This window comes from Hibiscus syriacus, unplaced genomic scaffold (assembly GCF_006381635.1).
Source record: "Hibiscus syriacus cultivar Baekdansim isolate YM2019G1 unplaced genomic scaffold, ASM638163v2 tig00110610_pilon, whole genome shotgun sequence".
Classification (NCBI taxonomy): domain Eukaryota; kingdom Viridiplantae; phylum Streptophyta; class Magnoliopsida; order Malvales; family Malvaceae; genus Hibiscus; species Hibiscus syriacus.
The window spans coordinates 6,550,934-6,623,022 of NW_024062800.1; the positions used below are offsets into that span (position 1 = coordinate 6,550,934).

Here is a 72,089-nt window from a genome sequence, read left to right on the forward strand (position 1 = left end):
ATACAAGCCATTGAAGGATTTCTTTATTCACCTAATTCAAAGCATTCAAGTCTAAATTAATCATCTAATTCGAGGCTGATTTAATCATCCAAATCGAGGGTTGTTTGTATTCCTCAAGGAAGGAAGCAATGAAGGCTGATTTAAACTCACTGATTACAATATTCAAGTTTCAAGATCAGCATGGAATTGGGAGAGTTTTCTCTAGATGGATGGAAAGGGTGTCTATATTCATCCAAAGTCCACATTCATTTCCCTTTTTCATTCATAAGCAAGCATAGCAAAGCAGTCCAAGAGCCCTTCACCCCATGGACGAAAATAAGGCTAAATTCAGCATGAAATTGTCTATATTCAATCCCAAGATAATCTAGAATATTCAACCAACCTTGAAGATAAAAAAGACAAAGCATTCAATTGTATTCAAGTGCATTAAGATGAGCATTTATCATTATTTTGTAAAACCTTTCAAATGGTGCCTATCAATACTATAAATAGACACCTATATTTCATTTTGTAAATAGAACCTTTTTCTTATACAAAAAACCCTTGAGAGTATTTTCTTTCATTTTAATTCTTCAAGAACTTTATCGACTTCAAGTTGATCTTGTAGTCTTCATCCATCCCATATGTTATAGTGTTGGTTCCTAGCTCTTCTATAGCTAGTGTGTCACGTTCTATATCCTACCATTTCACTTCCACTTTGATATATTGTAGGTTCCTAACTCATATATAGTTAGAGGGTCACAACTCATTCTTTGAAGTTCATCCTTGATCATGTCAAACTCCATTTATTCTACACCACTTTCCTCACTTTAATTCAACCATAACAATTACACTTCCATTATTTCCAAACCACTTCAACATACTCTTCATCCTATCATTCTATATATATATATATATATATTCCCTACTTACAATGTCGTTTGTGCATTTTTATACTTCAATCAAAACACTACGGAGTTCTTATTAGAATCACTATCGGACAATCACATATATAGCTCGGAACACAAAACCAATATCATATCATGTATGCTTAATGTTGGGATTTCTAACCCCTCTACATCTAGTTTTTTGGGTTTTTTATAACTCATTCTGAAGTTACATTCGTAAAACCAAAAAAAATTATCTTTTTACATTTTTTATTTTGTCCTTTCAATTTTTGCTTGCATAGACGGTGAGGGGGTGAAGGGAGGCTCGATTGGAAGCTTGGGTATTGTTGTGGCTTCACTAAAGGTCGTGAGGACCATTAACTGCATGGAAAAGATTTAGCGGCGAGAGAGGTGTTCATTAATGTTTGGCAAACCCTAATAGACTCACGATCTAGATCATTGATCGTTTCTCCATCTAACAACTGTAGATTAGCGACGTTAGGGATGACATAAAATCCTAGGTTTATTTGGGTTAGACTGATTGGGCTTTAGCTGTTGTGAACATGTCTAATTTGTAATGTTGGGTCAGTTGGGTTTGTGGGCTTATAATGGTGGGAGTTTTAATTTGTAAATGGCCTACTGTTCTAATTTGGACTTGGTTTTGTGTATATAGTTTATTTTCTAAATATTGGTGATTACAAATGTCATTCTTTGCTCATTATTGTGGAACAAGAATAATCATATATATAAATCACCAATTTTCTCTGGTCTGATCATTTGGGATCCTGGAACAACAAGTTTTTTTCATTATGAACTTTGTTGAAGGTTCTGATCCATCTGCTATTATGATATACCAAAGGTTAAACGAGCTTTTCTATATGAAATTCTTCTTCCTTGATGATCGAGTTCTTCAAATTAAGAACTCTCCATTGTAAATGCTATTACACCTTCTTCTATGATGGACCAAAGGTTGAACAAGCTCTCCTATATGAATTTCCTCTTTCTTGATGGTCGAGTTCTTTAAATTATGAATTCTCCATTGGAAATTCTATTCCACATTCTTCTGTGATATATCAAAGGTTGAACAAGCTTTCCTATATGAACTTCTTCTTCCTTTATAGTTGAGTTCTTCATATTATGATATCTTCATTAAAAATGTTATTCCACCTTCTTTTGTGATGGACTAAATTGGAATCCATATCCTTCAATGGTGAATATGTGAATTAATTCTTTAGTGAAATCTTCCTCTTCAACATGAAATTTTGCATTGACTTTGAATTTCTATCAAATATTCAAATTTTGATAAAATGAATGTATATGCTCCTATTTTGCAAATGTCTAAACATTCATGTAGGATGTCATTTTAGTACTTCGAGCTCTATTTTCTTGTAAAATATTTGCTTGATTCTCTTTGATAAATCTTTATATTTGTTAGGTCTTCATCTTTGTTTCTTTAAAGCTTAATCTCACACATAGGTTCTCTTCGATTGGCACCTTTTCAGGGTTTCTACCTCATTTGTTCTATAGCTTTCTTTCTGATTTTTAATTTAGATTCATTTTTTTCTCATTCTAATTTTCAATTTTTTTCATTTTTTATTTCGTTATTCATTTCTTGGCAATAAATGTTCTTTTATCGACCCCGTATAACATCTTGATAAGAACGTGTTTTGGAATTGATTGAATTATTGTTCTTTTGTTGCCCCTTCCCTATCTTTGGGTCATAAACATCTTTCTTTGCCTCTTTTGTACACCTTTCATCATTGAATACAAGTACAGACATTATGGTCTACTTTGGATTCTCGCACTTAAAAGATTATATCAAAGTAATACCAAGAAATCTTTTATTTCTTTTAGAGTATGTTAGTCTACTTATAAGATGTTTATAGAAATGAGTGAAATTGAAGCTTGAAATGATGAACTTGGAATTTATTAATGAAAATATTAGGATTTGTACAAAGTCATGGCAATTATAGAGATGAAAAAAATCTAGAAATAAGAATCAGATGCCCCAAGGATCACTAGCATGAGCATTTCTGAACTAAATTTTTTTATATAATTTGGACCACTGAGGTAAACTTCTGTCTAGAAGATCTCAAATGTTGCCAAGATGTCTATATATGTGAATCTTCTCTAAAAAAATATCAATCCCTCGAGAGGGTTTAATTTTATGAAGCCTAATATCAAAATGCATTTAAGCCGGCCTTTTAGATTTTCAACTTAATTCATTTTTTTGGTTTCAAGACGTCATTTGTCAATTTTCATCTTGAACCCTCTTTTCAATTTTTCTTGTCTTCTTTTTTATTTTTTATTTTATCTTTCATTTTTTATTTTTTCTTCTTTCAAGCGTAGTACTTCTTGACATAATCTGAGTTTAATGGGTTTCTCAGCTCCTTTATATCCATTTCTACCAAAATCAACTCTCATATGGAAAAAAACCTTTTGGACAACATATGAGCCTTCCCAATTAGGCTTCCATTTCCTACGAGAATTTTTATGAATAAGCAATATCTTTTTAAGCACTAGATCACTCTCTTGGAATTCTCTCAAATGAACCTTCTTGTCATAAGCTCACATAATTTGTTTCTAATACATTTGTTCATGACATATAGCCTTTAGCCTTTTTTCTTCAATGAGACTCAGCTGATCAAATCGAGTTTGAACCCATTTAGCCTCATCCAACTCCACCTCCTTTAGAATCCAAAGTGACAGAATTTTGACTTCAATATGTACGACTGCCTCCATTCCATAAACCAAGGAGAAAGGCATTGCGCCTGTTGCTGTTCGTATAGTAGTTCGATAGACATATAATGCAAAGGATAATTTCTCACGCCAACCCCTGTAAATTTTATTAGTCTTTGCGGTAATCCTCTTAATGTTTCTTATTTTCCCCTTCTACTGCCCCATACATGATTGGACAGTAGGTTGTTAAATTAGCATGTTTTATCTTGAATAATTTTATATGGTAGCCCATATTGGTAAATTATCTCCTTCTTTTGAACTTGCAAACTGTAGATCTTGTAATGTTGGAATAGGAAGCAACCTCTACCCACTTATTAAAGTAATCGATTGCCACTAGGATGAAGCAATGTCTGTTTAAACCCTTCGATGTGGTTACTTCAATAATATACATGCCCCACATGGAGAACAACCATGGTGCAGTCATCATATGCAATTGCAACAGAGATGCATGGATCTTATCTACATATATTTGGCACTTGTGGCATCATTTTACGTAATCAATGCAATTTGTTTGTATGGTAGCCTAATAGTATACATTTCTCATGATCTTCCTAGCCATAGATAGACTGTTCACATGTGTACCGCTATAACACACTAAATTTGAATTGGGCCTAAAGTGACACATTGGGCTATCGAGGCAACCCATTATTTTCAAAACTTGTTCATTTTATTTTTAATAATATGAATGGTATAATAAATTTAAACAACAATTATAAAATATTTTTATAAACCGTAGCTCCGAGACACCTGATTTAAAAATCAAAATAATAAACATCTTAATTATAAATTCTGAATACATGAGTAAGGTTCTATAAATACATATGCCCACTAAACTATAGTACAATACTCTGAAGGAGATGCTGGAAGTCCTATTGTGACGGTGCTCCACGAACTGTTCAATCTACTAACTTGTCAATGAAAAACATATAAAGGTTGAGCTTCCAAAACCCAATAGTATTAATCGCTATTCTAGAGCATCATTAAGAATTTCATAAACAAAAGTATGTTGAAGACATGGTATTAAGCAGTAGGTACACGCTTGATCTAGATCAAGTACTACTTACTTGAGTCTTAGTTGTTCTATCACTGAAGTAAGAGTCTCATGCTTCCCTAAATCCTCTGCTAAAGGCTTAGCCATGAATGCACCTATGAAGGGACATTAACCCTAATGACTATTTTTGTTACGCATTATCTAAATGCAATATTAATGTTCATGTTCACTATCTGAATGCAATATTAACTCTTCTATGCATTATACACTAGTTAAGGTAGGCATCATGATGTGGCTGAGGGGCTACATCTCGGAGCACACATCCCTCTAGCCTACCACTATCACTATTTTATGACACAACATCAAACAAACAAGATGTGCCAGTGTCATGGTGTGGCTAAGGGTTCTGCATCTCAGAAATTATGCACCCTTCTAGCCTACCTAAATACCGTCAGGTAACTCTGGGGTGAGATCCGAAGTTGTATCGAAAACATATACCCCGCCAACTTACCTCGTCGAGTCTTGGGGCACCTGCGTCCAACTGGTAAGAGAAGTGCCTTGGCACTGACTGGTATATACCTGGACATCCTAGTAAACAAGACAATCGTCCTACTACTAAACTAACTCGAGTTTCCTAATTGTTTCCCAAGTGTCACACACAAATGCTAGTTTTATGAAATCATACATGTTACTGGTTTTAGTTGTTATGAGTTACTACTTATCTCGCTTACTGATCTCTCTAGATGTTATCTCACTCGTTCTCTCATCTAAATGTTAAGAGAGGATTTGTTAGTCTGTTACTACTAATAATATGTGTTGATATGATTTTTCTTTAATTAAGGGATTTTAGTCATTACTCTAACTCTAGAGAAGTCTCTACCCATTCGACTTCACGATAATTATTGTTTTTATTGTTTACTAACTGTGATATTGGCTAGCCTGACACCTGACTTGGGTTTATTTCTTAGTAGTGATACTTTATTCGCTTTTACTACATTTTCCCTAAATTTACTCTAAAATTAAATGGACAACTTTGCGTCTATCACTCTCAGTTGTTCTTGCGGTGCACGCTTCTACTGTTTTATAATATGATTTTTAGGTCGTACCATTTTTCGATACACTTTCTACAATGACCCTTTATTTTTTATACATCCTCTACGTGCTCAACTAAAGATGCTTGGACGCATTACGCCTACTATGGTTACTCTGGTTGTAGTCCCATCCTACGAGTGTCTCTAGGCCCCTTTGGCCATATAAGTCCCCCACGAACTAAGTTCTACCATTATGAACCATCTTTAGCTCTTACAAACCTTAATCGAGTTGAAACTGATCATCCAAGGTAGGTAGTGTCGATACTCTACTTGTAGTATTGATACCTTGGGGTCAAGTATCGATACCCCTATGAGTATCGGTACTGAAAATGGCTTTGATATTCTAAAAAAATTGCTTAATATGGATATCAGACACCCTCAATATCGATATTGTAGGGGCAATATTGATACTTTCCCTAGTAGTATCGATACTTCCTTCTAAAATCCCTAATTTTTGCCCCAATTCATCTAGTATTGATATTGTTCATCCCATTATCGATACTCCAACCTAGAAATGGTTTGTTTAGGCTCGGGAAAACACCTAAAATCACTCCTAAGTCATAGTTTGATTTCTAATCGTGTTTTGAAACTTTAAGGAGCTAATTTAGGTTATAAAGTGTCTTAAGAACACATACTTTATTTCAAATTCATCATCTATAACTTAAGTCAAGTTTGAAACCGTAAAGTTCAAATACTAAAATCCTAGCAAATCATCATGTTTATGAAATCCTTAACACTCTAAAAATTTAGAAATACACTACCTTGATGTTTAAATCCCAAAATAAAGCTTCTTGCTCTCTTTGTGATTTGGATGAAAATTCCCTCTTTTTCTTTGCAACCAAAGAACCCAAAGGTTTGATTCATTAAAAAAATGTTGTTGGAGGGATTTAGAATGAAAATGAAGTATGAAAGAGGCAATAAATGGCTCAAAAGACTTACCCTTGGTTTATGGAGCTTGGAGAGAAAAATGGGATAAATAGAAATGAAATGAAGAAGATGAAATGAGAGATATAAAGCTCTCATTCTCTAAAATAGGGTAATTGTGCTTTTGGTCCTTTATCATCTTTCTACCATTCAAAAATATCCTCTTAAGATTAATTGAGCCAAATTTCAACCCAATTAAGCCCAACGACTTGAATTGTAAATTCTAAGAGGTCCATTTATCTCTTGGGTAAACCCAAAACTACTAACCCATAATTTGGGGTGTTACAGCCACATATTCTACCATGTACTTCTTTTAGAATACTCCTCACTTCTCTAGCATCCACGCATCTCAACAAAACTTGATCACTGCCTATTCTATATAAAATCCCTCCTTCAAGGACATACCCGATATAGTTTCTTTTGAACATTCTTTTATCTATCTCATATGCATGTTGGAGAAGTTTGATACTTGATATACTGCAGAATATCATAATACCAAGGATGATCATCTATCTCTTCTTCTATGCTATAGCGATGTGTTGGGGTTTCATATACTTGCATTCTGATTATTTGCTTCAAATATTGTAGCCAATATAGTCAAAGTATCAGCCATTTGATTATTTTCTCGAGGGAGATAAGTGGTTGAATCATGATTTTTTTATTTAATTGAATGATTTTGTTATTGAATCATGCATCGAGATTGTTTGAAAATATGCCTAAATGAATAAGTTTTACTTGTGCATATTTCTAAGTAGAGCATACAAAGCTTAATAATTTTAATTTTTTTATAAATGCACCCGCATGTTAATTACTTGCATTATTAACAATATTTTAGTTCACATGAATAATAATTATGATTGATAAGAAAAATTATTAATTAAAATATAAATATAAAAACACTATAAACTAAAATATAAAAGTAATCTTTAAATATATTAAGCAAACAAATTTATAAAAACAAAGTTTCAGTTAACAATTATAAGAAAATATATCAATGCATATGTAATATATTTAAAATCAATGTAAACATTTATATAAAAAATAATTTAAAATCATGTAATTTTTTTGTTTGTATTTTTTTATTTGATTTCTTATTCCATTTTTATAAACTAAAACCAATAATTTCATTTTATATTATTATTTTTCATAATAGTAAATTAATTCAAACTATTTTTAAAATTTAAAAAATACATCTTATTAAATTATAAATCACTATGATTTTAATTTATTAAATTAACATGTCATTATTTTTAAGTATATTCACGAGTCATAGGCCTTATGATTTTCATAATTACTTTTTTATATATAGACCAGGGTGCACGTTACATAATGCAACACATTATTAAAACATTACATCAAAATATATTATTAATTGAATTTTTCTTATTAAGTAAATATAAAAAAAAAAAGATAAATTAAATATTTTTTACTTAAATTTATTAATTTTGTCTCGTTTTAGTATCTAAATTTTAATTTTTTTTAAAATTATTAAAGACAACACTTATCTGACATGACATGTCATTTTTATTTTAATCATCATATCATATTTTTCTTTATCTTTCAGTATTTTTTAATTAGTGTTATTCAACCAATTAAGTGGTGACATGTGTCACCACTTATGAGGATAAAAAGATAAAAATAATTCTGCTCCAAATATAAATTAAACTTAGGCTTCTTACATGAGATACAAATCACTCAACCATTAATCTAAGTTAGTCTTTTGATTAAATTTCATCACATTTTGTATTTAACTTATATAACTACAAATCAAAATTTTTCAATGATTATAAGATTCAAATACAAACCACTTTAAATTAATGACCGAAAACTTAGTCACTCAATTATAATAGAAATCTATTTTTATTATATCAAACTTAATATTTATATCATTATTAAATTAAAAGATTAATTTTTATTTTATTTAAAAAAAAAATCTTGTTCGTGGTAACAATGCAGATATAGTTCCATTTTTTGGAGAAAAGGATTAGCGGGGCTCAGGCGGATAGTGTTGTTAAACGGCTGAATTTTTTCCAACTCCTTTTGAATTGAAGCTCGAGGCTTCAGCGGGGGTATATGGATCCTATGGGGTGACAACATCTTTTGTGAGGTGATTTCAGCATCGAATCAATTTGTTCATCTGAGTTTTGTCTGGGGAAGGGTGGGTCGGCTTATACTTACATAACTGTCGTGTATGCGAGTCCTTCTATCGGCCTTCATAGCTACCCATGGTCTAAAGTCGAGGCTTTCAATCTAGGTGAGGAGTGGCCATGGATCATTGGAGGTGATTTTAATGCAATTCTTGCGCCAAGGAACCAAAGAGGGGGTGTCCGTCGGGTTGTGGGAATAAGTTGGGGCTTTGTGAAGTTTGTTTTCAAAAATGGGTTGACTGATTTAGGCTTTCGTGGTGCCCCGTTCACTTGGGCTCAGGGTGGCTTACGGTAGAGTCTTGATCGATGCATCGGTAACATGGAGTGGCTAATTTTTTTCCCAGAGGCAGTTGTGCGGCATCTAGATAGGGTGGGTTCGGACCATTGCCTAGTTCTCTTACAAACCCAGGCTTTAAGGCATGCAAGGAACCGTCATCTTTTAAGTTTGTCCAAGCTTGGCAAGAACATGATACGTTTAATGCGGCGATGAACTCTTGATAGTGTGGCAGGCCGATTGTTGAAAATTTGGATTGGCTGAAAGTGAATTTAACCAAGTGGAACTGGGAAGTCTTATTTGGTATTGGTAAAATGAAACGGAATATTTGGGGATGCCGGCTCTTGTTGAATTGGAAATTGCTTGAGATTATCTTGTCACGGGAGTAAAGCATTTGGGGGCAGAAGGTGAGATGTAATTGGGTTCAAAGTGGCGATCGCAAAACTACATATTTCCATGCTTGTGTGAGGATTCGACGTCGTAATAATCGTATCCTCTCACTGCAGATGGAGGACGGAAATTTATCTCTTCGACAGTTGGCGGTTAATTTCTACCATGATCTCTTTTCATCCACTGGTGTTGTTGGGTATATATATAATATTTAGGGTCGTTTCAAGAAAATATTGTGGATAGCTCTTTCTAATTTGTTCGATTCGGTGGGGCCTGAGGAGGTTAAGAATGCAATTTTTTGGAAAGAATTCGTCAAAGGGACCCGGTGTTGATGGATTTCCCTCTTTTTTTTACCAGAAGAATTGGGGTGTTATTGGTCAGGATCTTTATCAGTTTGCCTGTAATTGTCTTGAGTCAGGGACTGTCCCTGAGGAAATCAATTGGACTTTGTTGGTTCTTTTGCCAAAAGTGGAGAGGCCGAAGATTATCTCTTAATTCCGCCCGATTATTCTATGCATTGTGTTATATAAGAAAACTACTAAAGTAATAGTTAATCGGTTGAAACTGTTCCTCCCAAATTGGATTTCTGAAGAACATAGTAGCTTTGTCCCAGGCCTTCTTCAGGAGGTCATTCACTCAATGAAGTGAAAATCTGGGAAGGCGGGGTGGATAACGATCAAAATAGATCTAGAAAAAGCTTATGAAAGGTTCGAATGGTCATTCATTGATGATACTTTAGGGGATATCGGTTGTCCAGGTGCGCTCGGGATGCTAATCATGAACTGTATTTCATTAGTATCAACCCATATTGTTTGGAGTGGATTGGTGACAGGATCCTTCAAGTCTTCTCGTGGTATCCGTCAAGGTGATCCTCTGTCACCTTATTTGTTTGTATTGTGCATGGAGCGGCTTGTGCAAACTATTAAGAATGTTATGGATCGGAAGTGGGGGAAACTAATAAAATTGTCTCGTGGAGGGCCACCGCTATCCCATCTTTTCTTTGTCGACGATCTGGTTCTTCTTGACGAGGCCTCTTTGGCTAAGCTCGATGTCATCCAACAGATAGTCTCTGATTTTTGTTAGGCATCTGGGCATAAGGTCAGTCTGGCTAAGACTAATATTTATTTCTCTAAGAATGTACTAAAAGGGGTTCAAAAAATGATATAAGTAATGGTTTTCAGTACACCCGGGTGGGTGATCTTGGTAGATATCCTGGAGTGCCAACGTACCACTACGTCTTGCAAAATGTAAAAAAATAGATTGTCGGGGTGGAAGGCCAGAAATTTATTTTTCGCAGGGAGAATTCTCTTGGCAAAATCGGTTTTGGCGGTTATTCCTACCTATATTATGCAGTCTTGTTCACTGCTAATTGGTATGTCTAGAGAAATTGAAAAATTGATCTGAGGGTTCATTTGGGGTAACACGGATCAAAGGAAAAGGGTACATCTTATGAGTTGGGATGTCGTGTGTGTTGATACTACACAGGGCGTGTTAGGTTTGCGGAGACTGAAATATCATAATGTAGTATTACTTATTCAGCTTGCTTTCTAGTTACTCGCTGGAGGAATCGTTGGTGGGTGCAAATTGTTCATGCTAAGTATAAAATGTGTGAGATTACTCCACTTTCGATTCCTAAAACAGGTTCGTCGAGGCATAGAATGTAATTAGCTTGGTGTGGAAGTTATGAAGGTATTGTGTGGAGCCTCGGCAATGGTGCTACCTTGGATTTCTGGAACGATAATTGGTAAAGTGAAGTTGGTTTGTTGCGGGATACTTACGTTGGTAATGATACCACCGGGGTTCGGAATCCAATGGTGAATGGATGTGCTTGTTTTTTCACGAGAAAAATTATCCTACTATTATACCTTATATCGAGGCCGTTCCTCCACCAATTTCCAGGGACGGTGATGACGTACCAGGGTGGCAGGGGGAGAGCAGTCGCCGGTTTTCAACAAGGAGCGCTTATAAAAGATTAATAGGTGACAAGCTGAACCATGTAAGCAACAAATGGGAGTACCTTACAAGTTATAAGGGTTTAACAAGGGTGAAAACATGTCTATGGCTATTGAGCAGGGGTCGTTTGCTATCTAATGAGGAAAGAGCCCGGCGTCACCTTATTTTGGACACGGGGTGCTCAATTTGTGGAGCTTCGGTTGAATCGTTGTCGCATGTATTTAGCGATTATTTTGTTGCTAGAGCTACATGGGAGAGACTCATTAAACCGAGCAGACTAGAGGAGTTTTCGAACATGAAGTTGTAGACACTAAGGTTTTGTCCCGTTTATTTTTTATTATTATTATTATTAAATAATAATAATTACAGATATTACAGGCCCATTTACAAGAACCCGGAGGCCCAACAAAAACAAAATACAAAGTTTAGGCCCAGACCCGGTCCAGACCCAAATGCATCTAGGGTTTCACACATCTCAGTTCCAACCGCCAGCGATCTCAATCGTTGGATATGGAGAGATCCAATGGCCAAGATAGTTCCAGCAGAAACCCTAGGGTTTCATTACACCCTAGGGTTTGCGCCGGTCGTCGCCACTAAGAGCTCCATCCAGCCGCTACCACGACGCCCCCGCCTCAACCGAAGACTCCAGAAGATGCAAGGATGGCCTCATACGTCGCAACCCTAGGGTGAGTCACTACAGTAGTTTCGGTGACTCATCGAGGACGCTCTTTAACCGGTCCGAAGGGAGCTCCATGGTGGCTATAAAAATCACCAAGCCTGCAAGAGGAAAAAAACAAAAAGGAGAAATAAACAAAGAGAGCAAAACAACCCATAGCAGCCAAACATCAAACCGAAAAAAAAAAGAGAAACTTACCAAGGAAACTACACGGTCATTGGAGCCTCCACGTGCCGCCGGAGAACTGAAATATCGAAGGTAAAAACCTAGATCTACTAAGATTATTGGGTTTTTAGGAGAAATAAAGGACGGATTCAACTTTAGGTCGGGGAGATCTACGATTTGGGGTAATTTTGTAATTTTCAGCCACCATGAACGGTGACCAGCGGTGATCATCGGCACCGGAGCACGGCGATCGGCGGTGGCCGAATTCCCTCCGACTAGGGAATTATAGAGAGAAGTGAGAGCTTAGAGAAGAGAAGCAAAATGAAAAAAAAAGAGAAACAAAATGAAAAAATGAGAGAGAAACAAAATGAAAAAATGAATAGAGATTGGCCCTTAGGGCTGATTTTCGGATTTAAATATCCCTCTCCGAACGATGTTGTTTTAGGGAGGAGTGTATGTGTAATTTCTCATATGGGTAAATTATGCCCTTAGTCCCTCTGGTTTTGTAACTTTGCATTCTGGTCGTTGAAAATCAATTTTTGTGCCTTCTAATTTAGTATTCGAATTTTATTTTATTATATTTTAAAACCTGTTATGTTTATATATATATTTTAGAGTAAATATCATATTTAGTCCCTATTGTTTTAATAATTTTTATTTTGATCCCGAATTAATTAATTATGATTAAATTACACTAATAGTACCTATATTTCATAATATTTCTAATTAGGGCCATTAATTTATATATTTTGTAATTTAATCCTATAGTTTTGTTATTTTGGTCACTATTATTTGAAATTTTATTTTATTTTTATTATTACCCTTTATGTTTCAATATTTTAAATTAAGTACTTTAATTATTACTTTTTATTTTATTTTCATTTTAATCGTATGAATATATATATTTAATTAAAATATTTATTTATTTTTAAATATTAAATAAATGACTTTATTAAAGCAACTAGATGTCCTATTGTGATATTTTAAATAAATAAATATCTTATTTATATAACCTGAAAAATCAAATATGCCTATTTAGTCGAATCAAGTTTTTTCAATCTAAAATTCTCAATGAGAAATTACCATATTCTTTTATTTTAGTTGGAAAAAGAAATATTTGTCCTAAAGTATTTTAGGTATTATTTTATCTTCGACTGGAAATATTGAAATATTTCCTATTTTCCTTAGAATTTACTGTTAAAATTCTGCGATTCGAATTCTTAAATTTCTATTACCAGAGACAATTTATAATAGACGAATACCAATTTTGGGCGTTGTGGGGTGTTAATCATTCCCCTAACGTAATCGACCACGAATCTCTTTTTATTAGTAAAATAAATAAATTTTTGGTTATACGCAGACTGATTTATCTTTTAAATGATGTTTTCTTAAAAACTCTTTTAAAAGATGATTTTTAGGTATTCGACTTACCTAACCCAAAAAATCGATAGCGGTTCAAAAATATTTTATTAAAAACTATTTATTTATTCACATGCTTTTCCCGCCAAAAAAATATTCGTGCCCGGACGAAAACCGATTGCGACAGTTGTCATCCTAGATCAGGAAGAACATAAGCCAATCGGACTACTTTCCTGTTTGCGCGGAGTTGGGAATTACTGTTTGGTACCATAGTTTGGAACATATGGATGAGGCGAAATAAAATTCTATTTGAGGAGCACTCTGTGGCCGGCGAGAACATCCTCTCCCTTAGTCGAAGGATGTTTATCGAGACAAGGTGTGCTAGATCGAGTTTGATTCTAGGGCTAAGCCATGGATTAACATCGATTGGTTGGGGGGCAGCGTGGGAACCTCCACCACAGGGTTATATAAAGTTGAACTCTGATGGTGCGGTCACGTTAGCTCAGGTCGGGCGTCGTGTGAGGGTGTTCTTCGGAGTAGTGATCGTCAATGGTTGATGGGTTATTCCAGAGCGATTGGGATTTGCTCCGTCTTTGATGCAGAATTGTGGGGTATGTTGGAGGGTCTCAAGTTGGTGTGGGAGTGTCAAGTTACATCAATTATAGTTGAGACGGACAGTGGTGATGTGCTCAACACTTTATCTAATGCTGAGTACAAGGGGAGTAGTTCGTCATTTTTGCCTCATATTCGGGCGCTTTTGAGAAGAGATTGGCAAGTGAGGTTTACACAGGTACCACGCAAATGCGATTTTGTTGCCAACGGGTTGGCAAAGTTGACATTGCTTGTAGGGACAGGGATGTGTTATTTCCGCGAACCACCAGATTGTGTCGTAGAGGTCTACAAGGAAGAAAGCTGCTCGAGTCTTAGTGATGGCCTAGGGCCAAGATATTAGGCCGGTTCCTTTCCTTTTCATACCAAAATAAATAAATAATTTATATTATTTATAATATTATAAAAATATTTATTTAATTTTTAAAATCATATTATTTATTTATTTTAAATAATATTAGTAATTTATTTGAAATAATATTATTTTTAAGTATCTATTTAATTTTAAATAATATTATACAGAACCAAAGTGATAGTTGGATACTAAAATGTACTTTATTCTAAATTTTAAATTCTTTAAAATTAAATAGATGGTTCTAAAATAATGTTATTTTAAATAAATAATTAATATGATTTTAAAAATTAATTAAATATTTTTATAATATTATAAAAATACTTTTTATAATGATTTTATATAAATTTTATAAAAATATATAAATTATTTAATTATTTTTAAATAAAGTGAAAATTAGTCTTTGAATTTAATAATGATATTAGTAAGTATTCAATTTAGTATAATAAAAAAAATGTACACTATAGTTGAGTGAATAAGCTTTCGATCATTCATTTAAAGTGTCTTATATTTAAATCTTATAATCATAAAAAAAAGTTTTGTGGTGATATTGTTATATAAGTTAAATACAATACGATGAAACATACCCAAATGACTAGCTTAGCTTAATTATTGAGTGCTTTGTATCTTATGTAAGATGCTCAAGTTCAATTTGTATTAGGAGCAAGAATAATTTCTATCTTTTTTTCCTCATATGTCACCACCTAATTGGTAAATGATGTGGTAGTTAAAAAATATTAAAAAATTGACATGTCATGCTACGTAATCTAATGATTTTTTAAAAATTAAAATTTAGATATTAAAACAAAACAAAACGTGTAATTTATTCGTTTATTACTTATTTAATGGAGTGTTGTGATGTGCGACGTGGGCTGTAGATTTTTTCTTTTATATATATATATATATATATATATATTAAAAGATCAAATTTTTGTTTGTGTTTTCATATTTGTTAAATTGATGATTAAATCTAATGATAAATAAATAAAATAAAATAAATATTATATATAATTTTAAAAATTAGTTGAATGATGAAAAATAAAAATATAAAAATAAATGAGTGAACACATAAGTAATTTATTCTTTTATATAAACAATATATTATACCAATTAAAATATAAATTAAAATTTGATATTAAAATTGATAAAATTTTATTTATTAAGATTTTAGTTAATTCTAAAAGAAAATTTTAATAAGTATAATTATAAAATTAGTATTTAATATTTGAAAAAATGGACAAATTGGTCTCTATTAATTTTTAAATATTTTGATTTCTAACGATTTATTTTAGGATAAAATATTATTTGGTTTGATGAAACTTTTAGTTAACTAACGTTTAACGCTTCATGCTGACTAGACAAATCTATATGGATTGAGATATTGATACAATATTTGTCTTAAAATAAAATATTAGGATGGAAATACTTTAATAAAAGAATAAAAGTTAAGGTGATTTTATATCAAACATTTAGACATTAATTTTATCATTATACCAGTTTAATATTAAAATTAATTAAAAAAAATTACTCACTATAAAGTGTATAATAAATAAAAGAATTAAAAAAATTACTCACTATAATGTGTAGTTTGCCCTAAAAGAAAAAAAAAAACCCAACAAATCGGTTTCCTTTAAAAACTCCCGACCCACTCTTAAATCTGTTCACACAACTCCACCGCCAAAGGATAGCTCAACCTTCTTCCCAGACCCTAAACCCAAGCTTTCTCTTTCCTTTAAGGTTCTCTCTGACCAGGACATCGAATAAGGTAAGTTTCTGAAACCCTAAACTTGAGCGTTTCTTTGTAATCGAATCATGAGATTTTGGAGTCATAATTCCCCTATATTTTTTAACATCGGTATTGTGAGGTCTTTAGCGGTGGCGGGTGGCACCACTACTGCAAAATAGAATCAGTGGTTATACCATTGATTTGAAATCGTTATGTTGATCTCTTTACTTTCATTTTTTTGGCAATAGCAGATATACGTATATGTTCAATACAAGTATGTTTAATTTTTTTTCAAAGTTTTTCCGTATATTCAGAGACTTTGGAGGGTCATATTTTCTTCCTAATATGTGTCTGAGACATTCAATGTTAGCTAAGTTCAAGTTGACGCTAGCTATATTAGTGGACATAATACTGGAATTCTATGTTTTTGACCTTAACTTGAACTACTCTGTGAGTGTTGGACATGCATATTGTCCGGCATTGGTATAATTTTTCCAAGTATTTGAAAGGTTTAGGTGGTAATACTTTTTTCCCATGTGTTTGGACACTATGATCAACCATAGGCGCTTCAGAAAAGAAAAGAAAAATCAAGGAACATTGACCTTAACTAAAAAGTAAATGTTATTAACTTACTAGAAATAAGAAAATGATTCCATTTCTTACAAAAGGGAACCCCTTCTTGGTTTTTTATATTTCCCATAATTGGGTTAGGGAATTTGGTTTTGCATGTTGGTAGGTTTTGGAATAGGTTTGGATTCCAATTGTCTTGATGGGTTTGGATTTAGGAATTTAAATTTCTCGTGTTATTTTTACATATATTGTTCAGACTTGGGTGTAAGTAATGGATGCAAGTAACTTCATTTTTTATTTAGATTTTCATGTATTTTGAGGGTTCCTGGATATGAGTCACACATGGATAGCGGATTTGAGTACTTAAAGAAACATTAAAGAGTTGAATTAACAGTGTCTTACGCCATGTAGTTCTACCTTTCTGTTTGATTAGAATGGTTTTCGGAAGAACCAATTTGCTGCTATCATTCTTATTTCAATGTTCATTTTAAGCATCATCTATTGTTTTCTGAAATTTTAATTTGTTATACAGCTTAAAAGGGAAAAAATAATGTTGCAAAACAAGGCAAACCCAACTATAAACAAGTCTACTGGCTTGCCTAGGAAAAGATTCTATCGAGCTCGAGCACACAGCAATCCTCTAAGTGACTCGCACTTTCCAGTTCCACTTTCACCTAACCATGTTGAATATTCACTCCATTACCCTCAACTATTCCCCTTGGCCGATCGGACTGATACTTGTAAAAAGATTGGGTTTGCAGATATCGGTTGTGGTTTTGGAGGGCTTTTAATTAGTCTTTCTATTCTTTTCCCCGAAACTCTAATGATTGGGATGGAGCTCAGGGATAAAGTGACCGAATATGTGAAGGAAAGGATTTTAGGTTTAAGGGTGGCAAATCCCGGTCAATACCAGAACGTCTCCGTTGTTCGAACTAATTCAATGAAATACATTCCGAATTACTTTGAGAAAGGACAGCTTTTGAAGATGTTTTTCTTATTTCCTGATCCGCATTTCAAAGAGAAAAACCATCGTCGTAGGGTAATCAGTCCTCACTTGTTAGATGAGTATGCTTATGTTCTTCAAGTTGGTGGCATTATATACACAATTACAGATGTGGAAGAACTGGGAGAATGGATGAAATCTTGTTTGCAGAATCATCCGATGTTCGAACCCCTCTCGGTGGCAGAGCTAGAAGCAGACCCAGTTGTAAAACTGTTAAGTACCGCGACCGAAGAAGGACAAAAGGTGGCTCGTAATGGCGGGCAGACTTTCCAAGCAGTTTACCGACGAATTACTCCGGCTTCATGAGTAAACAGTTGATCTGCTCAGATTTCATTTGCCGACGTGCCCTTTTTCTGGTATGATAATAAGTATTACAATTACTTCACCACATGGTTTTGAACTAATTGTTATGTTATTATTAGAGGAAAAAAGGCTTTAGCAAGCTTAGAATTGTTTCTTTTTAATATTCTTAAGATATTGTCTGTTTCAGGATCCATACATTTAGCAAGCTTGGATTTTGTTATATGTCTTGGATCGAAATTTTTTATTTTTCTTAATCAGGTTTTAATTTTTGTTTTGGTCCAAAGTTGGAATTTAATGTTATTATTTAAGTTAAATACTAATTGGTGTTGGGTTAAGGCTTAGCTTTTCAGTCCATGGGTCGAGTTAGATTAATTTATCACTTGTTCTGAAAAGTTCACCTTCAGTCCATCGGTTTGTTTTATTGCTCAAGTAATAATAAACTATGGAAAAATATGTATATTATAAATTTTTATAATTACATTTTAATTTTAATTTTAATTAATGTAAATTCCAGAATCCATTTAAAATTGGAGTCAAACTTTTCTGGCTTTAGGATTGTAAACGAGCTTGAGCTGACTTGATTTGAAAGTTGGCGAATTTAAAATTGTCAAACGTGACTCGAACTTGAAATGAAAAATTAAAGTTCGACTTGAGCTCAAAAAAGCCTGAATTAGATATTTTATTATCAGACTTGGCTTGATTAGAGTTCAAACTTGAGTTCGGTTCAAGCTCGACTCAAAATCGCAAATTAAAGTTCAACTTGAAATCAAAAATTAAAGTTCAACTTGGGTTTGAAAAACACTTGAACTCGAAACATTTTTAGATTTAGTTTGATTCAAGTTGAGTTCAAATTTGAATTTTAAGGGCACGGAAATCTTATATTGTATTTTTAAGAAATAATATGGAATTATTGTTAATAATTTAATTTAAAAATTAAAAAGATAATATATTATTTTTTTGAGTTGCTCTTGAGTTTTTCGAGTAGGGTAGACATAGTTTAGTTCGGTTCGTTAAAAAACTCAAGTCTAGTTTATTCGATTTGAGTATTGATCATATTTTGATTAAATTGAACTCGAGTAACATGTCATTTGTCTCGTCTTATTTATAATCCTAATCCAACTAGATGAGTATACTCATCTAGAGGAATTTAATACAAGATAAACAAAATGCTGCTAAAGATACTGTGAGTATATACATAAACTGTTATAAATTTATAATATTTGTACGTGTACACGCAAAATATTATAAATTAGAAATAATTTAATCATACAAAATGCACTGAGTTGCTTTCAGCCAAGTAGGAAAGCAGTATTGTGATACCCAAATAATATAATCGATTGTTGCCTGGTAATAAGGATTTGTTTCATGAAATTCTCCAGAGTTGGTTGAATACATAAAATGTTTTTGGAGTTGAATGAGAATGCTTTTTGGACTCCAGACAAATGTGGTATACCAATCATGTTCATTCCTATGGAAATGACTGTTGATTCTGTGGCCACAAGAGGCATCTATGTAAAGGTTCTTGATTCCATACAATATGTTTGGTTGGAGGGAATGTCTCTTCCATTCCACCAAACAAATTTTCAACTACTGAATAAGTTGGTATTGTACCAGCGGCTTTGTGCCAATCTTAACAACCTAATGCGGCTCAACTCGAAATTTAAAAGATTAGTTCACAAACAGAGATTATACTTTCTTTAACAATCAAACGCACTCCCATAAATTGTCCCACAGTTCAATACAAAACATGGTTTTACTATTTACCTCTTGCACTAAAGGCAGTTAACTGTCGTTGTCGCTACTTATTTAGGATTCATCTTCTTCCCCATAAAGAACGTCATCTACATCAGATTCATCTTCTTCCCCATAAAGAACGTCATCTACATTATCATCGTCTTCATCTTCACTTCCATCCATTGGGTGATCACTGGTGAAGTGTTGACTTTTGTTCTGAGCTGCCTTGGCAATCTGTTTCAGAAACATAACTACAGTCGAATACAACAAATAATTTAGTCAAAGTCACTACATTAAGTTCTCCAACCTGTGTTCTTATGAGCTGCAATCGCCCAGATAATTGTAGCAAAGACTGAAGAGCCAACCCTCTTGATTTAGTATTCAGGAAAAAGGGGCATCATGTATCATGATGACAATTACTATACTAATCTCACTTCATGCAAGAAGAGTGAAACCAGGAAGAAAAATGTATGACTGGTTTCCCGAATTTCTCTTTTTTGTTGCCCTATGAACATAGGGTATGATTTGTCACCCCTTCGTGTACTTGTATCAAAGGTATTGTCCTCTTTGAGAACCCACTGCCCCCACTCCACCCAAGGATTTGTAACTTGCATGTGGCTTTCCTTGGTTCAAACCTAAAGACATCCTGATTAAGAGTCCTTTTGAAACAAAAGCACCTTGGTTCGAACCATGGGACACAATTGAGGGTGAACAAAAATTGAGAGGCTGGTGGGTCTCCAAAAAGGACAATAACTTTAACGTAAAAGCGCATGAATGCTGATAGTTATATCCAGATGTGTAGGGTGACATGACGGTTGTCGCGGATCCCAGTCTTTACCAAAAGAATGCTTGTTAACAAAAGGTAGGGAATTTCCTTCAACGATAGTTACCTTCGATAAGCAATCAAGCATCTGAGTTACGGATTCTCGAGACATTATAAGATGACAGAGTCAGCAATAAACTATATATCGAAGGGAGAACATACTTTCCACTAAATGACCTGTTGCAGACAATAAGAGTGAATTTCAAACATATCATGTTTGTAGATATTTTCTCGCCAGAAGAAATGCAAAATTGATAAAACAAAATGAGCTTAAAATAGAGTAAAAACTCACTCTAGCACCAAGTTAACTGGAATCCAGTGTGAATATCAAATACAGGCATGTGCTCCACACATGTTCATCTTTTTCCCCGTATTTGGATACCTTAAAAGGTCTTATACCCAAAACCCATGTCCAAAATTCATTGCACACGTGTCACAGATGAATATAACTAAAGAAAATGAAAAGTTGGAGCAACATAGCTCTAGCTGCCTAGCAAATAAAATAATGAAGCTTAAGATAGCTAAATGTGAGATTTTTTTAGTATCAATCTACCAGTACTCACACAATGAAAAACAAATCGAAACAATAGACTGGAAGATAGCTATCATACATAGAGTCGAGTGTAAGTGTATGTATCCAAAACGGGTACATTCTGTTTACACATATATGCATATATGTGTATACACACACATTTCCATGTATGTGAAGGTCCTTGGAGGATAGCTATTTTACTCAAACTCAATATTAGACACGTGTATGCATACAATACAAGTCTGTTTCGGTTTTTTCTTCTTTCTTTATAATGTTTTCCATGTCAGAAAAAGTGCTGGACACAGGTACTTCCAAGAAAAATGAATCAAACTTGGTTTTTAAAGGCGCACCGAGGCACAAAAGGTCTCTGGAGCCTAGGCGCAAGGCGCAGGCGCGCGCCTTTCGTATGCGAACCACACTTTTTGTGTTAAATTTTTTTATAAATTAATTTAGAACATATCCACATCTATTAACTCCTGGTTCACTCCCAAAACATTTCATTTCCTTCGCACACTATGTTCCTTTACTATTGTTTATTCCCTCCTCAAGAGTCAAGCCCTATTTCTACCATTTACAAAACCCTACCTTCCAAAACATTTCAAAACAATTAGGGTTACACACTAACACTATAACAAACTAATGGTTGCATGTTTCAACTAGGTGAAACAATAATTTGTCCGCACAAATTAACAAACGAACAAAAAACAGTAACACCTATCCTAAGGCAACATTGCTATTATAGTTATATTATATTTCAATTATAAAAAAAAATAAGTATAATAATTATATATTAATTATTTATTTATATATTACATAATTTTTTATATAAAGAAGGGTGATGGGAATAGGCGGTAGCATAATATTTATTACATTACTTTATTATAATATATCTTATTTTTATTAGTATAAAGAAAGAATAGAAAAGGTGAGAGGATAGAGACGGCAGTAGAGTACTTTCGATTAAAAGCAGGCAAAATGTGAAAAAGTTATAATGGGCTTGGGCTGATTGATTAATAGGTTAAGTAACTTTATGTATTAGGGTTAAGATAGTGAAAAAAATGACTGCCCTAGCCGTTCTTCACCACTGTTCTTCTGCAGCTATTCTCCTATCTTCTTTGATCTATTCTACGTTTTCTTCCAAAAGTGTGCGCCCGGCGCCCGACTCGGAGGCGCGTGCCTCATGGCGCCTCTCGTATGCCGTTCGCCCAGACCCAGGTGGGCAATTTTTTCGGCGAGAGGCGCACCCGAGGCACGCCTTTTAAAACCAAGGAATCAAAGCAACTAAGAAAGATAAAATTGAACATACCCATATGGAAACATATTTGTATCTGACAGTTACATCAGAATCCGAGTAGCATAGGTTAATGGTATATAAAATATTAGAAGCTAGAGAATGCACGTAACGGACACTCAACCAAACCTTGATTGCCACAATTTCACCAACTTTTCGAGCAACTTATGAGCATCACCAGGCTCCATAGAAGAAATAGCTGCTCTCATCTGATAATACAAAAATTAGCTAAATGACAAATTAAATCTTGATTGAAAATAAAATCGCGATATATTTGCAATCGTAAAACATTATTTGTCTCGATCAAGTACGAACCTTCTTCGGTGGCAAATTAGCTTCAAGATTAATACCATCAAATAGTATATAATCAAGCGGAGAGTTGCATGTATCAAGTATTCCTAGTGATCTTAATTGATCTTCCATACAAAGTTCTTTTGAATCGGCTTCTAATTTCATCAAGTCATCTGCATAGGTCAGAATAATAAAAAATCAACAGTGGCACACTATTATTAAAAGAAGGTTGACGCAACGTATACAAATGACAGCAAGATATCTAACAAGAAAGATTCATATTGCTTCCATCTAGTCCTTTGTATCAACTTGTTTTCTATTATTGATATGTTTATACAGCATTGATTTTCCAGCTTATGGCACATTTACAAGATCAAAAGAAACCCAGAATACTTGAGTTGCAATAGTAACCACTTTGATGAGATTCACAAACCTTTTCAGAAGAAATATTAACCGAGGCAGACTAAGCTGAAAGCTGGCACAGTTAATGATTAAGCTCCAAGCACATGAAAATTTGAAAGCTAAATTTACCTTTTCTATCCACGAATTCTACTTGGCTCCCAGGGTCAACGGAATCAGTCATTTCATTATTAGTATCAACTCTCAAGCTTCTATGTTTATTCCCTTTTTCCTCGTGAAGATTAAAAATCTTCGGGATTGGAAGTGTGGCATCCTCGGCATTTGCACGATCCAATGCAATTACTATTTACATAGTAAGAAATCAGCTATCATGTGTAACAGATCAAAAATAACATAACACAAACAAAATCCCATATGTGGACACACAAGCATCAAATCCAAATTGAATACAAACATGAAACTATCATGAGAAGTCCACAGACCAAAGGAAATTGTAAAAGAAGCATTAGTTGATCTACTGGAAGAAATTGAAAACAAAATACGAGCCGATAAACAGAAACAAAGATAAATATAAGTTTTTTTATGGGAATCAAACACTACATTAAAATAGCCAACCAGACAAAAAAAGCATTGACATTTCTGCACCCCAACAAAAAAAAAAATACAGAGAACTGTAATGTTCAACTAGATGAATCCGAGAAATCAAGAAAAATAATTGTAAGTCCAGTTTTTTTGTATTGAGGGGTTCTGCGAGAATCTAAGGTTTACTACACATCCAAATGATTCAGAAGTTAGTATTCCAGCATAATTATGAATTATGATCACATGTACCTCTATTCGGTGCATCGAGCCCTTTCTTCGATTTGTTAAGGGGTTGACTCCTTGGTAAAAGGACCCCATCCTGGGAACCACTCGACAATATGTCCGAGCCATATTGCACCACAATTTTCTGAAACAATGGCTTTACCAGAAAACCATGGGCAAGAAACGAATGCACGGATGCTGGCTTGTCAACACCTTGATATTTTGCAGCCAATATTGTAGGCAATGCACCTTTGTGAGGTTTAGATAAACCATCTTCTAAAGATATTGAAAGTTTGGTGAGCTTGGCATTGCACAATGTCTCAACATCCTGACCATACCAAAAATAACAAATACCAGTTTCCAGAAATTGCAAAAACATAGATATCCTCGTTAGCACATTTGCTATCTATGAAGACAGCAGGATGCCCCATTGCCAAAATACAACAAGCGGACTGCTTTTTTCCATCTTCTGCTTTCCATACAGCAATATATCTTTCAGCAGCATCAGATGATAAGATTAATTTTCCATCTTCGGTAAATATCAAGCACCGAAGAGATCCCTGTGTATTGTTTTAATGGAAAAAGGCAACAAGATTATAAGATCAAACTAACGTCTTTCCATCTAAAAGGGTCCAAAACCAAGTTACAGCATCAGCAAAATGAAACAAAAATCAAAACCTGGCAAAAAATTATTTCAATCTAACACAAGAAAGGGAAGCTCCCATAAGCTATCTCATATGTTATGTGACATTTAATTTTTAGGAATATACAATAAAGTTGGTTTTATGTGCCAGATTCCTACCATGACTCTTTGGCCACTAGCATAGTAATATGACTGGTATGTAAAGCATAAATGCCTGGTAAAATAAATACCATCACCAAAGACAAAGTCCATATCGAGATGATGAATTCAGCATGAAGTAATTCATTATAGAGTAGAAATCAAAAGAAGAGCACCAAGATGGTTGCCAAAAACACCTACCTGGTGAGACAGTCATACAAGATATAGACTTGGTTGAAGCTCTGAACTTTCCCAATAGGTGCCCGATCAATGAATCGATTTCATAAACCATCCCATCAGCCCCAGCACTATAAATGCAAGAGGCATTAGCAAATGCAATGGCACTAACACCCCTGTGAGTTATTATGAGAGAAAATGAGCAGAGAAAACAATAACAAGCAATAACAGATCAGGACCTAATGACTAATGCATTCATCCAAAATAATCATGAGCTCATTAGATTACGTTAGAATCTTGTTTAGTTCTTGCAGAATGCAAAATGATTATTAAAAGAACTGAAATATTAAATTCCACAATTTCCTGGGATCTCATTCTATGGAGGTGAAAAATTGGGATGTTTTTATATTTGCATACTGTAGTAATAGAATTTCACTCATTATTCAAGGTGACTTCACTCTATCATGAATTTTCACTTCCTCTTCAGATGATTGCAAAATCATAATAGATGCTTTGGGGTTCAAAAGTAAACTAGGATACTAAAAATGAATTCAACGTGTGCATACCCGGGATGGCAATCACTAAATTTCCACTTCAACCGACCAGCTGACACATCAAGGGCTAAGCTATAGCCACTTCCTGTTCCCAATACGGGCAAAGAACTTCCAAGTTCCCTTTTCTTCTGCAAAAATTGATGGTTTTGGTCCAAAAGTTCATCAACGAAGAAAAGGTCAGACATCTATATTCTGGAAAATCATTTTATTTACATATGAAATGACGAACCTTTTTGTCAAAAGACAACCACTTGATACATTTGTAATCGATTGAAAGATGTCCTCTTTCTGACTTAGTAAATATGCTCGTTGCTTCACTTGATACAATGTTTGCAAATTCAGTTTGAATTTGACCCTTCAAAGTGTCCCAAATCTAACAAGACACAAAAATATTTCTTTTAGAAAAAGATGCATACTTGTTCACATTGAACCAACAAATGCAACGTGTAGTTCTCAAAATTGTCATCAATCAATTGCTCTTGAAATGATTTTAGCTACCTTAATGCGACCATCTCCAGAACTAACAGAAAAGTAGTCCAAAGAAGGAGTAATGCAGTCAATATATCTCGGATGTTCGATGATCCCATATCCTGAACTATGAGAAGGTAAACTACATTAGCATAAGCAAAATCTCAAGTTTTTCAATTGACAATAGAGGAAACCCAAAATCGCAAAGCTTTAGTTGAAGACACAACCAAAGATAAATGCAAGGAAACCCCAAATAAGAATTTAACTTAAAAATACATGTCATGGATTAAAATTCAAAATATTTCCCCCATGGTGCTTCTTCAAGCTAAAATTTCAACGAGAGTTACTAATAGTTGAAGAAAATAGAACGGCTCAAAAAGGGCCCACAAAAGAACGAAGATAAACTCCAATGGGTTTTTTTAAGGAGGCTTCAAGTTATTCAACGAAAAGCTTTATTTGTTGTTATACGAAGCTTACAAGGGGGTTTCAAAAAACCTCAATAGCGTGTAAACAAATTTCACATCAATAGCAGCAGCAGCTGGCCGTGGCAAACACCAATGCAACGTAAAATAGGAGACAACACAAAAAGTGGCATGCCTCAAAATCTCATGACTCGTGTAGAAATAAATGTTCAATTAAAGTTTCAAAAACTTATGTAACTAAAACTGGAAGCTAAAAGAATAAGGGAGAAACAGAAGATCGGAAGATTAAAGAAGGCAGGAATAGAGGTGGGAAGAGAAGAAACTCGGATTTCATTCATTAATCAACATGAATAAACCCTAACCCAATCGGGATATTACCCGATTCGTAAAGAAGCGACGCTCTACTCAAGCCCCAAATGACACATTTTTGCTTCATACCACCCTAAAAATATTAAGAGTAAATTACTTTATTCTCTCAATTATTTTAATATTTAGATTTTAAATGTTTTCAATTTAATAATTAAATATTATACATTGAATTTTTATCACTCAATATTGAATAATTAATAACGTTACTACATAACAATTTATATTAAAACAATCTAATTTTAAAAAACTCAAATTTAGATTAAAATAATATTGTTTTGATCGAAATAAAAAATTATATTTTTTTCTTATTTTTTTTAATCTTTTCTTTCCTTTTTTTTCCTTCCTTTCATTTTTCTTTATTTTCTCTACTTGACCTAAACAACCCAGATACAATCATCTCACTCATCATATTTTTTGCATTATTATTCATTTATCATGTTCTACTAAAATTTTCCGGAGATAATAAAAAACAATGCAAAACTCAAGCACTAACTTATCAACAAATTTGCAAACCCATGTACCACCGACTAACCTGTCTGACGATGGTATGGACACATCATAGACGGGAGAAGTAATCAGGAATATGCCTGCAGCATTAGAGAGACCAGGATCACCTATCGCGAACCTTCGTGCGACAAAGAAAGTAAGGAATGATGACGACCTGGAGATGACGAATGCGGGAGAAGATGGCATTGATGTCCTGATGTCTGAAGATAATACTCTAAAACAAGTGGATATAGAAAAGAAAGCAGGGAACAATGAAGGTGTTTAGGGCATATGCGGGACCGGTGATAGGATGGTCGAAGAACAATGAAATTTCAGAACATGTACCAAGCCTTGATGATGTTGTTGTTGAAAAAGATGATGTTACAATTGACAACAGTGGACCAGTACCATCAGTGGACTTCTCGGAGAAGGTGCATGACCGAATCGATCATAACAACATGCGAAGATCAGTTATAATCAGACTGCTAGGACGTAGGATTAGATACAAAACCCTATTGGCTAGAATTCAGATGTTAAAAATTGTGTGGCATGCTTTATGGGCAAGAGCCACAAATTGCCGTTTACTCAATCTAATACTCAGTATTCTGCTCCCTTTGAACTCGTTTTTTCTGATTTGTGGGACCTCCACATGTTGTGTCAAATGGATTTCGTTATTATATATCATTTGTTGATGCGTTTACTCGGCACACATGGCTCTATTTACTTAAAGATAAGTCACAAGCTTTGTTGGCTTTTCAATTGTTTCAGCAGCTAGTAACAAATCAGTTTGGAGTCACAATTAAGGTTGTTCAGTCAGATTGGGGTGGTGAGTATCATTCCATCTCATCCGTGCTTGCCAAGTCCGGGATAGTTCATCGAGTTACCTGCCCGCACACGTCGGAGCAAAATGGCGTTGCAGAACGCAAGCATCGCCATATTGTTGAGCTTGGTCTTGTGTTACTAGCTCAAGCATCCTTACCTATGAAATATTGGTCCTATGCTATGGTGACTGCAGCTCACCTAATTAATCGACTTCCTACAAAGGTCCTTGATGGGATAACTCCGTTTGAAAAACTCTACAAAAAAAGGTCCGATTACTCTTCTCTGAAGGTTTTCGGGTGTCAATGTTTTCCGCATTTGAGACCGTTTCAGAATCATAAATTATCATTTCGATCTCAGTCGTGTACAAATCTGGGTTTTAGCCCACAACACAAGGGTTTCCAGTGCCTTGCAGATGATGGTCGTGTTTATATATCCCGTCATGTGGTGTTTAATGAGGAGGTTTTCCCTTTTGCAGGAAAAGATTCGAACCTCTCAATCACCCCAAGCAATCTGTTCCGGTCGCAGGCAATTCCTATTACTGGTGATCTTCGAAAATGGCAGCATGGGACTAGTTCAATTGCTGGAGAGGGAATTGTGCATGAAGGAGTTATAGATGAGGTTTTGTGTCAACCCCACTTTGCTGCTGCTCCTCCTGTTGACATTGATTCAACTAATGAGTCTCCAGACGTTGCTGAAACTGGTTTACCTGATGAGTCTTCGGACGTTGCTGAAGCTTAAGATGAACATGATATCGAATCAGGTTCCATACCTACTGATTTGCGTGTGAGTACGAGGCAGCCTGAACATGCAAGTACATCATCAGTGCAGCCGACACATAATTCACATTCTATGTTGACGCGCAGCAAATGTGGAGTGTTTAAGCCAAAGACATACTCAAGCTATTTTGAAGCTGAAATACCTTCTACTGTGCAAGAAGCCATGTAATCGGCTCATTGGAAAGAAGCTGTGCAATCGGAGTATGATGCTCTCCTTAAGAATAACACATGGTCGTTGGTTAAACTTCCTGCCGGTCGCATTCCTGTCGGTTGCAAGTGGTTGTTCAAACTTAAGCGTAATCCGGATGGTTCTATCAACCGGTACAAAGCACGCCTTGTCGCGAAAGGTTACTCACAGGTTTCGGGTTATGATTTCACAGATACGTTCAGTCCCGTTGTGAAATTCTCAACCTTTAATGTTGTGTTGGCCTTAGCTGTATCAAATGATTGGGAGTTAAGGCATGTAGATGTGAATAACGCATTTCTTAACGGAGATTTAGATGAGGTTGTGTTCATGGAGCAACCACCAGGCTTCGAGCAGGTTGCCGATGATGGAACGCCTCTTGTGTGCAAACTTCAGCGGGCTCTTTACGGTCTTCGCCAAGCTCCACGTAACTGGCATGCAAAGCTTCGAGCCAACCTAGTTCAGATAGGTTTTATTGCTTCGCGAGCTGATCCATCGCTCTTTATTTCTAGACGGGATGATGGTGACATTTATGTGCTCGTGTATGTTGACGACATTGTCATTACCGGACAATCGTCTAATTCCATTCAAGATGTAGTGCAACTCCTTAGTGCCCGATTTTCTCTTAAAGATCTTGGTTCCCTTAAGTTTTTTTTGGGAATTGAGGTACTTCGCTCTCGTAGTTCGATTGTGTTATGTCAGAAGAAGTTTGTATTGGAGCTTCTTACAAAAACAGGAATGAAGGGCGCGGCTGCTTGTTCCACGCCAATGATTCTAGCTTCCAAGCTCTCGGCAGATGAGGGGAAGTTGCTAACCAATGCTACTGAATATCGCAACATCGTTGGGTCTTTACTTTATGTGTGTCACACACGTCCTGATCTAATCTATAGTGTTGGGAGAGTTGCACAGTTTATGCATACTCCACGTGAAGCGCATATTGTTGCTGTTAAGCGAATACTTAGATACTTGGCTGGTACTGTTGACTATGGGTTGCTGTTCGCATTGGGTGATGTTGGGTTGACGATTTCTGCATTTGTTGATGTTGATTGGGATGCTAATATAGACGATCGTCGATCAGTTTCTGGATATGGTGTCTTCGTTGGTTCTTGTCTTGTTACATGGAGCTCCAAGAAGCAAAAAACTGTGTCGCGTTCAACGATGGAAGCAGAATACAAATGTGTTGCCAACACCGCAGCAGAAGTTACCTGGGTAAGTGCATTACTTGCTGATCTTGGAGTAACCCCGCGACAGGAACCGGTTATATGGTGCGATAATACGGGCGCTGTGGCGTTGAGTGCCAATCCGGTTTATCATACTTAGTCGAAGCATATTGACTTGGACGTTCACTTTGTTCGGGAGAAGGTTGCGTCTGGATAGATGCGGGTTAACTATATTCCTGCACCGCATCAGCTTGCAGATGGTTTCACTAAGCCTCTGTCGAAGGTTGCATTTGAAGATTTTCGAAGCAAAGTTGGTGTGGTGTCTGGATCATTTGTTTGAAGAAGATGGCAAAGAAGAGTAGGGAGAATATTAGACTATTTTGTATTTTGATATCCTATTCAGCATGTGCACGTGATACGGTTAGTTGTTGCCAGGTTGTTAGCTAGGTTGTTAGGCTAAATAACCGACTTCACAATGTATAAATAATGTAGAGGTTCATGTGAAAATGCAGATAATTTTTCAGTAGTATTCTTTGCTTTTCACGTGTTACAGTAGTTTCTTAAGATGTGGCAACCGGAGGGTCAATTCCAAGTGGTGGACCTAGAAAACGGCTATTATATAGTTATGTTTGAGAAACAATGTGATTATGTACATGTTCTTAAGGATGGCCCCTGGACAGTGTATGGAAGCTATCTTACAGTGCAGCCTTAGAGCAGAACCTTCTCCACTTTCCAGAGCTTCCCCACTCAAGTAATAGTATGGGTAAGATACCAAAATTACCTTTTAGGTACTACTTGAAAGCATTATTTAGGTACATTGCTCAGGTCATAGGAAAGGTGATCAACGTCGATTATAATACGTATGCTGGAGAGCGAGGGAGATTTGCAAGATTGGCGGTGAAGATAAGTTTGAATAAGCCACTTGTTCTAAGTATACGTATTTATGGTGTTCTACAACAATTAGAGTATGAGGGCCTGCAACAAATTTGTTGTAGGTGTGGGAAATATGGGCATACGATAGAAGGGTGTGAAAACGTACAAGTACCCAATAATGCAGGGGAGCAGAAGGAAACGGAATGGCAAGCATCAAGAGATGGAAGATCCGGAAATGATTCAGTTTATGGACCATGGATGGTCGTACCAACAAATGTCGTGCTCAAAAGCGGACACCAATAAATTATAAAAAGAATCAGCGAATGGATACTAATAGGGCTGGTTCTCGATTTCAAGCCTTAGAAACTGAGGAAGACGATGATGATCTTGAGAATATAAGTGGTCAGGAACAAGAGAATCCAACTGAATTGAGCGAAAAGATACACGAGATGAGGAATAGTGAACCACAAGGAGCAATAGCGATTAAAGATTACCCAAAAAGTTTGAAGGGAGGAAATCCAAGTCCCAAAAGTGTTAGTTTGACAGAACAACCTAAGGACCAGACAACGGAGAAAGGCAAAACGTATATCAAAGGTGATGACTTCTAACCAAACAAAGCACCTAATAATTATTTCCCACACTAGCAACGCTGGTAATGGACATCACACAGCAGTGACTATAGGGAGGAAGAACAACTAAACCACGTGGAAATTCAGTGCATGGGATGAGGAACCAAGGAGGTAGTGGTTCACTAGGGACCACACTAGGACGTAAAAGCTTGAAAGTGAAGAAAACTAAGGAACCTCGTGCTCAACCAAAACATGTGTTAAAAGATTGGATAAAATCTGTCGAGCGACAGATTGAAACACAAGTATGGCTAAGGAACCAGGAGGACAGCTGACAAAAAACATAGGAGTTGACCCTCCAGGGCAGATTCTGAATGAAGAAAATATGGAAATTAAACATAATGCTAATGGAAACAACACGGAAGGTTTGGTTGAAGTAAGGGTGCAGAAGTTTGAAGATATCACTCTGAACCAGTGAAGATTTCATCACCACTTCATATCTTCTCTATGATGATTAACTTTCTTTTTTGGATTTGCCAAGGCGCAGCGAGCCCATCATTTCGGAGAATTTTCATAGACTCTTTGTCGCCAGCACCAACCGAAAATGGCTGCCCTCTTCAAGACAAGGATTAGTGGAGAAAATGTAGACAAAGTAATTACACGACTGGGATATCCGAACTCCTTTTGACTAGAAGCAAATATCTTTAGTGGGGGTATTTGGGTGTTGAGGCCATCGGTGTAAGTAGAAATATTAAATATCTCCTCAGAATTTGTACATGGCCGAGCTTGTGACGAAGGATCAACAAGATGGGTATGCTTTACAGACATTTATGCCAGCCCCCACGCGACAAAACGAAAAGAAATATGGTGTCTTTTAAATGCGCTGAATCCAAGAAAGGGAGAAGCTTGGTTGCTTGAAGGTGACTTTAACTCCATCATTCAAAGCGACGAAAAGGAAGGAGGTTCAAACCGAGGAACTGGTGTTAGTAAGATGTTTCAAGGCTTTATCTTTGAATCAGAACTCCTAGAAGTTGAATTTAGAGGAGATGAATACACATGGAGACGAGGGAGACTTTGGAAACGATTGGATAGGTGCCTTTTAAATGAAGGATGTGCTAACCTCTTCCTTATGTCCCTCGTTACACACTTGGCTCGAGTGGGATCCGATCATTGTCCGCTCCTATTTCATGCTCCAAAGCTGAGTGGAAGGGCGGAAGATAGACCATTTCGCTTTATAGCAGCGTGGCAAGAACACCCAAATTTTTCTGATTTTGTGCGAGAGTCATGGGAAGATAGGCTGAATGTTCTAGCTAATATTGAAAAAATTAAGCTAAAAGTTAGAGACAAGACATCAGTATTCGGCAACATTGGAAAAAGGAAGAAAATACTATTAGCTCGACTTCGAGGGATCGATAAAGCATTACGTAGATTCCACTCAAACCATCTGATTCAATTGGAGACAACTTAAAATGGAGCTTGATGGAATCTTGGCACAAGAGGAAAGCTTATGGATGCAAAAATCACGACAACAATGGGTAATGAATGGAGATAAAAACACTAAGTTCTTCCATGCGTGCACTATGCAAAGAAGAAGAACTAATTACGTTCAAGCACTCAAAACTTTGTATTCTGATCATGAACAACTTCGGCAAATGGAAGTCGAGTTCTTTAAAGAACTCTTCACTAGTGAAGGGACCGATGGCTATAACTACAAAACGAGAGGCTGTTTTCACCGTGCTATAGCAGCTGCACTGGAAGAAATGGGTCGGCCTATTAGTATGAGGAAATAAAAAAGTAGTTTTAATATGGGTCCTTTAAAAACACCTGGAGCTGATGGCATACATGCTGTCTTTTACCAAAAAATTGGTCAATCGTTGGTGAGAGCATCTGCAGATTTGTGAAAGAAATAGTTGATGGGGGTATGTTTGAGGAATCGATGAATCGCACACTTTTGGTCCTTGTACCCAAAATTAAAGCCTCGGAATTAATATCTCAATTCAGGTCGATCAGTCTATGTTCGGTAATATACAAAATTGTAACAAAACTTATTGTAAATCGACTGAAACCTTTACTTCCTAATTGGATCTCTCACAACCAAACAAGTTTTGTCCCGGGGAGATTGATTACGGAAAATATCATTATAACCCAAGAGGTAATGCATTCCATGCAGTCGAAAAAAGGAAAAAAAAGGAATCATGGCAATCAAAATCGACTTGGAAAAGGCATACGATCATCTGGAGTGGTCGTTCATAGATGATACACTACAAGATATTGGAATCCCTGGGAATATTCGGTTCTTGACAATGCGGTATGTTTGATCTGTATCGACACAAGTGTTATGGAATGGATCGACATCAATACCATTCAAGCCCACTAGGGGAATCCGACAAGGAGACCCCTTATCACCTTACCTTTTTGTATTATGTATAGAGAGGTTGGCACATACTATACAAAGCAGCATCGAGAATGTTAGAAACTAGAATAAGAAGAATATAGCACTATATTAGAATTTACAATGAGAAGTATCTTCTTTATTGATACACAACACCGTTTTTATACAAGGTTTACACAGCAAGCTAACTAAGACTCTATCAAATGCTCATAACAGCTACATTAACAACTTCTTAACTGCATAACTGCTTATAACACGTCAACAACAGATTCAACACTCAACATTCTCTCTATTTTTTCCCTTCTCCCCAAGAAAAGACTGAACATTAACTTTAGTTCTAAAAACTTCAAACTGGGCTACAGCCAGAGGCTTTATAAATCCATCAGCAACTTTATGACTTTCTGGCACATAATTCACCACCACTTGTTTCAATGCAACCTTCTCATGAACGAAATGAACATCAAGCTCTACATGTTTACTTTTTTCATGATAGACAAGATTGGCTGTCAAGACAATAGCACTGCTGTTATCACACCATACAATTGGTATTTTTTGCCTTGCAACGCGCAGATCAGTCAGAAGAGCACTCACCCACGTTGTTTCAGCAGTAACGTCAACAACACTTTTGTACTCAGCCTCCATAGTGGATATGGAGATTAAATTTTTCTTTCTAGAAGTCCACATGACTAGATCATCGCCTACAAACACACAATTACCAGAATTGGACTTGCGATCATCAGTGTTTGCAGCCCAATCAACATCAAAAAATGCTACAACATTGAAGCCTGCCACTATAGGTGCTATCACCAAACCATGATTAAGTGTTCCTATCAAATACCTCAAAATTTTCTTAACAACAACAAGATGTCCTTGCCTTGGAGAATGTATATATTGTGCAACCTTATTAACTCTAAACGCAATATCTGGCTGGGTATGACATGCAGACAACAACGCTCCTACAATACTCTGATATTCATAGGCATTATGAAGCAACGAACCCACATCTTAATTCAACTTAGTAGACACAAACATAGGTGTAGAGGCAGAATTGACAGTACTCATCTTAGTCTTCATTAGCAATTCTAAAATAAACTTTCGTTGGCTAAGAATCAATGAACCTCTACACTTTTTAACTTCTATGCCCAGAAAGTAATGAAGATCGTCGAGATCTTTTAAGGAAAACTCATTCCCAAGCAACCTCACTGCTTCTTCAGTCTTCACACTCGACTCCCTAGTCAACACTATGTCATCAACATACACAAGTATATAGACACACCGACCGTCTGCCCAACGAACAAACAACGATGTATCTGCTGAAGATTCTTTAAAACCAATTCGAACTAGGCAACTCTTAAGCTTGTTGTGTCAGTTTCGAGGAGCTAGAAGTAGACCATACAATGCCTTCTGCAACTTACACACCAAAGGACTACCATTAACTGTCAGTTGTTCGAACCCGGGTGGATGTTGCATGAAAACTTCCTCATGCAAATCACCATGCAAGAATGCATTATTCACGTCCACCTGACGCAGCTGCTAGCCATTTGTTACTACCAATGAAAAGATAACATTTAGTGTTGCAAACTTAACAACTGGGCTAAATGTCTCACCAAAATCATGACCTGGCACCTGCAAGAATCTTTTTGCTACTAATCTAACTTTGTATCTGCTAACAGAACCATCATGGTTCTTTTTTAACTTGAAAATATATTTGCTCCCAACCATTGATCGTCCTTCAGGGAGCTTCACCAAGGTCCATGTACCATTTTTCGCTAAGCTTCAAACTCTGCATGAACTGCAACTCTCCAATGAGAAGATTGAAGTGCCTCATACACATTTACAGGTTCTACATCATCATAGCTAGCCAAATACAACTTAGGCTTAAATACACCACATTTACTTCTTGTCAACATCGAATGACGATTCAAAGAAATACTACCACCATCCAGTGAACTTTCACCATTATCAACCCTTGTAACAATTGTTTATAATAAAGAAGCAATGTTGACAGGAGGAACTGGAGCTGATACATGCTCCACTTGATCCACCAACTCATTAGCCTCAGCTGCACCAGCTACCTCTTGTTGAACTGCTGCTCCCAGAGAAGTAACACCCTCATCTACAGTAACCTAACCCATCTCGCCAGAATCTTCCGTAGTATTATTTGAAGTTACACCAGCTACCTCTTGTTGAACTGCTGCTCCTAGAGGAATAACACCCGCATCTAAAGTAGCCTAACTCGTTTCACCAGAAAAATGAGAATCTCACACTGTACAAGTACCATTGGTTCGCAATTAATGCATATCAGTTAGAAGTTCAAGTGTTGTGGACTTCTGTTTACAAGACATAGAACCATTACTTGAACTACCAGTCTCTACAAATGGAAAAGAAAATTCATCAAAAATCACATGTCTATAAACATATATCTTGCCACTAGCTGCTAGGCACATATAACCCTTGTTCTGAGAGCTATAACCTAAAAAAGTGCATGGTTGAGACCGAAACTCAAGTTTGTGTTGCTGAAAAACTCTCAAGTGAGGAAAACACTTGCACCCAAAGACCTTCATGAACTCATATTCTGGTTTCTTCCCCCACAGCTTCTCGTGCGGTGACAACCCATTCAAGACCCTAGTAGGAAGCCGGTTAATGAGAAACACTGTAGTAATAGCTGCATAATACTGATAACGCAAAAGTATAGCAACTTGAGCTAAAAGTACCAAAGCAAGTTCAATGACATGTCAATGCTTCATTTCTGCCACACTATTTTGCATGGATGTGTGAGGGCAAGCAACCCAATGAATGATTCATCTTTCACCAAAATAAATGAGAGGATGTAATATTCCCCACCCCAGTCGCTTTGCACAGCTTTCAGAGACAACCCAAACTGAGTGGAAACCATTTGCTGAAACAACTTGAACATATTCACTGCCTACGATCTAGCTTTCAAGAAATAAACCTAATTATGCCTCGAATAGGTGTCAACAAACGTTATTATCCAGTACTTCAAACAAAGTGTTTGAACATGGTTCAACTCTCCATGACGTTGACTTCACAACACGTTTCGTTATCTTTTTTTCTGTCCATGGTGTAACACGATGTTCCAATGTTCTTGTAAATTTAAATAAATAATACTTAGTAAAATATATGATAAGTTACGAATTTAAAGAAATAATACCTGCATGGTTTCTTTTCTTGTAGTACCACTGTTGAATAGAGGCTCGAAAAAACTCCATTAACATAGTAATGGGTAATTTCCGGGAATGATGACTTAGAGCGTTGATTGATTCTACACTATTAGACGTCATGAAACCATATCTTGATCCAAGTTGATGTACTCTTGACCATCTTTCAAACCCGACATCTTCTAGTGTTTGAGCATACTGAGGCAAAACACATCTTAAACAGTTTATATGCTTATTAAAATCCACTTCCCGATAAGCTTTTACAGCCTTCCAGTATGTCCATTTGTGATTTTTTATACCAGCAGACCTTGATTTTAGATTTCTATACAAATGAACACCACAAAGTCCATGAAAAGCATCTGGGAAACACCTTCTAACAGTGTTGTCAATTGAGTTTGCCCTATCGGATATGATTGTCATATTGCTAATAGGACCTATGCAATCCCTAAGATGCCCCATAAACCATGTCTATGAATCAGAGGTTTCAGATTTGCCAACCCCGTAAGCTATTGGCAGTATCCCATTGTTAGCATCCATGGCTACTGCTAATAAGTTTACTCCAAGGTATCGACCTTTTAAATATGCTCCGTCAACTATAATAACTGGGCGTATGCAATTAATAAACGAACGAATCTACAAAATCATATACACAAGAAATATAATCATTTAAATGTGAAATGCATGTAACTAACAAAAATGAGTCAACAAAATTATATTGATTTACTAACCGCAACACCAATGGCGATAAACAGCAACTCAAAGCGTCCATCTCTATCTGTTTTGATATGAGTTACCGACCCAGGATTTTTCAGCTTTAAATTGTGACAATAAGCCGACAGTTGGGCAAACGATGCTTCTGGCTACCCTCTCAACAATTCCAAGGCATAACATTTGGCTCTCCAAGCTTGAGAATATGAGATACTAATCTTGAACCGAGCATTCATGTCAGTCATAATTTCATGTCCCCGATATACCCTACCATTCAAAAACATTAACTCAGCCAGAAAACCACCCAACACCTTTTTGTTTGCCTGTCTATGGTGAGGAAAAACTTGGGTTCTTGAACATGTATGTTTATCAATAAAAGTCCTAACTTGAAACATTTCACAATATTTTATCCTCTTTGCAATCATACGCCACATACAGTTTTTGTCAATCATACACCTTGTTTCGAAACGATCTTTGCTTGATTTGTTAACTTTTAGTTGATAGCCATCTTTCACACATTTCGTATACAAAGCTATCTTCAAGTCTTCCTTTGTATCAAAACAATCATCTTTCTTGATACGAATAATTTTTGTGTAACAATCAACTGCTATCTTTACCAACTCTTCTTCCGGTATCTGAAGTAATTCTGGCATATTCCAGTTATACTCCCGTGGCATTTTCTTCGGAGACTTTTCTTTGGGGATTTCTTCTTCTTCTTTTTCTTCTTCAGTGTTATATGAATTACAGAATGGATGTTCAACATGTTCATTTATAGTAGTAACTTCTTCCTCATTATCATCAACAACATCTTCCTCGGCAACAGCTGTTTCATCATCAAAATTTGAGTATTGACCAATATCAAAATCATTACACGCATGGTCTGTTTCTTCTTCTGAAAAATCATCAAAATCCGAGTATTGACCAAGATCAAAGTCCGGGTATTGACCAAGATCAAATTTCGAATACTGACTAGTACTCACAATTTTTTCTGTTGGCTCATAATCGTCTAACTGGTCAATACGAAAACCGAAATTTGGTGCTGAAAGTTGATTGGGATTTGGATTAGGAAAAGGTTGTGGGTTTTGAGATTGTGTTTGATATTGTGTTTGGTATTGGAAATGTGGTGAAACAAAATTTGCTTGGTGATGAAATTGTGGTGGAACCATTAAATTTTGGGTTGAAGAACTTAGTTGATTACTACCCGCTACTGACCCAACTTCACTACTTTTAGGTTTAACAACATACAATGTAACATCATCACTTGAAACACTAATGTAAGCAATGAATCGTTCAACATATTCATTTTCGGTTAACAAATAAACTTTACCATTTCTCTGATAAGATAGCCTAAATCCACTTAGGGGCTCTAAATTCAATTTATTTGCAACATGTAAATTAGAGTTTCATAAGTTAACTTTTTTAATGACAGTTTTAGTTGAAGATTCATGGGTAAAGGCATATATTGTAAAACACCATGAACATTCTCCCATGACCCTCCAAAACACAAATCTATCCAAACATGATCAACATTAGATGATTTCATTATTGTAAATTAATTTACTAAACAAACGAGCTGCGAAACTAAAACCTGTTGCCGGATGGGGAAGGATGTCATTGGATATAGGAACGGATGTCGCCAGAGAGAGTGATAGATGGAGATGGAATGAGTTACGATTTAGGGATTTAGGTTATGAGTTGTTGCTGCTGCATAGTTATATACCCAAAACATTTGTGTTACAAAATTAAAACCTGTTGCGAATTCAGAAATCGAGTTGCGAATTTGAAATTCGGTATTGCGATAGTCAGAATCTCGTTGCGATTTACAGATTCGCATTGCGATTTACGTATTCGTATTGCGATTTACGTATTCGCATTACAATTTACGGATTCGCATTGCGATTTACGTATTCTCGTTGTGATTTACAGATACGCGTTGCGATTTACGTATTCTTGTTGCGATTTACGGATACGCGTTGCGATTTTACGTATTGTCGTTGCGATTTACGGATACGCATTGCGATTTTACGGATACTCGTTGCAATAGTCAGAATCACGTTGCCCGATTTATATGTTCGCGTTGCGATTTTCATATTCGCGTTGCGATTATGTAAAATCACAATGCGAATTTGTACTATCGCATTGCGATTCTTCATAATCGCGTTGCGATTCTGGGAACTGATTTGCGATTCTGGAGATCGCGTTGCGATTTTTATTTCGCATTGCGATTTTGTTGGTCATTTTGGCAAATCCAAAAAAAGTTGGTTAAAATCGTATATTATAAGGCATTTTTGGTCACTGAGGCGATTTTCTCTATTATATGTTACATGCCCTAACCTTCTATGCCAAAGATTATAAACATCATCAGCCACAACAGAATTAACATAATCTTTTTTACAAACAGTTAAAGTACTAATATTAGGAAACACATAAAGTCTTCATTCTATACGCCATTGAAGAAGCACCCCACGAGTAATAGCATCACGAACACAACAACCTTTAACATGAAACTAAAAAACATGTTTTTATCCCTTGCAAACTTAGATACAGAGAGTAAATTCTGAGTTATACTAGGCACATGAAGCAAATCACTAACTAATAACATTCTAGAAGTAGATTTCAGAGTCATATCACCAACCAGATCAATAGCTAATGAACCACCATCACCAACAACCAGTTTACCTGGACCACTATAACCAGTGCGATCAATAATAATATCAACATTCGAAGTCATGTGATGCGTAGCACCAGAGTCAACAACCCATTGATCATACTCAGATGTTGATGAATTTGTACCAGTCGAAGCATGAAGTTGAGAACCCTTCGAACAACACATGCAAATGCACTTTTCATAGGTAGTGGTGTTGACTTGAGCATAATCTTTTGCATACTACAACTGACTGCTATTGGCAATCTGATAATATTCATCATAACGATGCCAAAAATGATCGACCAGATGCCCAAGCTTACCTAATAATTGACACTAAATACGTGGCCGACCACATCCACGACCTGTTTGACCACCAGATCTGCCACCTGAATGAGCAATAGAAATACGATCTTTATTATAGTTTGAATACGAACGTTTAGAGAAGTCACCTGGACCATATCCATGAATAAGATGAGTGGCAGCCACCACAGTTTCTTCTTGAGCAGCAAACCCAGCAAGTTGCGTCTGTGCATCTATAAGCATGGTACATACTTTATCCAAAGGTAACATATCACCACTCGTTGTAATAACAACCATAAAAAGCAGATACTCACGCGACAAACCCTTCAAAATTCTAGCAATATGCCCTATAAGAGGAATTAGACTCCCACTTAAAGCCAAGGCATCACAATTTTCTTTAACCTTGGCAATATACACATGCATATTATCTTCACCCTTCTTGAGAGACTGAAGTTTACAATGTAAGCTCATTACTAAAGTTGAGGACCAAGTGGCAAAGTACTGTAACACTGTACTGTAGATAGAAGCTGCTGTCTCAGCACCAACAAATTGAGATATAAGATGTGGACTAATAGTATACAACAACCACGACGCCAATACACTATCCTGGGATACAAAATCATCATATGATTCATTGGTCCATTTTAGGTGGAGACTGCATACTACCGGTAAGAAGATGCTCAAGCCGAAGACTGCATACCAATGTAATATTCAACACCACATTGATCTTCTTGTTAGTGAACATCGAAAACACTCAAGAGTACCACAAACAAGATCACAAGAAGAAAACTACACAAGCAGAAGCACCATAACCATGATCACTAGTGATTTATACCATGTTAGAAACTAGAATAAGAATAATATAACACTAAATTAGAATTTAAAATGAGAGGTATCTTCTTTATTGATACACAACACCATTTTTATACAAGGTTTGCACAACAATCTAACTAAGGCTCTATCAACTACTCATAACAGCTACGCTAAAAACTTCATAATTGCATAATTTCTTATAACATGTCAGTAACAGATTCAACACTCAACAGAGAAGAAAAAAAATGAAAACTAGATAGACTAGTGCATGATGGACCACCGATCTCGTACTTACTTTTCCCGATGACATGATGCTCTTTGCGGAAGCATCAATCACTCAAATTGAAACCACCAAGAATATTTTAAATGAGTTTTGCTAGCTTCAGGCCAAAATGTGATCTTGGCAAAATCTAATATTTCATTCTCTAAAAACATTTAAGCTCAATGTAAGGCAGAAATCAATTAGGTAAGTCGCTTCAAGGAGGTAGGACCTCGGTAAATACCTCGGCGTACCCCTACTTCACAACCGAGTCACAAGAGAAACCTACCAACATATCATCCAAAGAGTCCACGATAATCTGAATGGATGGACATCGAGGAACTTTTCTTTGACAGGAAAAATTATCTTGGCTAAAGTTGTATTATCGATGATCCATTTTACTCTATGCAATCCACCATGCTACCGAAGGGCACTTGTGCTGAAATTGAGAAGGTGATCCAAAATTTCTTATGGGGTAAAACACATGAGAAACATTGAATTAGTTTAATTAAATGGGACACAATATGTACTCCTATAGAGAATGGTGGACTTGGCTTTAAGAAGTTGGCAAAGAAAAATGATTATTTCCTCATGAAAATTGCCTTTAATCTTGTGTTCAATCCGAACCAACTATGAGCTCAAGTACTGTGAACCAAATATAAATGGAACGACATCGCTCCAGATGACATATCCAAGAAAAATGCTTCGTGGTTGTGGAGAGGAATTAGTCTAATATGGATCGATGTGCAATCGAGTCTGACTTGGATTATCGGAGATGAAAATTCCATCGACTTTTGGAGAAAACCTTATTTAAGTGATAATGGACCTTTAATAAACCATGTGAATAATCCAAACTTGGCATCGTCAATACTATTCCTAATATTTGCAGAGATGGTGGATGAACAATGACAATAGAAGTGGTTGCTAATAGAGACATAACTTCCCCAGGAGATACTACACCAACTTATGGCAACAATGCCACCAAAATAGAACTAGGTCACCGATAGGCCAGGATGGAAATAAAATCTATTTACAGTTTGATGTCATATGATGTTCAGACAGGCCATGCCTTGAGTTTAAGGGATAAACCTAGACAAAAATTGCCAAGTATCGAGGAATACAATGAGTGTAACTCTTCTTATGGCTTGTTGCTAATAAAAGCGTCCTCACAAATAGTGAGCGAGTACGTTGACATACGAGTACACGGTCTAATTGCGACATGTGGATATACAGAGGAGGTAATCGACCATGCACTACGAATGTGCCCAACAACCCTGGAAGTTTGGAGAATGAGCATCGAACCAGGAAAACTTATTGAATTCCTAAGTATGAACACAAAGGAATGGATTTCACTTAACTTAGAAAAGCAAGAACACTTTTTGATAGATGCAAAATACTGGGATCTTTTGTTCAGTTATATATTGTTAGGATTTACGAAATTCAAATTGAAAACCTAAAATGTGCCAAGAGGGGTGAAATAGTTTTGAGAGTTTAGGGAGTAAGGAGCATAAATGATAGACAATTGGCACAACGATTTATAGTGGTTAAACTTATCAACCAAGTCTACATCCACTACCTAAGCTCCTCACTTAAAATTGTTCAACAAATTCACTAATTTGTTCTTTCTTTTTTAGGGATCAAGAGTAACCTTTACAACTCTTTAGTTTTTCACTTGGCTAAAATAGAACCAATCCCCTTTACAAAAGGTAAAAAGAAGTAAACAAGAAAACCTCTTAAAGGTAGGGTGTTTACAAAATTAAAGCTCACAAAAAACACAACTACTTACAAGAGAAAGAAAATAAAGATTGAAAAGCTCTTATCTTGTGTTTTATTGCTTGGGTAGGTATTTTAATCATTCTTCAAGTGTCTTGAACTTGTATTTATATGTTAAAATGAGTTTGTGGACGTTTCTAACCGTTGGGAGTGAATTGGAACCGTTGGAGATGTTTTCTCTACAAAATAAAACTGCCCATGGCATAGGGTATCGATACTCTTATAGGGAGTATCGATACTACCTTTGTAATATTTAAATAAAACTAGCTGTTGGTACTGACGGTATCGTTACTATCACCATGGTATTGATACTATTATGTAAAGTAGTATCGATACCTATTTTGCAATATGGAATTTGAGTAAGCTGGTAGTATCGATACTATATAGAGAGTATCGATACTTCTCTTACCTAGGGTATCAATATCACATGAACAATATCGGTATTGTTCATATAGTATCAATACTTTAAGAACAGTATCGATACTTCATACGTGAAAATCAATTTTGTGCTCAAATTCACTTTAAATGGACTTTGAATTATTTTTGAAATTTTTTGAAAACTTTGAACAAATTCAATTAAGTCTAAAATCATTTTGCCTTAATTTGTTATATCAAAATATTATAAAGCATGTTTCAACAATCTCCCCATTTTTGATATAACAAAACATTTGAAAAATTGTTTTTGCAAAACTCCCCCTTAATAAAACATTTAATGCAAGAGACATATTTTGGAAAATGTTAAAAGCTCCCATTTGTTTATTGAGAAATTGAATTGTTCAAACCATAATTCTTCCCCTTTTTGTTATATAAAAAATAATTCAACTTTAAAGTTCAAAAATAACATTGGAGAGTAAGTTGTAAATTTTATCATAAAATCATTTGAAAAATCGAAAGCTCTCCCTCAAGAAAAGCATTCCAATAAAAAATTTGACTTTAAAAGCATGACACTTAAGAAAATGAATTTCAACAAAGATGAACAAAAGTGTTAGTAGCATATGAAATTCAATATATCAAAGTCTAATATACTTTACGCAATACCAATTGTTGAAATTAAGTGCATATGCATAAAGTTATCCACAAATGTTATACTTTTAAAAAATTGATATCAATTGTTAGAGATATATCATTTGAAATAAGTCACATGCATAAACATTTAAAATTAAGGTCAAAAATTAAAATTTGAAAAAACAAAGATTTGAAAAATTGATATCAATATTTAGAGAGATGTATTTTGCATTAAAAACCAATTTTGACCGAAATTCATTATGATGAACTAAAAATTATGAAAAATCTTTAAAACTTTAAAATGTTCATCATTCCATATTTTTAACATACATGAGATGAAAAATATAAAATTATTTAAAATCAAAACTCATGCATACTTAAACCTAAATGAGAAACCAAATAATTATCAACAAAAACATTAAGTTTATAGGTTCCCATTCCTTTTCAAGTGAGAATAGAGCATTTGAATATCTTCATTTTCATTACCATTGCTCCCACACACCTACAAGAGACATTTAAGTAGATTTTGGTATCCAAATTGCTTTGGATCCTTGAACATTAGTTTCAATGCTCCTTGTTCCCTTAGAAACCCATACTTGTCTAATTTTAAAATGTTTTCCTTTCTTTATGGAACAAGTATGTTCCAAATGACCATGAAAATGACAATGTGAGCATTTTGCCATTTTTAAACATTATGAATTGTTTTTAGAAATTAATTCTTTTTATTTTGTTAAGTTTTCAAGCTTAACTTTCAAATCAAAATTTTCTTATTCTAAATCATTGATTTTGACTTTTGAAAGCTCTAAATCATTTTTCAAAGATTCATTTTGTTTTTTAAAATCAATATTTGATTTTAAAACCAAATCATTTTCAACTTTAAGTTTTGAAATTAATTTTTTATATTTGGAATTCATGGTCTCAAATTTCAAATACAACTCATTATAAGCAACTTGTAACTTATCAAAAGAATAAGAATCTAATTCACTAGAGTTACAAGTTACCATTAAATCTTCATTGATGGCCATAAGGCATAGGTTGGCTACTTCATCTTCATCATTGGAGTCATATTCATCACTCAAAGCCACCATAAATGCCTTCTTTTTACTTGATCCCTTTTTCTTTATGATGGGATAATCATACTTGACATGCCCCATTCTTTGACATTCAAAGCACACCGGGGGACTCTTCTTTTTGCTTGATTCATGCTTCACTTCCTTGGAAGTCGTGAATCTCTCGAATATTTTGAAGAGCTTGTCCATCTCTTCTTCTTTATCATCATCATCCACCTTTTCATTTGTATCTTTTTTGCTCTCATTGGTGGATTTGAAGGCAATGCATACCTTATTCTTTTTGTTCTTCTTTTCTTCATCATCTTCTTCTTCCTTTACCATTAACTCATGAGTGAGAAGAGAACTGATAAGCTCATCAAAAGCCAGTGACTTGAGGTTTTTGGCTTCGATAATCGTCTTCTTCTTTGATTGCCAAGACTTTGGAAGAGAGTAGATCATCTTCCTCATAAGCTTCTCATTAGGGATTACTTCTCTAAATCCCTTGAGACCATTGATAATCATGGAAAATCTATCCGTCATAGCTTTGATGTATTCATCCTGTTTCTTCTTGAAATTCTCATAACTATGGTTTAGAAGACTGATTTTGGTTTCGCTCACTTCATTGGTTCATTCATGAGTGACTTAGAGCTTGTTCCAAATCTCATTGGCATTAGAACAAGAGAAGATTCTTCCATATTCATTCGGGCCTAATGCACAAAAGAGGAGGTGCATAGCCTTAGTATTGAGTTGGAACTTCTTCTTCTCTCTATCACTCCAATCATCCATCTCACCGTTTGGAATGGAGTATCCTTTAACGATTGAGTTCCAAGCTCCTAGATCGTTGGTTTGAATGAAGAACATCATCATATTCTTCCAATTGGCATAGTTTACTCTATTGAAATAAGGTGACCTATTGACCGATTGAGAGTCTTCAATATAGTAGAAGCCAGAGGTCGAAGCCATCTTCTTATCGGTTGTATTGAAAATCGATAGAGCTTTTTCAAGAATCTTCTCAATGATGTAAAACCTTCTAAAGAATCAAGATTTGATACCAATTGTTAGGATTTACGAAGCTCAAATTGACAACCAAAAATGTGCCAAGAGGGGGTGAAATGGTTTTGAGAGTTTAGAGAGTAAGGAGTATAAAAAGATACATAATTGGCACAATAATTTATAGTGGTTCGACTTATCAACCAAGTCTACATCCACTACCTAAGCTCCTCACTTAGGATTTTCCAACAAATCACTAATTTGTTCTTTATTTTTCAAGGACCAAGAGTAACCTTTACAACTCCCTAGTTTTTCACTTTGATAAAATAGAACCAATCCCCTTTACATAAGGTAAAACGAAGTAAACAAGAAAACCTCTTAAAGGTAGGGTGTTTACAAAATTAAAGCTCACAAAAACACAACTATTTACATGAGAAAGGAAATAAAGAGTGAAAAGCTCTTCTCTTGTGTTTGATTGCTTGGATAGGTGTTATAACCCTTCTTCATGTGTCTTGAACTTGTATTTATATGTTGAAATGAGTTTGTGGTTGTTTCTAGCCGTTGGGAGTGATTTGGAGCCGTTGGAGATGTTTTCTCTGCAAAATAAAACTGCCCAGGACAGAGGGTAAGGAGTATCGATACTACCTTTGTAATATTTAAATAAAACTAGTTGTTACTAGCCGTTGGGCCTGACGTTATCGATACTATCACCATGGTATCGATACTACTATGTAAAGTAGTATCAATACCCCTTTGGGTATCAGTACCTATTTTGCATTCTGGAATTTGAGCAAACTGGTAGTATCGATACTACCCACAGAGTATCAATACTGCTCTTACCTAAGATATCGGTACCACATGAACAATATCGATATTGTTCATATAGTACAATACTGTAAGAACAATATCGGTACTTCATATGTGAAAATCAGTTTTGTGCTCAAATTCACTTTAAAGGGACTTTGAATTATTTTTGAAAACTTTGAACAAATTCAATTAAGTCCAAAAACATTCTTTCTTAATTTGTTATATCAAAATATTATAAAACATGGTTCAACATATATTATGGGCTCTTTGGAAACACATGAATATGGATATTCTCGACCCAGAAAAACAAGGACGATTTTCAGTTTTAGACCAAGGTAGAAGATTACAGTCGGAAAGCATACGAGCAAGGGAATCAGTCATTCATACTCAGCGACCGAGAACCTGGAAGAAACAAAGTGACTCTCGATGGATAGCTCCACTGTTTGCATAGGTGAAGACCAATGTAGATGGGGCAAGAGACATACGGGATGGTTATGCATCATGTCAGGGAACGATTCGGGACATCAACGGAGACTGGCTGATCGGCTTTACAAAAGCATTGGGGATCTGTTCGATTCTTGAAGCCGAACTATGGGGTGCATTTGAGGGGCTGTCACATGCATGGAGGCTAGGGAAAAGACAGGTGATTCTAGAGACGGTAAGTGCCGTTGCATATAGATTATTAACCCAGAGTTCGCCAAGGGTGGTGTCGCCTACTATCATCATGTACGTACGTGAGATGCTGGTGAGGCAATGGATGGTAGAAATAAAGCATATTTGAAGGGACACCAACAAGATAGCTGACAGTTTAGCAAAGATGGTACAAAAGGAGGAATTTGCAGGTTGTATATTCCAAACGCCTCCAGAGGTTGTTCGCTCAATCCTCCAGGAGGATGGGGCACGGATGAACTTGTGATTTTGTAAGTTTAGTTTAATTATGTATATACTATTATTCACCAATTTCCCCCAGAGATATTAGGTATGCCACTAAAATTCCTACGGACACAGGGGCGGATGCACTAAGTAAAGCGCGGATACACCAAGTAAAGCGCGGATACACCAAGCCCCATAGGGTCAAGTGCATCCTTTAATTTAGAAAATTGGTTAAATTTTGCTTAATGTGTTACAAGAAAAAATTAAAAATAATTTACATGCTCATTAATTTTAAAAAAAGAAATTAAAATTTTAGACCTCCAATTTTAAATTTTTGGCCATCACTGACACTAAGATCTCATAGAGCCAAGTGCATTCCATTATTTTAGAAAATGATTTAATGTATTAAGTAAAAAAGAATAAAGAATAAATTTTTTTCGTACCTATCATTCTTAAAAAAGAAAATTAAAATTGTAGACCTTATTCTTAAATTTCTAAATCCACCCATTTACTAAAATATTTATTGTCACCATTATTTTCTGCTACTCGATTATAGTTTATGTGATAATCTCATTTGAAGTGCTTTGCTTTGTCATGGGTTGGTTTGTTCTTTGGAATCAAGTACTTTTATGGGATTTAAGGTTTGATAATTGATATAGATTTTGAGTTCTCGAAATAGATTTACAAGATCTCCATTCCAACTATAATTGCAGCAATTATAGGTAGGATTTGAGGTTAGGATTTGATATAAGATTTTAAATAATCATATATTAAAATTATTTTTTATTTTATTAAATATAAATCTTATATGATTGGGTTTTAATATTAAAATAAGTCATGTTATAATACTATTATAAAATTAATGATCTAGGGACAATAAAAAGAATATATAAAATTTATTATTAAATTAAAAATTATTAAAGTACAATGAGTACAATAAAAAAGTAAAGTTTAATAAATAAGTTTATAATTTATCCAAATATTATTTAACTCTTATTTTACATTAATACTCTAATCTATTTTTATCATGTCATCAGTTAAATTACGTCGAACATAATTGATCTTTACTTACCAATCATGCGATAGTCTTTTTAACGTAATATGGGAATATTATCCATACTAAATTACGATTCTTGAATTTGTTATATCTTCCATCCATACAACCTAAATTTATGAATTAATTTTAATTTAAATAAGTATTAGAAGAATATACTAAATTATCACTATATTAAAATGTTAACTAAATCATTCTTTATTAGCCCATGTTACATCTTTTATACTAAACTAATTTTATTAAAAAATATATCTTTTAAGAACTAAATTTTATTCAAAAATATAAACAATCAGTTGGTCTAGTGAGATGAAACACTAGATTACTTAAGCAAGGTCAAGGGTTCAAATCCTAATACTTGTATATGGAGCAAACTGAGTTAGGAGTATAGCCCTTATAATGGATCTCACACATTTATTTAGGGATGGCAAAAAAAACCCGAACCCGACGGGGAAAACCGAAAACCGAATTAAACGGGGACGGGAAAAAATCGTTTATGCTAAACGGGGATGGATTTGGTAATCCCCGCCCCGATTACCCGATTACCCGACCCGATACCCGACCCGATACCCGACCCAATAAATATTAAAAATAATATATATATATATATATAATATTAATTAATTTAATTTAAATTAAAAAATATATATAATATTTATATATTTAATTTAAATATATATACCCGGCCCGATACCCTACCCGATACCCATTTAAATAACCATTTATGCTAAACGGGGATACCCGTTTCCCCGCGGTTTTTCCCGATTATCCGATGGGGATCCCCGTTTAAATCCCCGTAGTTTTTAAAGCGGGGACGGGTATGAGTTTTTTAAACGGGGACGGGGACGGGGGGACCAATACCCAGCCCGAACCCGACCCGTTGCCATCCCTACATTTATCTAAATAATGTGAGGTGTGAAAATAGAAATTTGTTTTTAAATGAGAATGTTTGCTACACTGGATCACGTAAAAACATAGAAATTGGGAGAAATAGGGCGATGAGGATATAAGTCACGTTCTAAGAAGTTGCCCTACTGTAGAAATACTCTGGGGGAGACTGATAAAACAGGACAAAATGGAGAAGTTCTTGACTAGTGAATGGATTAGAAACAACTTGGATAACACCACTTACCCTAGAGAGAATGAACATACTATTTGGAACGATCACGTGGACCCTCACCCTCTGGAAAGAGGGAATTACCTTCAGCTGAATGGTTTTGTGCTAACACGGCTGGAGAGAATCGTTATTTTTTTTAACTAAATTAATGAAACCAGTTCAAATTCAAATAATTTATTTGCAATACGAGAATCAAATTTATTTTTTAATTAAATAAATGAAACTAATCAAACAAATTTGAATAGCTTAAATTTCATCTTCAGTCGTACTAATCCAATTTGAATGTCAATCTCCAGCTAAAGTTCACTCTCTTCTTCATCCTTGGGTTCTTGTCAATTTAATTTTTCTGTTCTTTTCATTTATTTTAAACATGGTTAAAAAAATAGTTTTCTAAGGGCACTCAAAATGAAAAAATAAAACAATTGAATATACTTGTATTAAATACATCTATATGCAACAGTAATTACATGTCAAATTTATCAAAGAGATTAGTGCCCAATATACATTCATAAGGACCATATTTCTTTCTTCACTTTATCTAAACATGTTTTTCCCTATCTTCAAGCAACATACAAATGCACATCCAAAATGGACAACAAATTACATATAATACATTGATGCCTTGTCGTAAGCTCATCGCTGTAACTGTTCAGAAGTGTTAGTGGTGGACGATGTTGCGGTCCTGACATTCTCTTCTCCATTATCCACAGGTCCCGTCTTCCCCTCCGGTTCCAAGGGTTCTATAACTTTAACGACACCGTTCAATAATCCCACAGCTATCTGATTGGCTTCATGCGGATGTACCACCACAACAACTGGGTGCACAGTTTGGCGGTCATAGTAAAACATCGAAATCAGATGTAAGATCTCACTTGTTATTAGAGAATAAGAATTGGTGTGCAGTTACCGTGGTTGGTGTCTAGCTGAAAGCTTGTGAAGTTTGTTAGAGTTGTTATCAAAGTTGTTAAGTTTGCCAGCTAGGAGACGATTATGCAAGCTAGGCTAGTAGTCGATTATAGTTTTACCTGTATAAGCTTGTCATTGTATTGTTGAAAATAAGTGAATGAGAATATACTTTCATTATAATTGTTGTGAGTTTCTCAACATGATATCTTTCGCCAAAGATCCTGGAGCTTGCTTGGCTGCGTTCTGAGGGGTGTGCTCTGGCTGTTGCATTTGCTCTTTCGTGCGATGCTTCATTCGTGGCTTCTTCCAACAGTTTCAGGATGTTTACCAGTAAGAAGGTGAATGTGGTTCTTGACGAGATAAACTTCCTTTTATGGAAACGACAAGTTCTTCTTACTATAAGGAGTCATTTCCTCAAACGATTGCTTATTGGTGTGATGCGGCCCACGCCTGAGATGGTTGCTGATGAGAATGGAGCCTTGATCTCCAATGAAGCGTATGAGGATTTTGTTGCTCAAGATAGTGTTGTGGCATCCTGGCTATTGTCTACCATTAGTGCTCAATTGTTGCCTCAATTTGTTGGTACTGAAACAACTATTTTTGTTTGGAGTACGATACTTCAATTCTTTGCTAATAGATCTACAACTTTTGTTATGAACTTGAACTATAAGTTACAGCCTCTTAAGAAGGGTGATGATAGCATACAGTGTTTCTTACTAGGGTTAAAGAAGTTTGTGATGCCTTGGCATTGTGTGGTAGTCATGTTCCTGTTGTGGAGTATATTACCAGTATTCTCAAAGGGCTTTCAAGGGATTATCAACCATTCATGGCCATCATAACGTCTTGTGGAGATTTTCTTCCCTTAAATAAAGTTTAAACTATGCTTGTTGATGCTGAAACACAACTTGTTGGGTTTGCTGGTAAGGAGGAGAGTGGTATTGCTAGTGTTCATGTTGCTTGTGGTGATGTGGTTGTTCCTGATAGTGGTGGTTGTCCTCAGCTACAACGATCTTATTCTGCTGGTCATTCTAGGGGCCGTGGCCGAGGGAAGCCACGTTTCCATTGTCAACTTTGTGGAAAGGTTGTGAATCTGGTCAACAGATATTGACACAGGTTTGATGAGACGTTCACAAGTGTTGCTGATGATGTTGGTCAGTTTCGTTCTAAGCAGGATCAACTAATGCTCATGTTGCGATTAGTGACACTTCTGGTTGTGATTGCTTCAATGCTATGAAGCGTGATGAGTTGCCTTCAGCTCATGCAGATTTTGCTTCTACTTCTAATCAGTGGGTGATAGATTTAGGTTCCACACACCATGTCACACCTAAGTCTAAAAATGTCACTCCTTAAGCTGATCACTTTGGTCCAGGTAATTTAATTGTGGTTAATGGTGTTTCATTGAAGGTTAATATGGTTGGTACTACTGTGTTACCTTATTCTTCCCTCATTTGTTATTAAATGATCTTCTGTATGTTCCTGGTGTAACGAAAAATTTGCTTTCAGTTTTAAAGTGTACTAGCGACAATGGAGTTTACTTTGAGTTTCACTCAAATGCGTGTTATGTTCGTGATAGGTCTACGACTGAGGTGCTCCTTATAGGAAAGGTTAAAGGCGGTCTATCTGTGTTTTCAGAAGATTGCTCACCAGGTGTTTGTAATAAAGCACATGCTAATGTTGTTAATTCTCAGAATCTAGTTTGTATGATATATGATAGAAAGTTGGGTCATGACAATTATAATACTTTATTCACATCTTGTAAGGCCATTGATGTAAAAATTCCTTCGAATGTTAATGGAAAATGTGATGCTTGCTGTGGCAAAAATCATAAGTTGTCATTTTCTTCTTCTACTTATGTTTATAATGCTCAATTTGAGTTGGTGTTTACTGACCTCTGGGGTCATTCTCATGTTGCTTCTAGTGGATTTAAGTATTACTTAACATTTGTTGATGCATATTCTAGGCACACTTGAATTTATTTCATGCAAAACAAGTCTCAGGACATTTTAGTGTTTCTGTTGTTTTAGAAACTGATTATGAATTAGTATGGGGTTTCCATTAAAGCAGTTTAGAGTGAATGGGGTGGAGAATACAAAAGTTTGTCCTCGGGTTTGCTATAGGATGGCATTATACACTGCCTTACATGTCTTCACACCTCTTAGCAGAATGGTGTTGTGGAGAGGAAGCATAGGCATGTCATTGAACTTGCTTTAGTTATACTTGCTCAAGCCTCTATACCTGTGCAGTATTGGTTCTAAGCAGACATGACTACAATTTATGCTATTAATCGATTACAAACTAAAGTTCTAGAAGGAATATCACCATGTGGATGACTTCTTGGGAACCGAATTATTCTGCAATGAAAGTGTTTGGTTGCAAGTGTTTTCCACATTTACAGTCGTTTCAAACAAATAAGCTTGAGTTTTGATCTCAAGTGTGCACGTCTCCGGGTTATATCCCTCAACACAAAGGATATCTTTGTCTTGACTCGAGTGGGAGAGTTTATGTGTCTCATCATATAGTTTTTGAAGAATTTGTTTTTTCATTTGCAAGTTTGTCTAACAATTCTCCTACAGTATGTGTAGCTGATTTGTTCGCAAATGAGTTAGCTCAACTAGAAGTTTTAGCTAATATTTCAAGGTTAGGGGTAGTAGCTACTAAGCCTTTTTTTCGTTGATTGACCTGGGTGCTGCTGAGCCTAGTGATACACTGTAGAGGTCTTTGCAGGTTGAATCAGTGAGTTTTGAGTTAGCTCTTGCAGTGGCTGAAGAACGTTTGTCTACAGCTTAGTATGATGAAGTGTTGGCTTCTAATAACCGGACAACTATACAAGCTACTGATGATGTCATCAATATTCCTGAGCATTTAGACACACCTGCACCTGCAATGAATAGTCACCCTATGCTCATGAGGAGTAAGTATGGCATTTTTAAGCGTAAAGCATTTGCAGTGCTTCTGAAGCCGTGGAACCCGTTAATGTGTATGATGCATTGAGGTCTTCCAACTAGAAAACAACAATTCATGCTGAGTTTAATGCTTTGCAGTGTAATGGTACATGGACTGTGGTAAAGTTACCCCCTGGATGATCAGTTGTAGGGTGTAAGTAGCTTTTAAAACTTAAAACTAATCCAGATGTTTTGGTTCATTGCTACAAGACTCGGTTGGTTGCTAAAGGATTCTCTCAAGACCCAGGATAGGATTTCAATGAGACCTTTAGTTTGGTAGTTAAGTTTACTACACTTCATGTTGTCTTGTCTCTTACAGTGGCTCAACAATGGTAACTGCGTCAGGTTGACATTAATAATGCTTTTTTAAATGGGTAGTAGCATGAGGAGGTGTATATGCAGCAGCCTCCAGAGTTCGAACAATATGCTGATGATGCCAGTCAACTTGTGTGTAAATTGCACAAGACATTCCAAGCAAAGGTCATTCGACTTTTTCACCCTGTGTTTTTCGTTAAAATCGAAGAAGGTAACCGATTTTGTTTCTTTGTTTGCTATTTTCACGGACGAAAGAGAAGAACAAGAGGAAGATATCAAAATCGATTTGAGAGAATTGGGGGAAATGAAAGAGGGATTTGGGATTTTAAAAAGAGAAATTGGGGGACTAGGTATTTCAATTTCTAAGATTAACGTAGAAGAGAGTAACCTGGAAATGAAGTTAGTGTGGAAGAATTGAAGCCTAGAATGACAAATGACATGGGCTCAGAAGTGGATTTAGCTAGCAACCCACAGGAGAAAACCACCTTAGCTGTCATATGCAAATGAAACTATTAAAATTAGTTACTACATTGTCTAGCTGTAAAAAATATTGTGGCCGTAGTACATTGTAATGAAATAAAACCATGTACTAAAGGTGATGAATGAATGAATGAATGAATTTCTGAAATCTCTACTCTTCTCTTCTAAAATCCATAATCTTCTCGATCAAAAACCTAAAAATTCCTTAAGTTCATAACAAATTGGCATCAAAGCCTAATTTTCTAGCGTTGCATCAAAACTGGAAAATTAAAAAAAGACTCAACCAATGGCATATTCGACTGTACTTACTGCCATTCGGCAACATATTGAAGATCTGTCAAAGAAATTGGAACAATCCACTAATAAAATAAAGCCTCCAAAATGGTGTGAGGAGCAAAACAAACGTCTAAACAACATGGAATCAAAAACAGAAACCAATCAAGCTTATATAGAACAAATCCTACGAATCTTAATGGGGACGAATGATGAGAAAGATCTGACAAGCTCAAAAAAGGAACAAATTACTACACCCACTCCAACAAAAGTTAATGGAAATAAATCGGTGATGGTGACAGTGATAAATTACAGTCCAGATTCTCTTACAACATAGATGAACTAGGTATCCTCAAATCTAAACCTTATGAATCTCAGATGGATCAGCTAAATGTTAGGTTGGAAAATCAAGCAGGGGATAATAGTGGGGCCAAAATAGTTTAAGGATGGGCAGTGGAAAACGCTGGATTTTTTCTCTCTAGGCCTAAGGTGGAATTATAAAAATTTTATGGAACAAACTTAATGGGCTGGGTACAAAAATGTCATAAATTTTTTCATCTCTTTGGGATTCATGGGGAACAAAGAGTTGAGATAACTTCGATGTATTTCGAAGGAAAAGGCTGAAACCAGGTTTGATGGTTATATTATGCAAAAACATACATTGGCATTAGTTTGAAGCATATTTGTGTAATTGATTTAATGATATGAAACATTCAGATGTCATGGAAGAATTCAATAAGTTAACACAAAAAGGATATGTGGAGGAGTATCAAGTGAGGTTTGAAGAGTTGAAACCTTTCATTTTGATATGGAATCCAACATTAAGGGAGGAATTTTTCATGTCTATTTTCTTAAGTGGGCTAAAAGAAGAGTTGAAACATAGGGTCAAAGCTCTCAATTCTAAAGGACTAGCTGAAGCTTGGAGACAGGGTAAATTATATGAAATCTCAATTGAGTTTTAAAGCAAGAGACATAGACAGAACCTTAGAGTCCTACCCTATCCCACCCAAACCAACTTTGTCAAACCTGCTCCAATTCAAACATGCCAGAAAATAATTCCAACCCTCAAAACAAAAATAGTTTGCTAGAGTATCGTAGATTGAACAATTTATATTACAAATATGGTGAACAATTCCAACCAGGACATCAATGCAAATTGCGACAATTGAATACAATGGAAAAAAACTAATAGCCCTGAAGAAACAACAATAATAGAATAATATTTTGGGGATTCGAGTGATAAAGATGAAAATCTGGAAATTTTAGTAAATACTCTCACAAGTAGCATTGGTTATACAAGAACTCGAATACAAGGGTTTATCAGAGGCAAACCTCTTAATATCCTTATTGACAGTGATAACATAAAAAACTTTATCACTCCTCAGTGGGCTAAAGCAGACATTGAGTTAGTCATAACTCAACCATTAGCTATTACAGTAGCTAACGGTGAGAAACCTTATAGTTCGGCCAAAAATAATTAGTTGTGCTGGATTATGCAAGGCCACCAATTTTTTCATGATTTTCAGGTATTAAATCTAGGAGGCAGTGATATGGTCCTATTGAATGCATAAATATAGCCCTATTATTATGGATTTTAATGTCATGACTATCACCTTTGAGAAAGATGGACAATAATTATCTATTCATGGTTATTAAACACCCTTACTTATGAAAATGATATCTAGTGACAGAATGCAAAAGATTTCCCAATGGAGAAATGTATGGAGAAATGTATTTTTTTGAGTATGGAGTATTTTGAGAAAAATGTCCCAATGGAGTGACAACCACTATTGGCAGAATTTGTATGGGTTTTTGAGGAACCTACAGGGATGCCTCCAAAACGAATTCATAATCATACAATCAACCTTAAGCCTGGTACAGCCCCGATCAATTTGAGGCCTTATAGGTTTCCACACCGTCAAAATGCAGAGATTGAAAAGAAGATTTCTGAAATGTTATCAGCTTCTATCATTCAAGCAAACAAAAGTCCTTTTGCTTCACTTTGCTTACTGGTGATTTTTCGTTGACTATAGGAAGTTAAATAGTTAGACAATGAAGAATATATTTCCAATACCTGTGGTGGAAGACTTATTAGATAAATTACATAAAGCAACTTACTTTTCCAAATTGGACTTAAGGTCTGGTTATTGGAAAATTTGAATTCAGCTTGAGGACATCTAAAAAATCGCATTTTCACATTTAGAGTTTAAGGTAATGCCTTTTGCTTTTATCAATGCCCCTACTACATTCCAATCTCTTATGAATGAGTTGTTCCTTCCATATTTGCGAAAGTTTGTTCTAGTGTTTTTTATGATATATTAGTGTATAACCCTACACTAACAGCTCATACAACACACTTAAGGCTGGTTTTTGAAATATTGACACAAAATCAACTTTATGCCAAGAGAAGTAAATGCTACTTTGGAAAGCCTCAGGTGGAATATTTAGGCCACATTATTAACGCTCAGGGTGTCTCGACTAATCTATCAAAAATTATCGCATTGAAAATTTTGCCACTTTCTCAAAATTTAAAGTCTCTCAGGGGTTTTTTTAGGGATGATATGATATTATAGATAGTTCATCAAAGGTTATGGTGAAATTAGCTGTCCACTTACAATGATGCTGAGAAAAGAGGGTTTTAAGTGGTCTCTCGAAACATTGGCAACTTTTACTCAATTGAAGGAAGTAATGTGTAAGGCTCCAGTATTGGCTCTTCCTGATTTCACCAAAGAATTTTGTTTGGAAACAGAAGCGAGCTCAGAATGTATAGGGGTTGTTTTGTCTCAAGGAGGTCATCCATTGGCTTAGCTTAGCAAAGCTTTAAGTCATAAACATATAGATCTTTCTATCTATGAGAAAGAATATCTTGCCATTCTCTTGGAAGTCTCAAAATGGCGACATTATCTAGAGTGTGGTCCATTTATCATTAAAATAGACCATAAACCTTTAAAGTTTTTGATAGAACATAAGTTCACAATAGTAATTCAGAAGAAGGGGTTGACCAAACTATTGGGTTTGGATTACACAATCCAATACAAAAAAGGGCATACTAATGTGTTGGTAGATGCTTTCTTAAGACAATTTGTGAATTGGGGGGAATACAAGCAGATGAGTGCCATGGTTATCATTCCAGCTTGGGTTAAAGATATTGAGCAAAGCTACGAACAAGATGTCAATGCTAAAGAATATATTAGGGCAGTAATTGTTAATGCTACTATTGATCCAAATTGGAGGTATTCGAAGGGTATTTTATGCTACAAAGATAGAGTTTATGTGGGAGAGACGAATGCTCTACGTTTGAAGATTTTGAAAATAGTACATGACTCTCCACATGGAGGCCATTCAGGCATTCAAACTACTTACCAACGTGTGAGCTTATTTTTATTTGCCTAAACTAAAAGTTGTGGTCTATACTTATGTCCAAAATTGTGAAACTTGCCAACGTACTAAAGTGGAGCATATTGCTAAACCATATTAGCTATAACCTATTCCAATTCCTCAACAAGCATGGGAGGTAATAACTATGGATTTTATTGGAGGTTTACCTGTTTCTATGCATAAGAATTGCATTTTGGTGGTAGTGGATTAGTTGACTAAATGTGCTCATTTTTTAGCATTTTTTTCGTCCATACACTGTGATGGAGGTAGCTAAATTATATTTAGATCAGGTGCATAAACTTCATGGTCAGCCTAAAATGGCCATTTCAGATCGAGACAAAACCTTCACTAGTTTTTTTAAAGAGATAAATTATATTTTCTTTATTCCACGTTGGATAAACTTACTTACCACGTCATTATGCCACATGGAAAAACCTAGGTTAAGTTTTGTATATAAAAGAACTAAAAAATACTTTAGGCAAAATATTGTTTTGATTCAGCCCTGACAAAGTTGTTGAAAAAAAAGAAGAGCAATGATTGTGAAAGAATAAAAAGAGAATACTGAAATAAAGAAATGAATATAGAAAATGCAAACCGATTGTGCTTCTGTGGACTTCATCCAACAATAACCATTGGTTGGACTGATGAAAATCCGGGTATAAGATTTTTGGCTTGTGGAAATTATGGAAAAGGGGTTAGGGTTTGCAAGTTTTTTTTTTATGATTCACCAATAAGTTACCGATAAAAATTTATTATTATTGGTCTTCTAAGAAGGATTGGAGTCATCGAGCAGGGAAAAAAGAAACAAAATCTTGTTTTGTTTTTTCTTCTACATTTTTCTTCTTTGTGAGAGTGTTAGTAGGAATTGTTATAGTTTAACTTGATTTACCGCGGGTTTAACTGAAGATTTAGGGTAATTTTATGGTTGTATGAGTTGTTATATATTTATGGGTTTTAATGTTTGTGTTTAGGGTAATGTTGTATGTGGTTGCTATTGTAATTGAAGTATTAATATGTTTGAAGATTTGTTGTAATTAAAGTATGAATGTAATGATGATTTGTGTTTATATTGTAACTGAAGATTTATTATTGTTGGGTAAAATGTGTATTTAGAAATACTACATATGTGACCAATATATGTAAGATAAAAAGACAATTCCATACAAAAATTTAATTGCACTCATTTCAAATATGTTTGACAATAAACATAATCAAGGACCATATGTAAACCATAATCAAAGATGTAAACCCAATTAAGTAAGTCTAACAAAAATTTGTGCTATTTCTAATCACAACACTATAGAGGACCACAATACTATGCATAGTTTGTCAAATGTGATTACAAAAAATTATTTATGTTGTAACCATAATAAAGTATCACTCCTATGCATATTTAGAGATAATTGACTGATGTAACTACCTTGATTGAAGGATATAGTGGGGTTAGGCATCCATCTAACAATATAGATCCCTGAAGCTTGGATTGAAGTTAGAGGAGCTTCTTAACGGTTATGACTAGAAAAACTACACTGAGAGGGAACAATGGGGATGAGCATCCATCTAACAGTGTGGACCCATAAAGGTTGTTGTGCTGGAGCTTGTTGACAATGATTCTGAGTTATTATATTTATTCTAAACTACACCAAATAATCAGACTAAAAATGAAACCAAGTGTAATAAAATGTCTAAAAAATAACATACTGGAATTTTATATCTTATGGGAGTAGGTTGTTATATGATATTGCCACCTACTAGACCCTTGCATGTTCTAACATTATGTCCAGACCCTCCACACTCCCTAAAAAATAGTCGGACAGCATCTTTGTAATCCTAATAGCCTGAGTTGGTACTTCATCAACCTCTCTAATCCTTTTCTTATGAGGTCTTCCCGGGGGCCTTCTCAAAACAGGTGGTAAGATAGGCTCCATTGTTTCAATTTGAGCCCATTGATTCTGACCTCTAACCGAACTTATCAAATTATAATAGATGGTCTTTTGGATGTGAACAATGTAACATTCATCAATGTATGTCTCGGTCCTTTCGTGAATCGATAGTATATCAAAAATGACGTGAGGAGAAGGAATGTGTGCAAAATACAACAATCAATAATTTATTGTTTATGCCAAATTAAATAAACAATTATCAATAGGAAAAAAGTAATTTAACATGTTAGTTCCCATTTTCTACAAGAACAAGTCTTTGTCTCAATATTGACACAATGTTGATTTGAATAACCACATGAAATTTGGAATGTTGATCCACCAACATAAATGGGCCAACATCTGAAAATTCAAACGAAACACTAAGTATAACAAAAAAAAACAAACAAATAATAAATATGAACACTTATAAGTAATTAATTATACCTATTTGCCTGTGTTACTTCAAGTTCTATTTTTTTCTAAATTTTAAGGCACAAAAGTCTAGAAAATTTCTCAGCTTGATATTTTCTTCTTGCGAGTCTTTGTATCAACTTTGTTCTAATTGATTCCATTAATGAAATAATTGATTTGCCTCTAGCTTCAAGTATCAACTAATCAGAAAACCAAAAAATATTATTAAGACATACTAAACCTAATTAAAAAACAATTAAAGGTTGACAGATTGACCTTATTGAAACACCCGTAATGATTGTTGAGCAACATGTTTGACTTAACTCTAAAAGTGAAGTGTGACTTTTCCCACATTTTAGGATCTACCTCTACAGCCACTTGTGTGCTGTCCCTAATAAATACTGTATAAAAATTAAAATGATTATAATGTTCATCATAATTAATACATGTCAAATAATATAACTTCATTCTTTCCATGGCAGATTGAAACTCTACGACATATGTTGCCTTAGCAACAGACCACAATTGGTATTTCAAAGCTTTCCCCTTGTGATGACCATTGGACTTGAAGTTTGAACAAAAGAGCCTAACGCATATTCTATGTTCAACATTGGGATAGAATTTTGTCATAGTATCCATAAGAACCTGCACACTCAAAAAAATAAAATTAAAAAAGAAACAATAATACCTTTTGTCTATCAATCATGAATATTAATCTATGAGAAATATTCAACTCTAAATCATTTCCTAGTATTTCTAGAAACTAGCACCAAGATGACTGATTCTCACTCTCCACAACAACAAAGGCTAATGGATAAATAAAGACATCTGCATCTATCCCAATAACACATAGCAGATGACCACCATAGTATCCTTTACAACCATCCAAACATATGGTTATCCCTTCTTTGATGCCATCCTTCAATGCTTTCATACAGACATAAAGTCTCTTGAATAATCTCTCATCCAAGAGGCAAATTATGGTTGTCCCTGGATTTGTGAACCTAAGCTCCCTAAGGTAGTCATACAACTTGGTGTATTGCTCGTCGTAGTTTCCATGTAGCATTTTAAGTGTCAAAAAATTTGTTCTTTAACACTTAGATAAAGATACGACGATGATATACTCATCACACACAACTTGATTAAGGGTGTTCACATAGTAATTTGGGTCAACATGAAAAGAATTTAAGTACTGATTTTCTAACCAATTAGTAGTTACATTAGAATTTTCAAATTCCTTAGCACGTGAATGTTCATTCTTCACCGACTTAATTTGCCAAGTACGATCAAGATATTTTGAGCTAATTAGAGCAGCCAATAAAACCCAAGGACAACCTCCCTTACATATTACTTGGATTATTTTTCTTTCATTTCTTTAAAACTTGATAGAATACATATTCCTTATACCATAAGTTCTAACTACATCTCTCAATATTTTCTTGTCAGCAAAAATCAATCCTACCTTTAATTTTGGGTTTGACAAGTCTATAGAGCTATTAAATTTAGGGTATCTTTCATTCTTCTGTGGTCCATCAGAATCAACTTCACTATACAATGAGGTAGAATATCCACTGTCAATTTTACTTTCAACCCTCATTTCATCATCGCTTAACCCATCATTCACATTAAAAGATTAATCTTCAAAAGTTTCAAAATCATTTTAACTATCAGTGAAATCAGATTCATTACTACTTGACTCTAACTCTTTTTACTTAGACCTTTCTGAATCTGACTCTGATTCAGACTCAAACCTAACCTGAGATGGTTCCCTAAACTCAAATGTTTCCCTATTGTCAGCATTAGATTGTTCCCTAACCTTAGACGATTCTCTAACATTAAATTCTTCAAAATACATGTGAACATAGTGATTAAAAGGTAAAATCTTAAGCATTTCAAGTATATCCTCATCACCACCTAGTTCTTTCACCTTTAATGGATTAGTATATACTTCCCAAAATAATTTAACAACATGCTTAATTCCTAATTTATCAACCATATCCACAACAGTAAACATGCTCATTTCATCAACATCACAATTATCAACATAATCAACAAATTCACCATAATATTTCTTTTTTCGTCTCCCAGTAAGAAAACCACCATGGTGTATTACAGTGGTAAATTTTTTGAGTTGATATTTATTTAAAAATCAAATAAATTATTATTATTTTTATACAATTACTTAATTTGTAAATAAAATAAAAAAAGAAAAGCTCCATAAACATATAGTGCAAACCAAACAATTAGCATCCAATAATAAACGAGCAAGCCATATTAAGTACAAACAAAACAAATAATGTGGAGGACTACAATTATTGACTATAAACAATACAATTAAATAACATCACATGTGGAGGCCATAAGCATTGTCTATAGAAAGTAAATTTGAACAAAACAAGTTTCAAGGGGAGAGATAAATGATTCAATTGATTCTAAACCTAGAAATGAAAGGGTTTGGTGTTTCAAAGAAGTTAAATGGGTTTGTGTTTCTAATAATAATGAATGAATTTTTTTAGTCTTCAAGGGGAGAGTTGGCTTTTAAAATATTACAGCAATTACACGTCTACTTCAATGTTAACAGATAACAACCACATCAGACGTGTCGTTTGGTTTTCAACAACAAGTAGTCTAATTGAACATAATTAAATAGTTGTGTGGTATGATTTACAAAATTGAAAGATATGTGGAAAAAGTAAAAGGAGTAAATAGTTAAGTTGTCCACTGAATAATTTACCCAAAAAATAAATAATAAGCATAAACAAACAATCAAAGGGGTAATGCATAAATTATTCAAAATGAAAAGTAACCATTTAATAAACTGAAAGAGTGTTCTTATTTATAACATCAAGAAAGCATATTAACATTTCCAAAATCATCTGATGATGTTAGAACGTATCATAAAGTCATGTATATTTATAATTTTATCAAATACTTAAGATATAAGATTTTAATTAAACACTAATATACAATCAAACTGTATATCATCCACAAAATCACAACATAAATTTCCCCTGCTTGTGTCAACGATATAAAATCAATTTATCCTTATAACATTTTATTAATTCTAAAAATATACTAAATCCTAGAAACCATTAAGATTAATCAAGTGAAAATACTTCTAATTTCCTTCAAAAGTCAACATGGGCTAATAAGGAAAATTAAAGTTCACTCTAATTTTTTTATTTTAAAAGACATGACTATGATATTTGTTGATAATGAAGATGTAGAAATAGAAGAAATTTGTAAGTACAATTCTTTATACATTGTTTAGGAGTAAGTGTTTGGTTAAAACTAAACTACCTTGTAGTTATCTTATCTATAAAGCTTGCTAAGAGTTAGTATTATATTAAACTGCTAACATATACAAGACAAGTTTTGTTGTATAACCAACTCCCCCTCAAGCTGGGGAGTAAATGTTAAAAAGATTTGGCTTGGATGTCATCTCATCAAAGGTAATTCTCGGAAGTGTCTTGGTGAGAATATCCACCAACTGATTTCTAATAGGAACATAGTTAAGCCTTACTGATCTACCATTCACCTTTTCAAAGATAAAATGTTTATCAATACATGCTTCGTTCGGTCATGATGAACTGAATTCTTTGCAATACTGATTGCAAATTTACTGTCACTTTGGACTTTAAAATATTTATTGTCACATAACCTCAATTTAGTTAACAATCTTTGTAACCAAATTCCCTCATAGATTTTGAGTGTCATTGCTCTAAACTCTGCTTCTGCACTACTTCGACAAACCATAAATTATATTTTACTTATCCACATAACCAAATTTCCCCAAACAAATGAACAATAATTGGTTGTGGATCTCTTATTAGTTAATTCTCCTGCCCAACTTGAATATGAGAAAATTCTCATTGTTTTATCCTCACTTTTACTCAAAATTAACCCATGTCCCGATTCAAATCCTCTAAATGTTATTCCCTCGGATCGTTCATATATTGACAGGAAAAACTATATCATGTCTAGTAAGTGATAAATATATTAGTTTACTTACTTAGTCTTTGGTATTGTTCTTTGTTTACAAGACGTTTCAATTCTTCCCTTCTTAGCTTAAGAGTCCTTTCACGGATGTTTCTTTTGACTTGTATCACTTCATTCCTTTTTCTGATAGTAGATATAGAATGTGCTTTATTTATTTAATAGCTATTCATTCTTTCTACCTTTTAACCTTCAAGCCTAAGAAATAACGCAAAGTACCCAAATATTAAGTTTCAAATTGCCTCGCTAAAAGCATCTTTAATCTTTTAATCTCAACAGAATCATCACATGTTAGAATGATATCATCCACATAGACAATCAAAATTTCGTTTTACTTTTTTGAATTCATTTTGAAAAACAAAGTATGATTCGATTTACATTGCTTGTAACCATCCTGAATAATCACCTGTGTGAATATATTGAACCGGGCTTTTGAAGACTACTTAAGTCCATATAAGGACTTTAGTAATCTGTACATTTTTCTTGTACCACTCTTAACACCTGTTGGAATTCAAATATATATCTCATCATTCTCCAAATTCCCAATTAGAAGGTATTTTTGATATCCAGCTGATGAAGCACCCAATTCTCATTGACTACTAACGATAATAACACTCTCATAATGTTTAGTTTTTCCATAGGAGCTAATGTTTCTTGATAATCAACTCCTTAGGAATGAGTAAATCCTTTTGCCACTAGTCTCACTTTGTATCTCTCAATACTACCATCCTCCTTGTATTTCACAGGAAATACCATTTACAGTTGATTGTGTTAGGTATGGCTCATAAATATACCGGTAAAGAGGATAGAGGATGCAACGGAGTGAGCGAAGTGAACGCCTATGAGATTTTGAATAAAAATTCTAGTGCCGCCTAGTGCACCGAGGACGTAAGCACATTGTTGAACCTCGTTAAAATTATTTTGTTCTTTCTATTTTCTTTACTCGATTATTCAATAATTGGTATCATATATCAAGAGCCAAATTCGAAGTTGCGAAATTCGATGGTCAGGGTAACTACAGATTATGACAAACAAGGGTGAAGGATCTGTTGGCGTAGCAAGGGATCCTGAAGGCTTTGCGGCCTACAAAGCCAGCTTCGATGGAGGAGGAAGATTGGGAAGAATTATAATAGTGAGCGGCAGGAACCATACGATTTTGTTTTGGTGGATGAGGTCATGTATCACGTCATGCATCTGTCGTCTCCAGATGGAATTTGGAAGAAGTTGGAAAGTCAGTTTATTTCTAAATCCTTAACTACTAAACTGTATCTAAAACAACGACTGTATGGGTTGAAGATGCAAGATGATCATGATTTGGCGCAACATGTGAATGTATTCAATCAAATCATTTCTGATTTGGCTCGGCTTGATGTGAAAATTGAGGATGAAGACAAAGTGATGATTCTGTTATGTTCGTTGCCTGTCTCTTACGAACACATGATGACTACTCTTACATATGGGAAAGAGACTATCAAAGTTGAGGAGATTACTGCAGCCTTATTGGCTCATAACCAGTGGAAGCAGAATGCAGGGGAAAACTCTCAAGCTGATAGCTTATATGTTAAGGGTAATTGAGACCGTGGAAGGAAGCCAGAGAAGATAAGGTCTGGGAAGCAGAATTTTAAATCTAAATCTAGGGATAAGAAGACAATTCATTGTTACAAGTGCAATGAGGAGGGACATATAAAGCGAGACTGTCCGAAGTTGAAAAAATAGACTGATGAGAAGTGTGATGACTCATCCAAGTATGTGAATATGGTCGAAGATGACAATTCTGATTGCAGTGAGGGTGATTACACTCAATTTCAATGACTCAATTAACGGTTGCTTGGATTTTTTATTCTGGATATTCTTATCACATCACGCCAAATAGGGAATGATTTTCGACATACAGGTCGGTTAATTCTGGTTCTGTTTATTTGGGTGATGATTGATTTTGCAATATTGTTGGTATTGGTGATGTCAGAATTAAGATGTATGATGGTTCTATTCAGACGTTGTGTGGTGTTCGACATATCCCATATTTGAAGAAGAATTTGATTTCTTTAAGCACTTTGCACAAGAATAGTTTTATCCCTAAAGCTGATGAGGATAAGGAAACCATTCGGATTGTTAAAGGAGCTTTGACTGTGATGAAAGGAAAGATGACTGCAGGGAATATTTACAGATTGTTAGGGAGTATCGTTGTAGGTAGAGTTCATTCTAATGAGTCCTGTGATGATACTACCAAACTGTGGCATATACATCTTGCTCATCTTAGTGAATGTGGTATGGCTAAATTATGTAAAAGAAATTTGTTGCATGGTATTAAATGTTGTAAGCTTGATTTTTGCAAGTATTGTGTTCTTGGTAAACATACTAAAGTTCGTTTCAAGATAGGGAAACACACAACAGAAGGGATTCTTGATTTTGTGTATTCTAATGTATGGGGGCCTTCCACGACATCATATTTGGGTGGATCTAGGTATTATGTTACTTTTATTGACAATTTTTCACGGAAAGTTTGGGTGTATTTTTTGAAACAGAAGTCTGACGTTTTTGAGAAGTTCAAGCTGTGGAAAGCTGAGGTATAAAACCAAACAGAATGAAAAATCAAGTGTTTGCGGTCTAAAAATGGTACGGGGTACACAGATTCACAGTTTCTAAACTTCTGTAAGGAGCATAAGATTAAGAGACATTTTACAGTGCGCAAGATACCACAAAAGAATGGTGTTGCGGAACGGATGAACATGTCTTTGAATGAAAGAGCCAAATGTTTGCGGTTGAATGCGGGGCTTCCCAAACACTTATGGGTTGAGACTGTTAACATGGCATGCTATCTTATCAATAGATCGCCAAGGGCATCATTGGCTGGGAAAGTTGTAGAAGAGGTATGGACTGGTCATGATGTAACTTTTGATCACTTACGGATTTTTGGTTGTCCTTCTTATGTGCATTTACCTGCTGATGAGAGATCCAAACTTGATGCAAAATCGAAGTAGTACTTTTTTTTGGTTTACAAGACAGGTGTCAAAGGATTCAAGTTCTGGGATCCAGTTGCGAAGAAAATTGTGATCAGTAGAGATGTTGTTTTTGATGAACAACCCATGTTGCAGTAGAAAAAAGATACAATAGTAGTGGATTTCGAGCAGTTTCCAGTTGAGACAGCCCTTGTTACAATAAAAGAAAGACACGACAGCGGTGGATTTTGAGCAGTTTACAGTTGAGAAAACAGAAACTTCTCAACTGACTTCTAGTGGTTCCGCTACAGATGATTTGCAGCATTATAGTCTCACTAGAGACAGTGTGAGATGGAAAAATATAAAGCCTCTAAACATATTGGGTTTTAAAGACTTGTTCTTTTTTTCACTTACTGTTAGCAGTGATGATCCAGTTACTTTTGTTGATGCTGTTACTAGTCAGGAAAATGACAAGTGGATGACTGCTATGGTTGAGGAGATGGAGTCTTTGAATCAAAATCGTACATGGGAGTTAGTTTGCCTTCCTGAGGGTAAGAAGCCTATTGGTTGCAAATTTGTTTATAAGAAGAAACCAGCAGTAACAGAAAAAGAGGGGGAGAAGTTCAAGGCTCGTTTGGTAGCAAAGAGTTTTTCACAACAGAAAGGAGTTGATTATGATGAAATTTTTTCTCCAGTGGTCAGGCACACTTCTATCCGAGTAGTACTTGCATTGGTAGCTAGTTGGGATTTTCATTTAGAGCAGATGGATATGAAAATTTCTTTTTTGCATTGTGATTTAGAGGAGAAGATCTACATGCAGCAGCCTGATGGTTTCACTCAACCTAATAATGAGCATTTAGTTTGCAGATTGAATAAGCCTTCAGGCTGCTACAAGTAGATCTGCTCCCCTAATTGACCATGCAAAAATGAAGTTTCCACATCCATCTTCTCTAAATGCAAATCCCAACTAGCCACCAATGCATGTACTGCTCGGATTGAAGTGTGCCTGACCACAGGAGAAAAACATTTCATCATAAAAAATCTTTGTACGGGTTGAAACAGTCTGCGAGACAATTGTACAAACAGTTTGACTTATATATGATGAAGATAGGCTACAAGCGATGTGAGTATGATTGTTGTGTCTATGTTAAGAACCTTGATGATGGTTCTTTTATTTTTTTTAGTTATTTTATATTGATGATATATTAATTATTGCGAAGAACATGGATGATGTTATCGGTTTGAAAATTTTATTGAGTCAAGAATTTGATATAAAAGATTTAGGTGCTATAAAGAAAATTCTTGGAATGGAAATTTGTAGGGACAGAGAATCAAAGAAACTGTGGCTATCTCAACGGGGTTATGTTGAGAAAATGCTAGAATGGTTTGTGATGAGCAGCACAAAACCATTGAGCACTCCTTTGGTGAATCACTTTAAGATTTTATCAAAACAGTGCCCTAAGACAGATAAGGAAGTTGAAGATATGGAAAAGGTTCCTTATTCTAATGTTGTTGGCTGCTTAATGTATGCATTGGTATGTACTCATCCTGATTTAGCTCATGTTGTTAGTCAAGTTTGTAAGTACATGTCTAAACCTGGGAAGCAACATTGGAAAGCAATAAAGTGGATCTTTAGGTACTTAAAGGGTATTGTGGGACATAAAATTGTTTTTTGTAGTCAGCGGGATAATCCTTTGGTTGTAGGATATGTGGATTCAAATTATATGGGTGATTTGGATAACAGAAGATCTACGACAGGGTATGTATTTACTTTTGGTAGAGGGCCTATTTGTTGGAAGTCTACTGTTCAATCTGTTGTTGCATTATCTACAACTGAAGCTGAATACATGGCAGCAGCTGAAGCAACAAAAGAAGCTTTATGGCTTACTGGTTTAGTGAAGGAGTTAAGTGTTCAGTAAGATGGAGTTCAATTGCTTTGTGACAATCAAAGTACTATTCACTTGAAGAGGTAAAGAAGAACTTATATGTTTAAAATTGAGAAAGAATTGAACAAAAAACTCTTGTGGACACTGAAATCTTAATGGTTTACTAGGCATACAGTTAACCAAATATATGGCAGTGAAATAGAGCCTCCCCAAAAACATCAAGGAAAATTTATGGATAGTAGAAGGGATCGAGTAACCTCAAGAAGATACTTGTTTTTTGCTAAGTTACCCCATTTTGTTGAGGAGAATTAACACACGAAGTAAGATGAATAATCATTTTTCCCTGAAAGAAAGAACCCAAGATGTTGGTAAAATATTCATTGCCTTTTTCAGAATGAAAAATCTGGATAAAAATTTAAAATTGGGTTTCAACCATCTGATGGAACCATTTAAATACATCCCCTAGCCCTATATTTAATTTTCATTAGAAAAGTCCAAGTAGTACAAGTGTGATCATCGATGAAGGAAATAAACTATCAGGACTGATAACTCCATAAAAAGACTCAATTTCTAGTCTTTTCACTTAAGTTATTGCTCATCTAAACGAAGTATACAAAGCATTTTAGTTGCATTTAGGTTATATTTTCTTGTGGTGGATAAGTTTTCCTTCAACAAGATTTATTTGGTTTAACTGATGCTACTGAGGAGAAAGGGTTTGTGTGAATTGTGTATTTGCAGGAAACTTACAGAGGAAGAATATTTCAGTCGTGACAACGTAATTTGCAAGGGCCAATAGAACAGAGAATAACTTGAGGAGCAGATTTATCCCGCCGAGGCAAGGTTTATTTGAAGAGACTGAAGCGGGTATGACGAAACTGCCTATGTCACATGCCAGCTGGATGACCTCCTTCACGTGCAAGAAAGCCTTAAATATTCTGACAGCCGCTAGCCTCCTTTTCTTTTTAAGTCTAGACAAGATAGCAACGATTATTTAAGGAATCTTCAATCATGCGAAACCATAGGAGATTCTTCCCTATAAATAACCAACCGTAGCCGCCAAAAGAGGGGGCAAGAAAGAAGAGAGAAGAGCTTTACTTAAGGCATAAGCGAGCAACTGTAGTGCTTTCCCACCGTTTACCAACCAACCTTCCTTGGTGTCCTCTATTACCTGACTATAGCAGAGCGGTGATCAAGTCTCGAGAGAGGTTGATCACCAAGGCAGGCTCGGTGCTGATCAGAATTGTCACGATAAAGCCCCTGGTTTTGGGAGTCGTTCTTCCTTTGTTTTTAATTTCTTTATATATTTGGGGTTTTATTAAATGATGATACTTGGATGACTGTTTTATAGAACCATGACTTTCTTACTTGGGGTTAATCTTTGTTTTGCCTAGACAATTATTTTCTTCTTTATGAATGATGAATTATGTTTTTGCTCATGATTCTTTTGTTCATTGTTTGAATATTTTACCATGACACTGTAAGAGCATCGAGAGATCACCTGAGGTCTTGGTAAAACATATCGTAGCATTGTAAGAGCATCGAGATATCGCCTTTTGTCTAGATAGTGATTCTTATATTCGAGAGAATTAAGATAGATATACATGGACAATGGAATGGATCCGGGATGATGATGTTCTAACTTGTCTACCTTGGAGATAAGGAGCGGGTTTCAATCAACTAAAAGGGATAGACGCTAGAGTAGGATAGACAACGCCTATAGTTCATGCTGAGAGGTATTGCTACAACAATAGTCTGACAAACCAAGGGTTGTAGTTAACACTAAGTAGTATTGCCATAGCAACCGTCTAAGAATACTTATTAATCCTGTCTGGCATCTTAAGCAAGTCATAATAATTCATTCTAGACTTAGAGTAATTGTTGTTAATACAAAAGATTAGTATAAGTGCTATGTGATAAGTCGGAATATGTGAGGTTGTTTGAATTATATTTAAATCAACATTTGTATTTGTTTTGTTTTAGTAGTCTGCATCTTTATTTTTCCTCAACCAAACTTTTTTACAATCATTATAATATTTCCTTTTTTTATTAATATTAGCTTTCTAGTTT

At 35.2% G+C, this 72,089-nt stretch overlaps 3 protein-coding genes and 1 pseudogene across 5 annotated transcripts; 3 read left to right on the forward strand and 1 right to left on the reverse strand.

Annotated features, from left to right (window-relative positions):
* Positions 1 to 14,131: 14,131 nt before the first annotated feature.
* On the forward strand, positions 14,132 to 14,527 carry LOC120135692. Its single transcript, XM_039151921.1, has one exon. The coding sequence runs from the start codon at positions 14,132 to 14,134 to the stop codon at positions 14,525 to 14,527; it is 396 nt and encodes a 131-aa protein (XP_039007852.1).
* Positions 14,528 to 14,761: 234 nt separating this feature from the next.
* LOC120135437 (tRNA (guanine-N(7)-)-methyltransferase-like) lies at positions 14,762 to 18,388 on the forward strand. Of its 3 annotated transcripts, none has more exons than XM_039151699.1 (2): positions 14,762 to 14,790; positions 17,383 to 18,388. In XM_039151699.1, the coding sequence occupies exon 2, from the start codon at positions 17,383 to 17,385 to the stop codon at positions 18,139 to 18,141; it is 759 nt and encodes a 252-aa protein (XP_039007630.1). In that variant the 5' UTR covers positions 14,762 to 14,790; the 3' UTR covers positions 18,142 to 18,388. The 3 variants fall into 3 exon arrangements, with proteins under 3 accessions (XP_039007630.1, XP_039007629.1, XP_039007628.1); XM_039151698.1 differs by lacking the exon at positions 14,762 to 14,790 and adding an exon at positions 16,197 to 16,301 and having other exon boundaries at positions 17,365 to 18,388; XM_039151697.1 differs by lacking the exon at positions 14,762 to 14,790 and adding an exon at positions 16,573 to 16,685 and having other exon boundaries at positions 17,365 to 18,388.
* Positions 18,389 to 19,810: 1,422 nt separating this feature from the next.
* LOC120135638 lies at positions 19,811 to 26,203 on the reverse strand (annotated as a pseudogene).
* A 5,715-nt stretch (positions 26,204 to 31,918) lies between these two features.
* LOC120135693 lies at positions 31,919 to 33,079 on the forward strand. Its single transcript, XM_039151922.1, has 2 exons — positions 31,919 to 32,036; positions 32,436 to 33,079. Exons 1-2 carry the CDS (start codon positions 31,919 to 31,921, stop codon positions 33,077 to 33,079), a joined length of 762 nt encoding a protein of 253 aa, XP_039007853.1.
* Positions 33,080 to 72,089: the final 39,010 nt, after the last annotated feature.

Bases quoted from the DNA above. Each gene is read 5' to 3' on its own strand.
- LOC120135692 (XM_039151921.1), top strand. From the start codon at position 14,132: ATGGGTTATTCCAGAGCGATTGGGATTTGCTCCGTCTTTGATGCAGAA.
- LOC120135437 (XM_039151697.1), top strand. From the start codon at position 16,608: ATGTGTCTGAGACATTCAATGTTAGCTAAGTTCAAGTTGACGCTAGCT. The intron at 16,686-17,364 runs GTTTTTGACCTT...TTTGTTATACAG, and splicing joins ACATAATACTGGAATTCTAT to CTTAAAAGGGAAAAAATAAT.
- LOC120135693 (XM_039151922.1), top strand. From the start codon at position 31,919: ATGGCTAAGGAACCAGGAGGACAGCTGACAAAAAACATAGGAGTTGAC. The intron at 32,037-32,435 runs GTTTGGTTGAAG...TATGCTTTACAG, and splicing joins TAATGGAAACAACACGGAAG to ACATTTATGCCAGCCCCCAC.